Source organism: Marmota monax, unplaced genomic scaffold (genome assembly GCF_021218885.2).
Source record: "Marmota monax isolate L192 unplaced genomic scaffold, Marmota_monax_Labrador192_F-V1.1 WCK01_AAM20220418_F8-fsc00012, whole genome shotgun sequence".
Taxonomy (NCBI): Eukaryota; Metazoa; Chordata; class Mammalia; order Rodentia; family Sciuridae; genus Marmota; species Marmota monax.
In genome coordinates this window covers 35,695,588-35,767,676 of record NW_026695227.1, presented here as the reverse complement: position 1 = coordinate 35,767,676, position 72,089 = coordinate 35,695,588, and the positions used below count along the sequence as shown (strand labels likewise).

Genomic DNA, 72,089 nt, shown 5'->3' with positions numbered 1-72,089 from the left:
AGGGCTGCTGCCCAGCCCTCTCACCCATTCCATCTGTAGACCAATTTATGATGCATTAAACCCTTCATTGCAAGAGCCTTTGTCCATTTCTGACAGAGGGAGAGATTTGAGGAAGGAAACACAGAGCATCACTGTTTTCTGACTGACCCTGATAAGTCTCAGTTCCCCTTCCCCATCAGTCATGCTCCTTATCCCAGGGACCAGAGCACAAGTTTCAAATGAAAATATCTTCATTATTCTCCACTGTGCAGACTGATCAACCAGACCTAGATGATGCCATGGCCATTGTGAGTTTCTACCTAGTCAGTGTTATACTCCCACACCTATGTCCAGACAGATTAATGGCACAGGCAGCCACCAATCCAGTGAAAAGGTAAAGAAATTAGCTGTCTGTTCTTGGGAATGCAAAGAACAAGTAAGTCAGTAAAATGATAATAAAGGGAAATAGAGAGCAAAAAATGAAAATCAAACGTTAATGACAATGATTCCTAGTCTGCTGCTCAAAAAATCCCAACAAACAGTCTTGTTAAGCTGTGGCTATTTCCCCACTTTAACTACTTCTTTTGGGGAATGCCAGGACTTTGTACTGCAGTGCATGGGCTTTCTCTCATCCAGTGAGGAAGTCCACAGAACAGGGTAGAGGAGACTGTGGCTGCGTAGTTGCTAATAAAGACCTCCAAAGACCAAAGACCAAGCAGGACGCAGGTCTTTAATTCCTTGTGTGTTCTTTCTATGATGCCTTGAGTTGTAAGGAATCCCAGTTAAGTGCTGTGTATGCCAATCATTGCAAACTGCTTGAAATGTCTTGCTAGTGTAGGCTGGCCCATTGTCAGTTTTAATTAGACATGGGAACATCCATAATTCCAAAACTTTTAAGTAGATGGGAGATGACCTTTTTTGTGGTTTCTCCTATGGCGACTGCGGCCATTACACAGCCTGAAAAGGTATCAATAATTACATTAATATATAAATTTCCAAAAGAAGCATAATGAATGACATCCATTTGCCATAAAGCATTATATTTTAACTCTCAGGGATTCACTCCAGCAGGTTGTAAGTGGCCAAAGGAGAGAAAAGGTGCACACTTTTTGCAATCTCTGACAAGCTGTTTGCAAGCCTCTTTAGTCCTGCTTTTATGCAACTGCTATGGCTGAGGCCAGCAGAGAGCCTTGAGCTTCTTGTGTCCCTATATCATGGGTGGCCAAAATCCAGTCACCCAGTGTGCCATTGCGTACTTCTGCTCTATGTTCCTTATTTGGTCATTCCCATATCAGTCACTTGGCTAGGGCTTCCTTAGCTCCTCCATGATACACCTTCCCTCTCACTGCCTTGTTTATTCTGTCAATAAACTGTGGCAAGTCCTCAGTGGCTTTCTGCCTTAAGCCCTGCATAGAAGCTGTACCTCCCCAAGCTGGTTACTTCCTCCAGGCTCTTAGAGCACAGAGCTGCCCCTGATCAAAATACTTTGTTGGGGCTATACCACAAGCATAGGTAGATTCCCTCTCCCTGCAAGCATTCTGCTGGGAGGTTAACATTTGTGATGTGCTTATGATACCTGCTGAGCATTTGCTCTGTAAATGCCCCTGGGGCCCATCCTCTTTTACTGCCTCTTCACCTCCTTCAGAGTAGCCAATGCATGTGGATACCAAGTGACAGGGTGCTGTGGTGTGGAGGCCATGTTGACTGGGAAGGCTTGTACTCCTACCCAACTTTTCATCTCTTATCCTACCTAGATCTTCAAAAGAGTCTCTGGCCTCCTAGAATGGGTTTCTTGGAGACCATGTCTTGGGCCTAGTCATTTCTAAGCTATCATAGTCCCTTGCTGGCTTTGACATCACCTGATAAGGAGACAATTGCCATTGACTTAGGGAAGGATATAATCTCTGCCTGTCAGTAGAAGGCACACCTGCACCATTTGTGGTCACCTCTTCCTGCACCATGAAGGCTAGAGGTACCCTTTTCTGCCTCCCTCCCTCCACTACCTGTTGTGGTTGCTTGCTTTGAGGTAGATTGTTGCTCCCACTTTTTTCCTCTTCCCAGTCTTTCAAAGCCTCATCTTCCCTCAGGGCCATCATTATGTGGCAAGGATCTGTTGCATGGCCCCCTAAACTTTGCTGAATGGCTGTCACAATAGAAAAAAAATGTAGTGGTAAAGTATACCCCTGTCTCACTTCAACTTTCCATGCATTTGCCAGTATCTTGTCCCATATCCTAGGATCAAAAACATCAGCACTATTGATCCATGGGTTAGTGTTTATATCTCAGAACTTCTGAGCTTCTCTATTAATCAGGGTTAAATCTCTAGTAGCTAAAAGAATGCATAGAACTTGCAGCTGCGAGTCTTTGGTGGAACTTGGTAGGTTCCCCATGTCCTCTTCCTCACCGCTCTGTGAGGGGCCACACCCTGTCTTATAGGCTTACCTCAGGTCCCTGTTTGGGCACCAGCTGCATAGGCTCTCTCTATCTCTCGTCCAGGAAGGAGGTCCACAGAACAGGGTAGAGGAGCAAGCAGGAAGCAGGTCTGACTTTATTGTGCAGTTACCATGTATATATATTTAGGCAGTAGCTAGGCAGATTACAGGCAGCCACCAATGCAATGTCTGCTAACTGTCCTTGCAGCAACCAGTTGAGGAGTGGGCTGTGAAGCAAATGCTGGGACTGCAACACATGGCCTCACAACCAAGGCTGTGCCTATGGGGTAAGCCACCTGCCGCTCACACACCTAGCATGAGGGAAGTGGCCTACCACTCAGATGTCCTTAATGTATGCCATGTGTGCAGTACTCTGTGTACTTATCCCCACACTGCAGAGTTCCCTGGACTTTCTTCTCTACCTTCTGTTAAACCACAATGCAAAGAAAAGACCACTGACTCCAATTTAAATCAAATTAAAGCAAGCTTTTAATTCCAACCAGCGGGGACTGTCCCTCTCCCTAAATCCATGGGAATAGAAGACAGTACTCCAGCTATCTAGGAGCTCAGATTTACAGCACAAAAAGTTGTAATGGGGGGAGGGGTGTCTTGAAAACTTACAGATAACAGGATTTTGACATGCATAATACAAAGGCAGGTAGTAGGTTAATGGTCTAAATGGTTCAGTACTTAGGGAGTAAATTTAGATCCCAAATCAGAATTTATGAAGCACCATTAGGGTTTCAGAGAAGGTTGTTATCTGGTCAGGGAAAGTCAGAATTTATGAGGTGCACTCATGTTTCAGACAGGGTTGTAGTCTGGTCAGGAAAGGCCAGGCATAGGTGAGTTCAAGGCACAGGCAAGCATTCCAAGCAAGTTTAGAAATCACGATGATTTATAGTAAAACAGAAATTAACTTTATAAGACTGTGACGAGATGGCTCTCAATCTTCAGATGGAATTAGGCTAGATTCATCACTTCCCAGTCTGCTATTTATAAACTTATTTACTCCTCAGATTACAAATTTGTCAGATAGTGAAATCTTTTTTTCTTCAACTCAAGAGAATATCCTTCAGCTTGTGGGAGGATAGCTTCTCCTCCCCCATGAACTAGGGCTTGCCTGATGCTGCTTCAGTCCAATGTTTTAATTTTCTTTCTGTTCTAGAAATCTATGTTTTTGATTTTCACCTGTTTGCTAACTTGCCGAGTTTCCTACCAAAATCTTCCCAGTCTTCACATTTCAGTTTGCTACTACAGAACTGCTATTTTAGTTTACTTTGGGGTAGCTGCTCTGAGTGTGGCTGCTTCTGATCCACCATTTTTCTTTCTCCTCCTTGTGGCATTTCTTGTAAAGCAGGTCTAGTGATAATAAACTCCCTCAGCTTTTGTTTTTCTTAGACTATCTTTATTTCTCTTTGTTTCTGAAGGACTGCTTTGCTAGGTGTAATGTTACTAAGAGGTAGTTTTATTTCCTTTTAGCACTTTGAATATATCTCCACTTCTTTGTGAACTGCAGATTGTACTCAAAAAAGTCACTGCTTTATGATTGGGCTCACTCGTAGGTGACAGGTTGCTTTTCTCATGCTGCTTACGGAAATTCTTTTTCTTTGAATTTTAACAAATTTACATACTGATTTACAGAGTAATCATCTTTGCTATTATCTTCCTTGGGTAATTTGAAATTCATGAGTCTGAATATCCATGATTCTCTTCAGATTTGAGAGATTTCTGGTCATTGTTTCTTTCTCTGTTCTCCTTCTTTGACCTCCATATCTGTCCTTTTGGTATGATTGCTTCTAGGATTATAGTCAAATAGGGTGAGAGCCAAGTCATATGACTGCTTCTCAGTCTTTAGTGGGGTCTACAGTTGGTGGGTCAAAAGAGGAGTTTGTGCAACTACTGATTCTCTCTGTCCCTGTATGAATGTGAATGCCTCTAAGACCTGGTCAGTGGAAGCAGTACTGTAACACAGATCTATTCCAGGGTACCTTAGTTAAACCCACAGGGGAAAAAATGGTCTCCAGGTCTGTAGGGGGCACCATGCTCTATAAATGTTTTGCCTAGGTACACATTTATCTTCTTTAAAATGGCCTTCATCTATCTTGGGCTTCAAGAGGGTTTTGCAAGCTCCTTCCCAGCTCTGAGAGATATCATATAGATACGTTACTCAGTGGATAGCTCTCAAATTATTGTCGCTGTGAGAATTATGAGCAGGGAACCTCTTCTTATACCATCTTGGTGACATTCTTGCTCTTATGTATTTTTTATTATCCTGTTTTTTAAGAAGCTAGAGAATTTTGGTTACAGCTCAATATATCTGCATGTAGCACAACTAACCACTCTATGTGGAATTCAAATGTTGTTTCATTTCCCCCATTTTAATTATTGGACTAAAATCTAGTCACTAAAATAACACTTGTTTCATTTTTATTTCCTCTGATGACCTATTTCAGGACTCATTCACTTTTCTGTTTTTCTGGACACTGCATACTTCTTCTCTTCTCTTGGTTTATCCCTTCAACTTATCAGTTTCTTCATTAACCTCTATCAGAACTTTTATGTTTCAGTAACAAGAAGGGTTTTTTCAAAAAAATCTGAGTTCTGTACTTTATGAAATAAAATATTTTTTTTGCCTTCCTTAGTTTCTACCCACTATAATTTATATTATTGATAGTGTAACTATGTATACATTGTCACTTATTTTGCTGATCAGTGTATTAACTTACCATGATGATTGTAATAAATTAGCACAAACTGACTGATATAAAACAATGAAAATTTCATGTTTTTTGGAAGCCACAATTCTGAAATAACTTTTACTGTGCAAAAATCAAGGTGTTGGCAGTAACATGCCCCTTCTAGAAGTTCTACAGTAAAATCTATTCTTTGCCTTTTCCAGGTTCTGAAAGCTGCTATCATTACTTGACTTATGATCACCTTATTAAATCTCCAACTCTGTCATTACATCACTTTCTACTCTTCTGTTCTTTTCAAATACCTCTCTGTTTCCTCTTAAAGAAAAAACTGTAATTGCAGGATCTCCCCAATGGAGATCCCCCAAACCCATTCATAATAAATATTGTAAAGTAATACAAACAGATGGTATTTAGTTCAACATAAAAGTCCACACTTAGAATTGTACAGATGATATCATACTTAATGATTAGAAACAAAAATTGTATTTTCCTCTAAGATCAGGAATAATAAATTTCTCACCAATATCAACATATCTATTTGACATAATACTATAAAGTCTAGCTGGTGCAACCAGTGCCAAGAATAAGAAATCAAAACAGATATGAGAATATAAAATTCTCTTTAATTTTCTCTGAGCTACATTCCTACTGAGCTACATTTTTTTCTTTTTAATTTTGAGACAGAGTCTACCCTGATTATAATCCTTTTGCCTCAGCCTCTCAAGTAGCTGGGATTACAGATATGGACCACCATGGCCAACAAAATTATCTGTGTTTAATGATAAGAAAATCTTATAGATAGAAAATCCTAAATATTCCAAAAAATTTTAAAACAAAAAAAAGAACAATTGTTACAACTTTGCTAAATGTAAATGTGTAGGCTACAAATCAACATACAAAAAGCACTTGAGTTTCTGTACACTAAAAACAATCTGAGACTCTAAGACAGCAGCAACATGATGGAAAAGGTGGGCCCTGCGTCTCCCTCTTCCTATAAACACACTGAGCAAACACCTACCCATAGGTCAGTTCTGTTCAAGAGAAAGAATCCAGGTGTTCAGAATCCAGCTGAAAAACTCCTACAGAACAGACAACTGAGAAAAGAACCATATCAAAAAAAAAAAAAAAAAACAGGTAGGAAAAGCAGAGATAATCTTTTGTTCTTACCTATGTCACTTTACAAGTGGGATGAAAATTCCAAAGCTCAGCTTCTTTCTAAGAAGTGAAGGACTTGTACCACACATTTACTATCTACCTTAACAGTCCTTTCCAAAGAGCTCAGCTCCTAAATAACCCCTCTTGAAGAATGGCAAGGACAGAAAAGTGGAGGGCTCTGATAACACCCGAAAGAACAAAGTAGAAGCTCTGAACCATGAAAGCAGTCTTAGAAGCCATACCTCTTGGATCAGCCCAGTTTCCAAATCCAACATAGAAAGGTTTGGCTTCAATCTTATCTAGTAGTTCCCTGTGGCTATGGACTCTCATAAAGGAGTATCTGGGTACCTATATAGTGAATAGAGAATAAGCCTTTTTGACCCTCTGTTTTTTTTGATACTGTAACCAAAATAACGGACAAGAGAATAACTTAGAGGAGGAATAGTTTAGTTTGGTTTGCAGAGGTTTAGTCCATAGTCACCTGAGTTCATTACTGAGTCTGAGGTTAGGAGGAACATCATGGCAGAAGTGCATGGTGGAGAACTGCTCTTCCATTCACAGCATCAAGGAATCTGAGAGAGGAAGGGGGAAAAAGAGCCACAGGAACAACAACCCTTCTAGGGAATGCCCTCAGTGACCCACCTCCTCCAGCCCTGCCCCACCTGCATACAGTTATTACCAGTCTATTCAAACTAGGATGGACTGATTTGATTAGATTATACCTCTCACAATCTAATAATTACAACTACAGACCACCCTACATTAGCACAGGAATTTTCAGGAGAAACCTCATATTAAAACCATAAGAAAAGTCAAATGGGACATTTGGCTCTCCCTGCACTTTCTTCCCTGGATTTCTCCAATGTTAACTCCAGTGCTAAAGTCTCCCCATGGATGGAGAGTGCTGCTGCTACCAAGAACAGGAGGGATGGCACTCCCCATACCTTCAAATCTGGCTTACTCTGGGGACAAATTTTTGTAATCTTTCAATAGAGTTAACTAGGGTGCCTTTCCCCTGACTCAAATGAAAAAGGAGTCGCTCTACACATCATCTTCCATGGCTTACTTCAGTATAAAGTGCTACCTCAAGTCTCCCCTTCCTTCCAGAGTATGAGACTTCTGCTTGATTTCTGCATTTCCTTCTTTTGCTTCCTTCAGGAATAATAACAGCCCTACAATCTCTCCATTGGATGGAATAGGAGAGAATAGGAAGGCGGGTACCCCCTGTCTTTATCTACCCAGGCTTCTTCCTGAGATTTATTCCTACACTCTTTCACTGAAAGAAGACAGAGGGACCTCAACATTCCCAAAAGACAAAGTTCACCTTCCTCTCTGGTTTGCGTTAGCGGTAAGCACAAACCAGAAGCATCCCCTTACAAGAAGTATATGAGACCTCTGCTTATTTAGGCAGGAGAGTGGGTACTCACCACCTATTCTTCCTTAGCTTGCTCTAGCAATAAATCCAGATCTTTGAACTCACTCTGGAAGTAGTTTCTGCAAGCACTTAGTGTTTCAAATTTTCAATGTTCACCCAATGTATTGGTTACTAACTCACTGACTTCTTGGAGTTGATAGAGTTCAGAATTCCTGAGTCTCCCAAGCTATGAAGAGAATAAAAACATGAACTTAACATTTGACAACCGTCTCTCTAGCTTGGATGTGAGAAGGCTGATCAAGAGTTCAAGCATCTGCCTCACATTCAATGCTTATCGTAACAAAATTTTATTGTCATTTTTTCACAGAAATAGAACAATTAATTTTAAATTCTAATTTTAATTTATTAAATTAATTAATTTTAATTTCCTATGGACTAAAGAAAAGAGACTAACTAGCCAAAGCAATCTTGAACAAGCCAAACAAATCTGGAGGCCTAAAATTCCCTCATTTCAAAATGCATTATGAAGCTATTATAATCAAAGCAATATGGCACTGGCTCATAAACAGACACAGCAACAAATGGAAGAGGATAAAAAGCTCAGATATAAAACCCAAATTAGTTTATTTTTAACAAAGTTTCCATGAACACACAACAGAGAAATAACATTCTTTTTAATAAATACTGTTGAAGAAACTGAATATTCACATACAGAAGGGAAAAGTTGAACTTTCATCTCACACAGTAAAGTTGGGCTTCTAAACAAAACTACACAAAATAGATAAAAGACTTAAATATAAGAACTACGACTGTTGACTTGCTAGAGGAAAGCAAGGAATGAGCTCAGGGCATTGCTTTGGACAATGAGTTATTGGAAACAACTCTCAAAACACAGGCAGAACAAGCAAGAGTAGACCAAATGGGATGACAGCAAGCTAAACATATTCTGTTTAGTCAAGGAGACAATTAATAGTGAAGAGACAACCATGGACTGGGAGAAAATATCTGCAAATCATGCATTTGACAAAGGAGGAATATCTGAAATGTATAAGGAACAAAATCAACTCAGGAGCAAAAAAAAAAAAAGTAATTAGATTAAGAAATTGGCAAAGAATCAGAACAGGCATTCTTTAAGAAAGAAAAGCAAAGGGCAAACAAGTTTGTGAAAACATGCTAGGCATCTCTAAACATCAGGGAAACTAAAGTTAAAACCACAATAAGATATCACCTCACAAAATTTTGAATGCCTGTTATATGAAAGATGAATGATAACAAGTTTTGTTAAAGATAGAGGAAAGGGAAACCTATACACTGTTGGTGAGATTGTACATTATTAGTAAAGCAATTTGAGAAAATAGCATGGTGGTTGCTTCAAAAAAACTAAAAATAGGTTGCCATATGGTCCAGTTGTCACACTTCTTCACACTCCTGGTTATGTATTCAAAGGAAATAAAATTGGCACAGGAAAGAGACATGCTACTCCCAGGTTTATTGTGGTACTACTCACAATATCTAAGATATAGAATCAACTAAGTTGCCTATCAGGGGATCAATAGATAAAGAAAACATGGTATAAACACAATCAAATATTAGTTGGGCATAAAAGGATAGAATCTTGTCTTTTACAGAAAAATGGATGTAAATAATGGATGTTATGTTAGGAGGTATAAGTCAGACACAGAAAGAGAAGTACCACATGTTCTCTCTCAGATGTAGAAACCAAGAAAGTTAACTTGAATGCAGAACAGTGATTAGCAGAGGCTGGCAAGGGTTGGTGTACAGGGAGAGTGAGAAAACGAGTCCAGCTGTGATTAGCAAACACTGCATACATGTATTAAAGTATTATTCTGAACCCCACAATTAATACATAGCTAGAAATGTTCAAAGGGATGGCTAATTTTTCATTATTTGAGAAGATATAATTTCAACATTTATTATTGGAATTACTGGAATTTTCAGAGGTGAAATGATTGGATTGTAAGAGCTGTAACAATTAGTCCATCCTAGTTTGAATGGACTGGGTGGCTATTGTAGGCAGGTGGTGCATGACTGGAAGGGATGGGTCACTGGAGGCAGGCCCTGGAAGTGTGTATTTTCCTTATGCAACCCTCTCCTACTTCCTAACCCTGCTATGATCTGAGAAACTTTCCTCCCCTGTGCTCTTCTCCTATGAGAGCAATGGAGTTGTCCATGTGTAGTCCAAGGCTTCTGAAACCATGAGCCTCAAACAATTCCCTCCTGTAATTTGTTTTTGTAGGGTACTTTGGTCACAGAAAAGGAAAGTTAACAACATGCATCTTTGTCTTTTACAATGAGACATCAAAAATGAATTAATCTGATGATGTTGATCATGTTATGCAATCTAGTGTAAATAAATTTCTCAAGAAAAATATCTTTGGGCTGGGATAAAAATACTAAAGATAAATTTGAAAAGAAAATTAAGAAAGAAATGTATTCATAATAATAAAATGAATAAAAGTTGGTAGCCTTGGGCACTGAAAACTTTAAACCATTGATAAAACAAAGTTAGGAATATAAGTAAATGAAAAACATCCCAAGTCCATGGATTAGTTAATTTGTTATTTAAAATATCCATACTAACCCATCATGATTTACAAAGTTGATGTAACCCTATCAAAATTCCAATTACATTTTTATTGTTACTGTATATATTTATTAGTTGAAATGTAATTGGTATGACTTAGAAACTGAATATTTAACTTGAATTAAAAATATACATCCTTCCAAAAATGGCTAATAGCTCATTTTTTAGGCAGTATTGTCCTAAGTTGTCTTTCAAACACCAGGTTAAAAATAAGACATATTAAGAGCTGGGATTGTGGCTCAGTGGCAGAGTGTTTGCCTAGCACGTGTGAAGGAAGCACTGGGTTCAATCCTTAGCATCACAAATAAAAATAAAATAAAGAGATACATTATATATAAATGATTTTGTTGGAAAGATGATTGATCTTGAATTAATGACAAGTTTCATCTTTTGTGGGTATATGGTTGGATGAACTTTGACAAACATGAAATTATGCAACCACTGCCAAAATCAAAATATAAAATATTTCTGTCACCTCAAAATGTTCTCTCATGATACTTCTCTAGACAATTCCTACCTTCAGCCCAAGGAACTACTCCCTAATTATATTTCTGTCCTCATAGTCCAGTCTTTTCCAGAATAATATAAATGGAATTATATTTGTATGATTATAAAACTAATTTATGTCTGTTTTTTTCACTCAGTATACTAGTTTTAAGATCCATTCATGCTTTTAAATGTGGGTGTTTCATTCAATTGCATGTGTAAATTACTTTGGGATTTTCCATAGTTGCCCCAGACAGTGAATTTTTGGTGTTCCTATTAAATATTTTGTTGATTTTTCCTAATCATTTATGATACTCCTCAGGGATACTTTCTCTTCATTTTTTACTTAAACTACAGGGGGGCATTTTATTGACAATAATGAGTACTTTTGTAACACTGGTCCCCAGAGAAGAGTTTGTTTTAGTTTTATTTTAAGAGATTCCCTGGAGTTTATAGTAAGTAGAAAATGATGTTACTGTAACATTGTATCTCTTTCTTGGAAGAGTTATTTATATTTCAACAGTGATTTTATATTTCCCAGTTTTTATTTCATTTCAAAGAGCATGTATCCAATTGAGGTTTTGAATAATAGCAATCTCAATTATGAGAACAAAATTTCAAAAGTTAATCATATCTGGAAGGGAAGCTAAGTGCTTCTTAAAATTATTGACATCAAACTCCCAAGTTTCCAAATGCATGTGAATTTGAGGAAAGGTGGAAATTCTTTACTTTGCCTCTTTCCACAAAACTCATTGGTAATAAATCTTATTGGATAATAAAATATTATTATATAAACAAATTTAATTGTCACAGAAGGGAATGAATTTTAGCTCAAACTGCACTGTAGCTCAATAAAGGTAAGTCCACTATAATTTTAACTTAATTTCAAAATCAGAAAGCAAAGCAAATGAATAAGGGGTAACTCCCAACTTTATATACTGACAAGTAATATCTATTTTATTCACATACTGTTGATTCTGTTTTATTTTCTTTCTCTGCCATTTTTAATGAATTATTTGCATGGATGAAGTGATGTAGGAAAAAATATGGAGCAATTCTTCCTTAGAATTTGACATGGCATGGATCTAGAACACTCTATTAGAAAAACGTGTTTCAGAAATTATTGGACTAACTCCTAGAAAAGCTTGAAAATCAGAACAGGGCAAAAATGGGAATCTTAGATATAGCAATGACAGAAATATGCAATATTTTGGTAAAAGTCTGTGACCACTTAGTTGGTGAAGAATACAGGTGTTTAGTTTTTATGAAAAATTATTAAAACTACTCATTAATATCTGTTTCAGAAAATAACATTATGCATGAAAAATACTAGTGTTTTGTCCATATTAGTTTATAAAAGAAAAGCAATGTTGATACATGGAAAGAAAAGCAATAGTAATAAAACAAAGGCAAAAAAAAATAAAGATAAAACGCAGGATTTTAGTAACCCATTTCTTTTAAAAGTCCACAAATGATGCATATAATGAAGTAGATGGACATATTTAATCAAACAGAGGAATAGAATAATATAGAATTAAATAGAATTCCTATATGTAAAAAGGTTAAGAAATATTATTCTCTTCTTCATATTCAAAAGTGTTGTAAATAATATGGTGGAAGTAAAACAAAGCACCCAAATCACATAAATATGTAAAAGAGGATGTTTCAAAAGATTATCTAGGGCTGGGGCTGTGGCTCAGCAGTAGCGCGCTCGCCTAGCACATATGAGGCCCTGGGTTCCAATCCACAGCACCACATAAAAACAAATGAATAAAATAAAGATATTGTGTCCCACTGCAACTGAAAAATAAATAAATAAGATTATCTAAAAATAGGACCAAATATTGTTTATTAAAATATATAATTTATGCGATTTTATCATTTTTTTCCTATTGCTGGTAAAGGAATATTCACTTAAATTAAAAAAATACAAAAAAATTGATAAAACTAATAGAATATTATTGTAGAGAATATTTAAAGAAAAAAACAATAAAAGTAGATTTTTCAAGTATTAGAAATCTATAGAACTAAGTCACTACCATCACAGTAACTATAATATAAGCCTGATTTTGAAACATCAGTGATACGCATTCTAAAAACACAAACAAGCTTAGAACAATTTGTGCAGTTATGATAAAAGTAATGGAAAATTAATTTTAAATAATTAATATATAATTTAAATTATAAGTACAGGTAAGAGGTCATTTGGAAATAGTAAGCGCATATTTACAAAAATTATACATCTTTCAAATTCTGGAGAAAATTTGGATATTAAAGAAGGCAGACTAAAAGATATTTTGAATTAACCTATAGCATATAATTTTGTGTCATCTAATACTCTGGCTAAAAAAAAAATTCAAATGAATAAATTTGAGAATGTATATCCATCTCTGCTTTTGTATATGTGTGTGTTGTATGTGTTCTAATGCATATGTATTTAATTTTTGCTTCTTTTCCTATACAGATTTGATAAGGTTCACAAGAAAGAAATGAAGAACCAATCAATGGAAATAGAGTTCATTCTGTTAGGACTGACAGATGATCCACAATTGCAAATTGTGATTTTTCTGTTTCTATTTCTCAACTACTCATTGAGCCTAACAGGGAACTTAATAATTATTCTTCTCACTCTACTGGATCCCCGCCTCAAGACTCCCATGTATTTCTTTCTCCGTAATTTCTCCTTTTTGGAAATCATATTCACAACAGTGTGTATTCCCAGATTCTTGATAACCATTGTGAATGGAGACAAAACCATTTCTTATAATAACTGTGTAGCTCAATTATTTTTTATCCTTTTACTGGGAGTTACAGAGTTTTACCTCCTGGCTGCCATGTCCTATGACCGCTATGTCGCCATCTGCAAACCTCTGCATTACCCAGTCATTATGAACAGTAGAGTGTGCTACCTACTGGTGCTCAGCTCCTGGGCAACTGGATTCTTAATCATCTTTCCCCCTTTGGTCATGGGACTCAAGCTGGATTTCTGTGCTTCCAAAATCATTGATCACTTTATGTGTGAAACATCTCCTATCCTACTGATCTCTTGCACAGACACACATGTCCTTGAAATGATGTCGTTAGTCTTAGCTGTGCTGACACTTGCGATCACATTGGTATTAGTGATTCTCTCTTATGCTTGCATCGTTAGGACCATTCTGAAATTCCCTTCTGCACAGCAAAGGACCAAAGCTTTCTCCACCTGTACTTCCCACATGATTGTGGTCTCCATGACATATGGTAGCTGTATCTTTATGTATATAAAGCCATCCGCAAAAGAAAGAGTGACTGTATCCAAAGGTGTAGCTTTGCTGTATACCTCAATTGCCCCTTTACTAAATCCCTTTATCTATACTCTAAGGAACCAGCAGGTGAAAGAAGTCTTCTGGGATGTATTACACAAGATTTTGTGTTTCTCAAAAAACAAAATTTAAGAACCTCATACAAATTAGAACCTTACCTTAAAAACTAGAAAACCAGTTTCATACTTTTATCATGATCATGTTTTTCTACCTCATCAGTTACCTCATGAAGGAGATTCTCTTGAAAAGTCTTATCACTCTTGAACACCCTTCATTTTATTCTTTCACATAAAATATTCCTCTCTACTATGGTAACTTCCTTCAATCATTAAATCCAAGTTGTAACAAACATCTCCGTATAAACTATTAGACTCCCCAAAACATGACTTTGAACTTCACATAAGTGTAACTTGATGGATATGATTCGTTAATTAATTCAACATATTGTATAGTTATCTTGTTCCAGATATTGGGTAGAGTAAAATCCTTAGTTTTAAGAAGTTCTCATTACCGAAAGGTCACATGCATATAAACCAAATATTGCTACACAGTGTGTAATTAGTGTTATAATAAAGGTTTACAAAAATATTATGGCAGAGATAAGATTACTTCTGTGGAATTTAAAAGATAAGGTATCATGTCCAGAAGAAAGTAAAATCTCTGCTGAAAATAAAAATATGTGGAAGGAAAGAAGATTGAGGTATGAGTATGTGTAAATTACACAGGGGTTTAGATAACTATATGCATTTGGAGACATTATTAAGACTAATGGTTAAAATAGAGTTTTGAGATATTTTAAGTTGGTTTATTAAAAGTTTTACCAAACACTCTCTATGATGCTGCATAAATCATGCAAACTTTTCTTGACTTAGTTTCTCCATATGTAATGTAGGAGAAGTAAAAACCATTACCTCTCATTCAGCAAATACATGCTATTGGAGCTGCTTATCACTTAGTGAAAGATAACACTTTAAGTTTGTGAAGAATTCAAGAATATGCTATTTGATATGCTGATGTAAGTAAAGGCAACAATAATTAAAGAGGTGTAAAGATTACAACATAAAAGGACCTATTAGCCAAAATACTCTTTTGGAATTATATCTAATGAATCATTAATTTACGAATATTTTATAGTGATTACCTATATAGATTTAAATTGTAATTTCTTTTTTGTTTTCAAATGATGCATAAAATTTAAATATAATTATGGTGTATTCTCTGATATTCAATACATATACACACAATAATACTCAAATAAGGATATTTACTAACCCATGACTTCATACATTTCTCAGTTCTTAATGGTGTATATCAGGTTTTTATTCCTAGGGCTACTGGGTAAAAATATCAGCTGTAGTCAATACAGCCTTTATTTAATAAGCATTTCATACTATTTTGAAGTCATAGACTTTCTTGAAACTTCCAACTAAAGTCATTGAAAGAGTATGTAAGATGGAAATTTCAATATCCACCACTTTTATTTAGGGAGTTTGCCCTTGGAATTGAAATCCAGCATGGGATGTCTTAGAATCAGGAGACAATTGAGGGACCATTGTTTTAACCTGTTTATAAATTTTGAGGTTTAGTGGTGAACCCAACCTAATTCCATTTTAAGATTGGGAGCCATCTCATCACAAAGTCATGAAAAGTTAATTTCTGTTTTAGTATAAATTATTGTGATTTCTAAACCTGTTTGGAATTCCTGCCTGTACCTTGAACTCACCCATGCCTGGCTTTCCCTGACCAGATAACAACCCTCTCTGAAACCTCAGGAGTGCCTCATAAATTCTGATGTTGGGATCTGAATTTACTCCCTACCTTGAAATATTATGCCATGTAGATCATTAATCTACTATCTGCCTTTGTATTATGCTTGTCAAAATCCTGTTATCTGTAAGTTCTCAAAACACCCCCCTTTGCAACTTTTTGTACTATAAAACCATGTCCCTGGAAAGCTGGGGTCTGATCTCTAGAGTGGGATTTTGGGTGAGACAGTTGCTGGCCAACATTTATGTACACAAATACAAGCTTGCTTTAATTTGATTTAAAATTGGAGTCATTGGTCTTTTCTATGCATTAGGGGTTCAACATTAGTATATAAATGGATGGGTCTAGATTACAGGTAATAAAGAGAGAAACAATTATATATATTTGGTTATTTTCACAAATTAAAAGTTTAATTGTCTTTAATTTTTTTTTCTAAAAAGGCTTAATTAAACTTTTAGTGAAAATAATCAAATGGACATAGTTGGATTTAATTCACCATTTCCACCCCAAAAATGTACATTAAATTATTTTAATAAAGTTGTTTATAATTATCTAATAAATCTTTTCAGGCACACAGAAATTACCTAAATGAATAGTTATCCAAAGAACTGAAAAACCAGCCTCTACCTCAGAGCAAAGCCTGTCCAAGGAAGGGGGCATGACCCTTGTCCTTGGAAAGACCCACAGAGTACTCCTAGGCACATACCCACCCTGCTGAGTTGTTTATCTACAAATAACAGGAGAGATCTGCTGCTCCAGGTGTCCCTGACTCAGTCAGCCTAGGTAAGGACCCACAGCAACCCCCTAGCAATCACCAATCATCATGAGACAGGGAAAATATCTGGGATGCCAGATGACCCTCCCAGTAGTTTATGGTGGTTGATAACATGTTGGGAAACCATGTAGTTCAGCACATACTCCCCTTGAGGCTTAAACCAATCAGTTCAAATAAATCCCCTTCTTGTACTAACCAATCACCCTTTACCCAACTTGTTCCTGCCAGAGAATGTGCTAATCCTATTTTAGAATTGTTTTATGATTTTCCCGCGGTGTGTGATGATTTGCTAAGAAATGCTATAATGTATGTGAAGTCCCTGCCTTCCCCAAAGAGTGTATAAAACTGCTGCAAACCCTGGGCTCGGGGCCTCTCAGCATCACCAGTTGCTAGTTGCTGTTTGCGCATGGAGGACTGAGCTAGCTCCCAATAAACACCTCTTTGCTGCTTACATTGATCTTGGTCTCTGGTGGTCTTTTGGGGGGTCCGAATTTGAGCATAACAGAACCAGATATTTCAATCAAATAAAGACTCAAGTGAATCACTTGAAAAATGAACCAAGATAAAAAGGTGGATATTTTAGTATATTTTACTATTGCTTTAATTATTTTCTGCTGCATTTCTGACTTGATAAATATTAAGTTATAGCATGGGTTCTAATCATTTATTTCTTTCTATTTTTCAGACCTTTAATTTATCCACTTAGCCCAAAGGGAAATGTTGTTAGACTATGTTTTTCCTCAAACTTCCACATTCCTTTTTCTTACAGGCTCTCCCAATCCCTTACTTAAGTAAAGGTTTCCCAGGGTCCTGATTTACTGTAATAAACAACAATGGAAGCCATCCTTTAGAAATATTTGCACAATTTTAAACACATCTGTATATTTAAATATTCTCACCTGCATGTAAATGTCTCATAAAGCAAAAAAACAAAAACATACCCAACAACTTTTAGCTGAGCTTTAGGAATTATGCTACATGTTTTTAAACATAACTAATTACAAAAGGTCTAGTTTATTTATTTGGAATATTTTATTAACTTATGTATATAATAAAATCACAGAGCTTCCTGTCCTAGTGATACCGCTGGTTATGGGTGATGAGTTCTGCTTCCTCACATGTTTAAGTTTGAACATTAGAGAAGCACGCTGAGGCAAGCAAGCAGGGCTTATTTAAAAAGGGGTAACATAGACTTCTGGGAGGGAGCAGGGGATCATAACTGGTATACTGGTATCTCAAGAAGCAAGGTGTTCTGCCCTTTTATGTGTCCTAGGCTTTCTTTGTTCTCCTGCCCTCTTCTTCTTATTTCTCTCCTTCCTCCACAGGTGACTGGGCCCAGGAATGCTCAGTGGGATGGCCAAAAAAATGGGAAACAGGTGGGCTGAAGGGGGAAGGGCAGGAGGGAGCAGCCTAGGACACATTAACAACCTTAGAGATCCCTGTAGGGAGGGGCAATTCCTGGAACAGGTTACCTTGACAACAGGTTGGAGCTGGGACAGATTCTTGATAAGGATGGAGGAAGGGCTCTGAAGGAATTAACATTTCAATCCCTCAGGGGACAAGCTTTGGTTTGGGGGAATTGGACTATTTCATTTAGCAAGAGAGTCTCCAGATCTATCCATTTACATCCAAATTCCCAGGACATACTCAAAATTGGCCTGACTCATCTGACCTGACTTGATTTACCTATCTCTACTGACTGCCTGTCTAATTCTGGCTTCACTAGTATCCCTACACTTTGGAAGTTTCTCTCTACAGGACAGAATCCTCACTCTCAAATGAATCCTCACACTCAAATGAAAGTGTTCACATATCAGGCCCTGGGGCATAACTCACATTCCCTATAACTGTATCAAGGAATATTTCCAGGTAACTTGACTGGGAGATTTATATATCTGCATCCTTGGTAAATTTACTTCTTATTGTAATTTTCAATTGTATCTCCCAGGAGTGCCTTCCCAGTGTGAAAGTAGAAATATATGTGAACTCAGATCAATCATTGTTTGTCTCAGGCACTTTATTCCACAGTATACAGCAATTCTGGCAATGACAATTTCATTTTGAATTATAACAATTTTCATCGTGTCATGTCATCTAAAGAATTGATTTGCTTTCAAATTCTAATTTTATATGAATCTCATCTTTATTTTCTGAAATCTCAGTTTACATCTTTTTAAAATTGGGTCTACTTAGTTATAAATGAGAGCAGACTGTATTTTGATAAAATTTTATAAGGATAGAATATATCTTATGCTAATTAAGACCCTATTCTTGTGTATGGGCACAGTGGTGGAATTCACTTAGATATTTTAATATACGTATTTAGAAAAAATATGTTAGGTGTATTCTACTGTCTTTCCTATTCCTATCCCAACTCCCTTCCTTTCATTCCCCTTTGTCTAATCTACTGAACTTCTCTGCTTCCCTTCACTCATCTTCATTGTGCGTTAGCTTCCACACATCAGCAAAAACATTCAAGCTTTGACTTGGGGGAATTGGACTATTTCATTTAGCATGATAGTTTCCAGATCCATCCATTTACCAGCAAAAGTCATAGTCATTCTTTACAACTGAATAATACTCCATTGTGTATATATATATACCACATTTCCTTTTGAGAAACTGATGTGACTCCATTTTTGAAAACCCAGCTTCTACCTTAAGGCCTGTCCAAAGGGAAGGAGCACGACCCTTGTCCTTGGAAAAAGCCACAGAGCACTCCTAGGCACATAGCCACCCTGCTGAGTTGTTTGTCAGTAAATAACAGGAGAGATCTGAGGTGCCTGGTGTCCCTGACTCAGTTATGCTAGGTGAGGACCCATAGCAACCCCCTAGTAATCAATCAGCATGAGACAGGGAAAATACCTGAAATGCCAGGTGAACTCCCCCAGTAGTCTCAGTGGTTGATAATGTTATGCTCGAGTTCGGGACCCCCAAAAGACCACCAGAGACCAAGATCGATGTAAACAGCAAAGAGGTGTTTATTGGAGCTAGCTCGGTCCTCCACTCACACACAGCAACTAGTGACGCTGAGAGACCCCGAGCCCAGGGTTTGCAGCAGTTTTATACACTCTTTGGGGAAAGCAGGGACTTCACATACATCATAGCATTTCTTAGCAAATCATCACACACCGCGGGAAAATCATAAAACAACTCTAAAACAGAATTAGCACATTCACTGGCGGGAACAAGTTGGATAAGGGTGATTGGTTAGTACAAGAGGGGGATTCATTTGAACTGATTGGTTTAAGCCATGAGGGGAGTACATGGTGAACTACATGATTCCCAACATGTTATCAACCACCATAAACTACTAGGAAGGTCATCTGGAATCCCAGGTATTTTTTCTGTCTCATGCTGATTGGTGGATGCTAGGGGATTGCTATGGGTCCTCATCTTGCCTGACTGAGTCAGGGACACCTGGAGCAGAAGATCTCTCCTGTTATTTGTAGATAAACAACTCAGCAGGGTGGGTATGTGCCTAGGAGTACTCTGTGGGTCTTTCCAAGGACAAGTACCCCAGTCTGGCTGGGCACAAACTCATGAGTCACTCAAGCAGGAACAAACTTTATTTCCAAAACTCCCGCGAAATGCCATGCACGTGGCTTCTCCCAGGACACACTACACCAACAGGAAATCCCTCCTCCAGAATTCCCTCCTACCGCACTTCCCCAACCAATGGGAGTCCCATGAGAGCTCCAAAGTAGCAGGCAGAGGTGGACAGCAGGGGTCTAATCTCCAATTGAATGCACATCTTAACATAATCATTATCAACTCAATGGCTTGCTGGCATCACCTTTCAACCAAAAATGCCATGTGTCATTCCTACTTGGCTATGGCTCTCAGTAGACAAGGGTCATGCCCCCTTCCTTGGACAGGCTTTGCTCTGAGGTAGAGGCTGGTTTCTCAGATAACATGGTAGGAAACCATGTAGTTTAGCATGTACACCCCTCACAGATTAAACCAATCAGTTCAAATGAATCCCCCTCTTGAACTAACCAATCATCCTTACCAACTTGTTCCCACTAGTGAATGTGCTAATCAATGTTAAGAGTTGTTTTTTTTTACTTTCCCACCATATGAGATAATTTGTTGTGTGATATTGTGACACATAGAGTATCCTCAAAAACCTATAAAATCTCACTGAACAAAGGACTGGGGCTCACTCCTCAGGACTGATGCATAGGAAATGGTTGTGAGTCCAGGCTCAAGCCTGCAATAAAGACTCTTGTGTGATTGCAGCGGATTCTGCTCCTGGAGTTCTATTGGGGTCCCATGAATCTGGCATTACACTTTATTCATTCATCTGTTGATGGGCATCTAGGTTGGTTCCATAGCTTAGCTATTATGAATTGTGTTACTATAAATACTGATGTGGCTGTGTCATTATAGTAGGCCAATTTTAAATACTTTGGTTTTATGCTATGAAGTGGATCAATGGTAGTTCCATTCCTAGTTTTTGGAGGAATCTCCGTACTGCTTTCGAGAGGGGTTGCATCAATTTGCATTCCCCCCAAAAATGAATGAGTATTCCCTTTTTCTCACATCCTCTCCAACATTTATTGTTACTTGTATTCTTGATAATTGCCATTCTCTCTGGAGTGACATGGAATCTCTGTAGTTTTCCTTTGCATTTTCCTAATTGATAGAGATGTTGAACATTTTTTTTCATGTACTTGTAGATCATTTCTTCTTTTGAAAAGGGTATGCTTAGTTCTTTTGCCAATTTATTGATTGAGTTACTTGGGTTTTTTGTTGTTGTTGTTTAAAGTTTTTTGGTGTTGAGCTTTTTGAGTTCTTTGTATATCCTGGGAAATAATTTCCTATGTGAGGAGCAGGTAGCAAAGATTTTCTCTCATTCTATAAGCTCTCTCTTCATGCTTTTTGATTGTTTCCTTTGCTGTGAAGAGATTTTTTAGTTTGATGCCAATCCATGTATTGATTTTTTATTTATTGTGCTTTAGGACTCTTGTTAAGGAAGTCAGTTCCTGTGCCAATATGTGGAAGTGTTGGGCCTACATTTTTGTCTAGTATGTGCAGTGCTTCTGGTCCGATTCCTAGGTTCTTGATCCACTTAGAGATTATTTTTGTGTAGGGTGAGAAATGGAAGTTAACTTGAATGGAAGCATATTATGAAACAATATTTATGATAACTAGGCATATACTTGATGGCATTTAATAAATTAATTCTTGTAATTTCTTCTCAATCATAGTTTCAAATATACACCTTGAAAGTTAAAGAAACTTGTAAAATTTTGTAGTAAACTTTCTAAAAATCCTGAGCATAATTTTTCTTTTATAACCAAATATTGATTTTGAGAAGAAATGGTCACTGTATAGTCTCATAATTGCTGGTAAGGACAGAGTTGGTGAATTCTGTAGCTATGCCTTTGTTGATGCTACAGGTAGTTTAGTTTAAATCAGACCCCTGTACATATTCAGACAACACCTACCAGTTGAAAGAGAACGAAGTACAGAGGGGCTTTATATATCATAACATTATGTAGGTTTGAAAGTGCTTTCCACAAGAAATAAAATCTAGTTTTTTATAAAGTTTTTTTTTTTTTTAATCTTGGAACTATTAACATTTCCAACATGATAAATTTTTGTTCTCTATGGGTGTCTTTAAACAAATAATATCTGAAAAGAATGGCTATCCACATGATCAATAACTCATACCATATATGAAACTTAAATAAGTCATTACTATAAAAATAGTTATAGTTATGACTAAAGTAAAAAACTTACCGAGAAATACAAAACAGAAAATACATGTGATCTTGGGAAAATTGAAGTGTGAGTCATAAGGAAAAATAATTGATAAATATAAATAATCAATATTATGCTCCTCAAAACCCATTGTTTGTGAATGGAAATACAAGCCACAACATGGGAAATATATATGAAAATTGCATATTTGAAAAAGAATTTTATCTACAATACATAATGAATTCCAAAATATAATAAGAATGATAAAAAATAAAATGGGCACTTATTTAAGCAATGATTTTATCAAAGGAATTATACAATGGCAGGTGAGCATAAAAAGGATGATCAGCATCGCTGGCCTTTGGAGAATTGAAATTATAATTTCAATGAGATACATCTATATCCATTTTGGAATGGTTAAAGATAATATATATTTTTTTCAAAACAACGGTTGTTAAGAATGTGGAACCTGGGGCTGGGGATGTGGCTCAAGTGGTAGCGCCCTCTCCTGGCATGCGTGCGACCCGGGTTCTATCCTCAGCACCACATGGAAACAAAGATGTTGTGTCTGCCGAAAACTAAAAAATAAATATTAAAATCTCTCTCTCTCTCTCTCTCTCTCTCTCTCTCTTTCTTTCTTTCTTAAAAAAAAAAAGAATGTGGAACCACTGAAACTCTCACTCACTGCTATATTCCCAGATAGAATATATCACCATTTTAGAAAACAGTCCGGCACTTTATTAAAAAATCAAACATTGGATACAAAAAAAAAAAAAATCAAACATTTATCTAACATATAACCAAGCCATATAGTCATAGATATTTTCTCTGGAAAAATGAAAGCTTATGACTCCATAAGATTTTATAGTCAAACATTCATAGTAGCTTTACTGTAACCAACAACAAGACACAATCCTAACACCCATCAACAGATGTTATGATAATAAGTTATGGTACAGCAATGAAATGGAATCCTGGTAAGCAATCAGAAATAAAGTTTTCTATATATGAAGCAGTATGGATAAATATAAAAATAATTAGACTGTGTGAAAGAAACCTAGTTAAAAGTTAAAAATACTCTATCATTTTCTTCATACATTATTCCAGAAATTGGAAAGCAATTTATAGAGACATAAAGTGGATAAACCATTCCAGAAGAATGCTGAGACATGGTAAGAGGGATTACAATGTTGAATTAGGGATCTTTTGGTTTCAATGACTATCTTCATTACCTTGATGTGGTAATAATTCATCTTTATATAATTCATAGAAAATATGAAAGATTTTATACAATGAAGATTACCTTACACTTTAAACATAAGTGTTTTACAGTGCAGTATACCTTGATAAAGCTTTTAAAAATGTACTTAACAGAATTGACAATATGGTGAAAAAATACTGCATATAACTCTGTGGGTTTTGCCCATACAATCTAACCTATTTTCTAAAATTGTATTATTAACAAAAATATCTAATATTCTTTTGTATCAGGAGAGTTTCAATTAAAACCATTAGCAGATATAAGATTTGTTTCTCAAAAGACAGAGTCTTCTTCTCGGTCCTGGTTCTTTTCTGCCAAAAAACAAACAAACAAACAAACAAAACAATGTGTTAAATAATTCTAACCTGAGGATGTAACACAGAGATTCTTCTCAGGTAGCATGACTATAGGTCTGTACATTGAATATTTCAGCCAGATTCCAGCCAGAACGCATACATTTTTTTTTTGTACAGGTATTTTACCTATTAAATTGGTTTCTAACTTGGCTTCAGGAAGATGATAAAACCACATAATTTGTTCAATCCACATTCTTTATTTGTTTATAAGGTCAATACTTCTACTTCTTTGATGACCATCTTATTTGATAAGCTATACCCTGTATTTTGGACCCCTTTAACAACTCTTGAGGAATATGAAATTCCCATTTAGTATTCAAATTTGTAAATTTTTTATTTATTATTAAATATGATTCACAATATTAGCAGTGAAATGATTCTGAGAATCTTCTCAGACTGCTAAATTTTGAGTACTAGCCACCAACTCCTAGAGTTCTATTTAAAATTTCTTCTGAAAGGTTCATCTTTGGGTATTTTGATCCCCCCCCAAAAAAAATTATTGTGAGATCATTTAAAAATAGCATTGAGTTGGTCCATTTTGTTCACTTATAAGTGTAAACTATTTAAATTATTGTCACTACAGAAAATATTACAGATGTCTATCTAGAGTTTTTGAAACCATAGAGCAAAGACAAGAAGCATGGAGGAAGTGGGTCCCATGTTTCCTGTGTCCTGACCAGGCAAGATTAGTGATGGCCTGATCTTTCTCTCCCTCATGGCTGCACACATCAAAGGGTTATTAAAAGCAAAAATATATTCAGTGTAGACATAGCATGACCCATCTATAGACAGAGAATAGCCTCTGTGTTCCCTGGGAGTCCTGTTCATGTACTCCTGTAGTTCCTGGTTTTGTCAGGCCTGCAACATACCACCATGAGAACAACCATGGTGGTATGTTGATAGGTCCCTTCAATTTGCACGGGGATATTTCCTAGTTGGTTTATGCTTTTTAAGGCCTGAATTCCATGTGGGAATGGGGGCAGTCCTTGTTCTGCCCTTGTGGTTTGTGATCCTACCTTGTGATCCGGGCTGAGGTATCCTGTTCTCTAGAAAAAAACTGACTGCACATACTGTCTGCCTGAGAAAGCTGATTTTTATCTCCCTCTGTGACTTTGTCCCTATGACCTCCCATTATTCCTGCTTATCCCTATCTATCCTACCCATCACTAACAATGCCCTACCAGACTACAGAAGATCTTTAACTTTCTAGTACTTGAAACATAAATTCCTTAGGGTTAGTGGACTGTGGCTTGTGTGGGTAAGAAGTAAGCAGAAGAAAATTTATTAAAAAACAAAAAACACTCCTGACACTCTAAATACTTAGAATTCTCTCTCATATGTTTTAATATTCAGATATATATTTTGTACTATGACATTTTATTTTATAGACCTCACTTTACTATCAATGAAATTATCAACATTCAATTTCCAGGAGCTTGTTTATTTTGTATAGTATGATAGAAGTTCTTAGATAGCTGTTTAGTGAGGTAATGAATGAAAGAATGAGCATAGTTTTCTTCCCAGGGTTTGTGATCTGATGACTGAGAAGTATATTTCCTAAAATAGCCTGGTGTAGAGATATTGTTATACATGGGACACATGTAGATCTTAAAGCCTAGACCTGTTTTAGCTTGGCAAAATCAACTTGCTTTAACAGTAAATATGTATCCTTCTGTTTGTTGCTCTTTTTCCTGACTCTTCCCTGTATCAGAAATCATCTACTATGCTTTGAAATAGTTGAAAACCATGCTCACCAACCAGGACATCAAAGGCATCTAAAATAACATGAGTAGATTTCATGGAACTAAGCATTCAAAATGGCCAGAAACTTCAAGCAATACTATATAATGGGGTTAAATTCAAGGAGAATTTGAAAAAATACATTTCATCTCTTGCAACCTATCCACAACAATGATATTACTCTGAGTAGAGCCAGCAATAAAAGTAGTGATTTGTGATACCATGATTTGATTTTCATAGAATCTCCATTGAATTATATGTAGCTGAGTCAACATCACACATGATCTGTATCTGTTTGTTCTGTAAGAACAGAGGACCAACTGAGAGGCCATTTCCCAGAGTTTCCTTTTCAATGTGGTAAATTAAAACCAGGAGAGGACTTTGTACAAAACATGGAAGTGGGCAGAGAAGCAAAGATTGTTGTTCCCCAGAGGTGCTGTAGTCAGGCTGCTGAGCTAATGTGACATCCAGAGTATCTTCTCACTAAATGTTTGAGAATTACCTACTTTGATGCTAAGGTTTTGGTAGACACTCTCTCAGTAATTACTGAAACTCAATGCCATTTCCCATTTACACTTCCTGCACCTTCTCTGCAGGCTCCAACCTGAAATCTTCAGTACTAATTTTCTCAGCATTTTGTCATCAACAGTCACATTTTGGCTTTTGGCTCACTCGGGTCTTCAAAAGCAAGTTGAGTCTTTGAGTCTATTGAATTACAGAAACAAGATATCAAGTTTATTTTCAACTTATGGGGGCCCAGAAAGAGAGCAACAAAACATGGAATGTGTTCCTCTACAGATGTCCTTCTTCTTTTCCTGGAGGGTTAATTTCTTAAGCTTCCCTGCCTAGATGATGGGAATTGAGGAGTGGAATCAGCAAGACATAAGGAGATAGGCCATTCTTATTAATTCCACTATGACAAATTTTATTTCAAAAAGACATATGGAAGGATAAAAACTTTCAGATTGGCATTTCAATTTACTCACTTTTTACACTATTCAAAGAAATGATGCACTTTTGTGGAGATATCCCTCAGACAATAAAATACCAAAGTATTGGAATAAGGGGAAAAACTGGCTATTTCCAAAGAGGAGACATGCTGCTAAATCACATCAGCATAAGGAAAAAGTTATGGATGCATGCAATAGCATAGGTGAATTTTTTATGCTGAACAAAAGAAGTCAGACATGAAATTCAAACAGTGTGGTGTCACTTATGTGAAATTTCAGAATAGGCACTAATCTACACTGACTAAAGATCAGCAGTGCATCCTTTAATTCAATGGCTTATGGAGGTGTTTTTATATACATGCTTTAAATATATAAATATTTCCTCCAACCAATATATAAATGAACTGTAGGTTGAATTTCTATCATGAATTAGTGTCACCTGTAGTGTTGAGAAACTACTAAGAACCAAAGCCTGGAGTTAACTTATTTTTACCACAAATGACAACTATTTATATTTACATATGACTTATTCTTAATTATTACAATTCCATAGAGAAACATTTCAATAGAATATCCTTTCCTTTTATATGTTATAGCTCTCTCCCAACACCCTTGAATTGTTATTTCCCTTATTCATCTTTCAAAGTTCATCATCAGTGCTGATTCTTCTTGGAAGTTTACTTTGAACTTTGAAGTTGCTTACATATTCTACTTTTTTCCTATCACAACATCAATTACATTACATAATAAATTGTCATGTTGTGTGTTTTTCACAATTTTACAAATGCAAAATGCTTAAGAGCAGATGCAATGCTTAGCAATTAACACATATATCACAATATCAAACTAAGTATATGTAGAAAGGTTCACTTGCAAAAAGCATTCAGTAGGGCTGGGGTTGTGGCTCAGTGGCAGAATGCTTGCCTCACACATGTGAGAAACTGGGTTCGATCCTCAGAACCACATAAAAATAAATAAACAAAATAAAGATATATAAAAAGCATTCAGTATATAAAACTACCCTTTAGAAGAATAACATTTCCAGGTAAAGATAGAATTTATGTTCTGGATTGAAGAAGACAATCTATTCCTAGAGATTAGGAAGATCCACTTACCAAGAACAGCAGAGAGACTTGCAGATAGACTTAGAGAATCTAGTAAGATCTAAATAGTCAAGGGAAGATATGGCATAGATTTAAACTAATATAAGAGATTAAAAAATTTCTCATTCATGTTCCAACAGCATGTTATTTATGTCTAAACACTGTCTTTTGTTGAAAAGAACAAAACCTTTGGAGCATATGCTTAAGAGCTTCTTTCACCTGCTGGTTCCTCAGGGTGTAAATGAAAGGGTTGAGTAAAGGAGAAACAGAGGTATTGAGCACAGCTACATCTTTAATTAAAGTCACCCTTTCTTTTGCTGATGGCTTCATATACATGAATATACAACTTCCATAAGTAATAGAGACAACTACCATGTGTGAGGAGCAGGTGGAAAAAGCCTTCCTTCGTTGTTGACCAGAGGGAAATTTGAGAATGCTTATGATGATGAATGTGTAGGAGAGGATCACTAATAACAATGTGATGACAAGTGTCAACACAGCGAAGACAAAAGCCATCAATTCTATGAAACGTGTATCTGTGCAAGAGATCTGCAGGACAGAAGATTCACACAGGAAGTTATCGATCACTTTGGAAGCACAGAAATCCAGCTTGAGTAGCATGAGCAAAGGGGGGAAGATGTTTAAGAATCCAGCTGACCAGGAGCTGAGCACCAGTAGGTAGCACACTCTGCTGTTCATAATGACTGGGTAATGCAGAGGTTTGCAGATGGCGACATAGCGGTCATAGGACATGGCAGCCAAGAGGTAAAACTCTGTAACCCCTAACTGTTAGAGTCTGTAAACAAGTCAAAATAACACCTGACATTTTGCCAGGGGAATGTTAGAGTTCCTAAACAAGTCTGGATGGTGCCTGGAAAAATGCCAGAGGGAGTGGTTTGAGAAGTAACAAAAGCCAGCCATTAAGTGTGGAGATTCCTGATTGGTTGACTGATGTATCTAGTTTATGCTAATTAGATAAGCTGTGTGGAATGTATAAATACTGCTCCTGTCCTACAATAAACGGCTCCTACTCCTGCTGTATCAATGTACACAAGTTATTCGTCACCTCCCCCCCCCCCCCGTTATTTTGCTACAGCCTGCCGGACTGCGGCACCTAACAGGAAAAAAAAAAGAATAACTGAGTTGCACAACCATTGTAGGAAATTGTTTTGTCTCCAGTGAGAATGCTTATCAGGAACCATGGAATGCAGACTGTTGTAAACAAAACTTCTAAGAAGGAAAAATTTCGAAGGAAGAAATACATTGGAATCTTGAGACCTGAATCCAGCAGTGTGAGGATGATGATGATTAAGTTCCCCATCAGGCTCAAGATATAATTGAAAAATAGAAACAGGAAAATCATAATCTGTAGCAGAGGTCATCTGTGAGTCCAAGCAAAATGAACTCTATCTCCAATGATTGATTCTTCATTTCTCTTTTGTCCTATCAAATTTACAGAAAATAAAAACTAATATCATGAGTAAGAAGTTATTTCTTTCTTTTCAGCTATATAAAAGTTCCATTTTCAGAAACTTACCAATTCACAAGTATTTCTCAAGTCAGCTTAAAGTTTATCACAATGAACATATCCTTCACATCATTTGTCATCTTTATAAGAACACTGAGAAATCCTTCTCTTGTCTGCAGCTGAGTAGGTCCTCCTTGCCAGTTTATAGGACACTTAGTCATTTGAAATGCAGCTCTTCAATTTTATTAGTGTTAATCTATGACCAATCTTTCAAATGCTTTACCACATAGGCTATTTAAATATTTGATATTTTTCTGGACCCAGATTGAACTCTGGGGCACTGAGCCACATCCACAGCCCCTTTTTGTATTTTATTTAGTGTCAGGGTCTCACTGAGTTGCTTAGGGACTCACTAAGTTACTGAGGCTGGCTTTCAACTTGAATCCTCCTGCCACAACTTCCTGAGCCCTGGAATTACAGGCATGTGCCACCATGCCTGGCTTGATTTTTTTTTTAAATTTTTTAAATTTCTGAATTTAGGTAATATTTCAAATAATTTGTAATTCAAATGACACATGGTTATAGAAAATAGTTTTTTTTTTCATGTAGCCATAATAACTAAAAATTTAGGGATACATAAAAGAGTATAGGATATTTCTAAGGACGAAATTGTATATGAGGATCTAGTGAGTATTCAGCAGGGTGAACATGGAGGTATCAGATCAAAACAGTGCTTATGCAAATAATTGAGAAGCATGAAAATAAATAACACAACTTTCACATGTGTGTCATCACTTGAACCCACTATGGCAAACACTGACACTACTGTATGGTTTTCCTTTACCATTTTCTGTCTTTTATCAGATCTGGATGGTGGGGTTAGAGAGGAAGATCTATGGAATAACAGTGATAACTAGTGCTTAAGTTACATTACCAAAATTATATTTTAGGTAGAATCATTCAATGTTCATTCTTGATTTACAGGTAGTATGCAGGTAAGAAAAATAGATTGTGTTTCCAGAATATCTTGACAGGGAATTAAAACTTTACATATTCTAGCAAGATTATAATTCTATAAATATAGTGAGTATTGATTATTTATATGAATATTTAGAAGACACCTAAAGCTTGGAGAATGCACCTTTTTGCATAATATATAAGAGTTGAGATGGCATATCAGTTCTTGATGAAGATGTTGTAAAGTAGAATGACATATAATGATATTCAAATGTCAGGAAAATAAGCTACTAAATCTATAACCATAATATTGTGCCTATTGAGAACTCTATATGCAACAATTACTATTCTTGGTGCTCTGCATGTGTTATGTGGGACAAAATGAAATTAAACATTTAAAAAATATGTGCTCAGGCTTGCATTCAGAGCAAGATGTCAGGTTAATAGAGGTTATTTTCAGAAGCCCTGGCTTTACAGTTGCACAGTTTTCTAAAAGCTTTATTTAATTTTTTATAAGTTTTAACTAGAAGCTTAATTGTGGAACTATGCTTCTAAAAAGAATTAGTAATACCCCTAAAAACTTTTTTTCTTAGGTGTTTTTACAATCATAACAAAATATTTAAACCTATTATAAATGGATGCTATGTAAAATCTTGTGTCTTTTGTGCTTTGGGGGTCTTGTCCAAAAATCCTTGCCTATTTTGATGACTTAAAAATTCCCCCTCTATCTTCTTCCAGTAGCTTCATAATTTCACTTTTCACATTTAAGTATTTCCTTCTTTTTGAGCTAGTTTTTGGAACTAGTGAGAGATGGGATCTAGCTTCATTTCTCAGCATTTGTATATTAATTTTACCAGCACTCTTTATTGGAAAGACTATCTTTTCTCCTATGCATGTTCTTAGCATCTTTGTCATAAAAAAGTGGCTATGGAGGTGTGGGTTTTTGTCTAGGATTTCTATTCTGTTCCATTAAACTATATGTCTGTTTTTATCTCAATACCAGGCTTTTTATTTTTTTAATTTTTTTACATTTATTTGTTCTAATTAGTTATACATGACACCATACTGCTCTTCGAATCATTGTATACAAATGGAACACAATTTTTCACTTCTCTGGTTTTATACAATGTAGGGTCACACAATTCCTGCAATCATACATGTACCTAAGGTAGTGATGCCATCTTATTCCACCATCTTTCCTATTCCCATGCTCACACCCCTCCTTTCCCTCTTCTTTGGCCAATCCAAAGTTCCTCCACTCACCCCATACCCCCCATACTAATTATGTATTAGCATCCACTTATCTGAGAAAACATTCAGCCTTTCATACCATGCTTTTTTGATTATTTTAGCTTTATAGTATATTTTGAAGGCAGGTAATGTAATTCCTCCTGCTATATTCTTTTTACTCTAGAGTGTTTGGGTTATTTAGGGTCTTTTGTGGTTGAATATGGGTTTTAGGATTTTTTTCCTAGTTCTGTGAAGCATGTCACTGGTACTTTGATAGAGATTATATTGAGCCTGTAGATCACATTGGGAAGTATGGACATCTTAACTTTTGATTCTTCCAATTCAAAAACATGGAATGTCTTATTTTTTTCTGTCTTTCATCTTTAATTTCTTTCTTTAATGTTTGTTTTATTGTGATATTATTCCTATGTATTTCATATTTTTCTAACTATTGTAAGTGAGATTTTTCTCTTTATATTTATGTAATTCACCAATGACTTACAGAAATGCAAATGATATTACATATTTAGGTTATATCCTGCAATTTTGCTGAATTCATTTATTACTTCTAATTGTTTTTTGGTGAAATTTTTATGAAGATCATGTCATCTGCAAACAGACAATTTTAATTTTTCCTTTTTAATTTGGATGCACTTTACTTCTTTCATTGCAGAATGCTCGGACTAGAACTTCTGGTATTATGTTGATAACATTGGTGAAGTAGACATCTTCATTTTGTTCCAGATCTTAGAAAGTTTTCAACTTTTTCCTATTCAATATGATGATAGCTCTTGACTTTTATACACAACCTTTATTATGTTGGGTTATTTTCCTTCAAACCCTAATTTGTTCATTGTTTTCATCATAAGGGGATAATAAATTTTATCAAATATCTCTTCTGTATGTATTGAAGTGATCATTTTTTTGTCCTTCATTCTGATGACATAGTGTATCACATTTATCAATTCACATGTAGAACAATCCTTGCTTCTTTAGGAGGAATAGCATTTGATCATGATGAATAATTTTGGAGTGTAGCATTGGATTCAGAATTTTTGTATTTTGTCAAGAATTTTGAATCTGTATTTATCAAGAACGTTAGCATATATCTTTCTGTGCTTGCTCACTCTCTCTCTCTCTATGACTCTGTGTGTGTGTGTGTGTGTTCTTGTCTAACTTTGATATTAGACTAATAGTGACCTCAGAATCATTTTGTGAGAATATCATTTTCTTTATTTTTGGAATAATTTAAGAATAATTAGTATTAGTTTTTCTTTAAATGTTTGGTGGAATTCAACAGTGAAACCATCCTGTCCTTGGCTTTTCTTTAATGAGAGATTTTTGCAAAGCTCACATGTGAGGTGGAATTAATATCCAGACTATATAAGGAACTCAAGGAACTCATTAGCCAAAGAAAAAAAATAAAGATATAAACAAGCAAACAAAAAAATCTGATTTAAATATGGGCAATGAAGCTAACAAGATATTTATCACAATAAAAGACCAACACAAATATGAGAAAATCCACAGTGTGACTAGTTATCAGGGAATTGCAAATAAAAAACACAGTATCACCTCACTCCAATGAAAGTGACTATCATCATAAAGACAAAAGACACCAAGTGGTAGTGCAGATATGGAGAAAACATTACACTTGCACATGTTGGTGGGAATGTGAATTAAAACCAACATGGAAAACAGTATGAAGGTTCCTCAAAAATTAGAAATAGAATTGTCAAACTCTCCAGTAATCCCACTATGATCACATATTCAGAGGAAATGAAATCAGTATATCAAAGGAACATCTGTACTCCTATGTTTATTGCAGACTATTCAAATTAGCCAAGAGATGAAAACAATCTAAGTGTTCATTAACTGATGGATGATAAAGAAACACGCCTGTAATCCAATGGCTCAGGAGTTTGAGTCAGGAAGATCCAGAGTCCAAAGCAGCCTCAGAAACTTAGATAGTTAATAAGCAACTCAGTGAGACCTTGTCTCTATATAAAATACAAAAAAGAAAAAGGCCTTGGGACCTGGCTCAGTGATTAAGTGCCCTTGAGTTCTATCCCTGGGTACAAAAAAAGGAAGGAAAGAGGGAGGGGGGAAGGGGGGATGAGGTACAGTGTCACACCAGAATACTACACAACCTCATGGGGAAAAAATGAAATTTTGTCATTTGAAAAAGCATGGATGGAATTGAAGATTATTATGTTAAGTGGAAAAAGCTAGGCAAGTACTATATGATATCAATCTGAAAACGTTTGTTTCATGAAAACTAAGAGTAGAATGATAGTTAACAGAACAAGGCACAAGAAGGAAGAAGGAGAGATGGGGACTGTTTAATCATTGGGAATTAAGATACATTTAGATAAGAGTAAGAAGTTATTTGCTGTTGCACAGTATGGTGAATACAGAAGACAAAAACGCACTGTATATTTCAAAAAACTGAAAGAAAGGATATTGAATGTTTTCATCATGAAGAAATGAAAAATATTTGAGGAGATATACGTTTACCCTTACTTAAATAATTCAAAATGTACACACCAAAACTTCACATCATATTCCATAAATATAATCTTAATGTTATACGTATCAGTTAAATATTCAAAAATAAATTCACCCACATTTTCTTTTAATACTGTTTATTTTCAATTTTTATATTTAGATCAATAAATCATTTGCACTCAATTTTTAGGTATGATTTAAGAAATGACCTATCTTTTTATCTTTCCAATTATGTAAAAATTTGCCCAGTAATTCACATTTAAAAGTTCATATATTTCACATATAATATAGTCTATATCAATCTTTTCATTCTATTCCACTTTATGTAATTATTAATACTTCTACAACTTGATATTTTCATTAACTATTTAATGCCTGATTATTGGAGTTTCTTGTAGGTTTTATTTTCTTAACAAATTCTTTAGGCCATAGTTGCTTTATTATTTCTTAAAAAAATGTGTTCTACCTATATTCATAAGAAAAATCTTGTTGGTATTTTTATTGAACTTTTATTAAACTTTTAGTAAAATAAGTGAGAACTTTCATAATTTTATAAAGAATAATCCTATTGAATCACAAAGATTTGTTGTTTTATCCCTACCTTCAGAGAATGTGTATGATTTTTTACTTTATCAAACGAGTTATTTTCTTCAAAGTACAAAATCACAAATCCTAGCCCAGTCAAATAAAAAATAAAAGGAGAGAAAATTAAAATTAATGAAATCAGAAATGAAAGAGAAAATATTATGACAGATGCTTCAAAAATAATAGAATCACAATAGACTATTATGAAAAAAATTCATGCCAAAAAATTGAATAACCTAGAGGAAATGGACACATTCCTAGTAATATATACTCTACCAAGACTGAATAAAGAATACCTGAATAGACTAATTACAAATAAAACTGAAGTAGTGATCAAAATTTACCCCAAAAAAGAAAGGCCCAAGATAAGACGGTTTTGAAGATAAATTCTACCAAAACTCAAGGAAGAATCAATACCAATTCTTTAACTCTTTTAAAAAAATAGAATACTTGCAAGTTCATGTTCTCTGAGATATCTATCACTCTAATACAAAAGCCAGAATATTTCAAGTATTTGACCACAATAGAAATACCAATTCAGCTTTGAATAAATAATATTGTGAATGGAATGTAAAATTACCTCAATAAGTAAGTTAGTAAACAGAGAATTTGTTACTAAAAATTTCAAGTAATGGCCAACTTTAGAAAATGAATATAAATTTGTATGAATATCTGAATATAGGAATTATGACATGTTTTGGGAAAGAGAACAGTAAGGGTAAGTAATATAAAATTTAGAAAATTATCTTTTGGATTACCCAAAAAAAAATTTCAAAATTTTGTGTAGAGTTTATTTTATGTGTAAATAATAATGAGTTTTTAAAGGGTCTAATCATAGACTAATGCCAACATAATGTTAAATAACATTTATTAACAGTAAAATTATTGAAGAAATATTTCCATTAAAAAGTACAAATAAAATTATTTATTTAATGGATAAGGGAATTTGTATTACTATTTAACTGATCCAACTTTTAAGATATTTGTTTTGAGATAATAATGAACATTCTGACACATTTATTTTTTTAGTTATGATATCATATATATGTATGTAAATTTTCTTATAAAATTTTATCTATATTTTCTTTTTTATTCATATATATATATATATATATATATATATATATATATATATAATCTGTTCTAGTTATACATGAATACATTTTGACACATTATACTTAAATGGAGTATAACTTCTTGTTTTTCTGGTTGTACGTGATATAGAATCACACTGGTCAGTGGTCATATATGCAATAGGGTAATAATGTCTGGTTCATTCTACTGTCTTTTCTACCCCGCTACTCCTTCCCCTCCCTTCACTCCTCTATGCCTAATCCGAAGTACCTCTTTTTTACCGTTTTCTTTTGAATAACAAATAAAGGTCTTTCACTTTAAATATTTTCTTTCAATTCAGAAAGGTTAGTTTGATGAGTGAATAAAACATGGCTGTATGCATAATCAAAATGGAAGTGTATAACTCTTAGAATCTATTTTGAAAGATGTTAATTCAAATAGTTAATTTTATGGGTAAATCAACTGGTAAATTAGAATGACTTTTGAGGGACAGGTGCCACTGAGATACTAAAAAATTATATATTAAACAAACTATGAATGAAGTAGCACAGAGGACTTAGTGATAACTCTACCTTGAAATGAAAAAACAGGTACTTAAGAAAAGTGATGTTTGAACTGGCTACTTAGAGGGCTCAGAAATGTTATTATATGAAGTATTTCAAAATAAATGACAGCTAGCCAAGCAGTTTAAATAGCACGATATTGCTTTAAGCAAATTGGTCCTCACTGATACATATCAGAATCAAAATTAGTGAATCTATTGGTAATACCTTAGGTTTTACTTTTATTACATTGCCACAAAATATTTACACATACGGGTGTATATATATGTACATATATGTGTGTGCGCACATATATAATTTGTGTGCTGTTAATATTTGTAAGCATTAAATAATTCTCAAAGATCATTAGGTGTAAATTGGCAGGTTAGAAAAAAAAACATGTATACATAAATAAAAAGGAAGACTATAAACAATTTATAATCAATTGTTTAAATATTTTTTGTCCTGAAATCATGTTTATAATCTATATATTTTCTACAATTCAACTCGTTCTACAAATCTACAGAAACTTCTATAATTGTCTAATTATATATTATGTTTATTTTTCTCCCTGGTTATATTTTATACCATCCCTTTGGGTGCTATTTTCAAATATATTTTGTTCCAACCAATATACACAGTTTTAAAAACTGAAATGAAAAAAAGGACAATCTGATCTAATATACAATATTTTTAATATATGGAAAAAATCATGAAATTGGATGCATACCTTTGAAAATACTATTATATTTGATTCATTAAAAATTTTGTTTATTACACAAAATTTAAATTTCACAGACCTAATAAATTCAGCCCTAAACTAGGAATTTTCTAAGCTAGAACTTGAAGCTTCTACCATCTTAGTTTCACTGACAGGAAGTATGTCTATATCAATCTGCATATCTGTACTATATACACCTAGATCTGACATATATGTCAAACAAATAATATTTGAAAACAAAAAGAATTAGCATTGTTCTTATTTCAAAATTATTCACAAATCATTTAGAATTTGATTTAGGTGTATCCCAACTTAAGCAGAGGAAGTTTGGGGAGTTTGAGAATTTCAAATAAGTATTACATTTCAATATTGATTTTCAAAACCAAATTAGTAAGATTATCACATTTTCTTTGATGAAAATCATTATAAACATAACATCTTACATCTAAAAACTAAGGATTGTTACTTTACAGTATATGCACATATACATGAATATGTGTGAATATATATACACAAATATCTAAAATATTTAAATATATACTTCAAAGATAAACAGTGCTCAAAGATGAACATCAAAAACTCTACTACAATTTTCTTTTAATTTATTCAGTTACAATATACATCAATTAATTAGAAGCATAAAAAATAAATATTACTTCTACATTGTTTTTAATAGGTCATATATCAAATGCAATTTCAAATGGAACAATATTTTATAGCTAACATAACTGTCATTCTTAAAAGACAAAAGAGACATATTGAAAGTAGAAGCTTACGATTTTCACATGTTAATACAAAGAAAGCTAAGAGAACAGGGAAAACAAAGTCAAAACAAAAGGGAGTTTTAATGGAGATTCAAAGCGAGGCTACCATTTCAGACCAAAGTTTTAAGAAAAAAAATATTTTTTGAAAGACATAAAGATGAATATCAAAGCAATGAAATAAATAGAAAAGGGAGAAATGATCTCTTAGAAACTGTTGAAACTACCTGAGCCTCCTTTATTCATATCCTTTGAATAAAGAAGTAGAATATTCATTTCTTTGAAAAAGACACAATCCTGTGTATCAAATTTAAAAAGGCTTTTTTCACTTGTTGATTCCGTAAGGTATAGATGAAAGGGTTCAAAAGTGGAGCTACTGAGGTATTGAGGACAGCAATTCCCTTGGAAAAAGATATTCTTTGTTTGATTGAAGGTTTAAGATACATGAAGATGCAGCTGCCATAGGAAAGGGATATCACGATCATGTGAGAAGAACATGTGGAAAAAGCCTTTTTCCTCTGACTAGTTGAAGGGATTCTTAGAATGGTCAGGGCGATATAGGTGTAGGATATTATCACCATGACTAATGTGACCAAGAGTGTCACCAAAGCTGAGATGAATCCCATCATCTCCAGGAGCTGTGTGTCTGTGCAGGAGATCTGCATGAGGGGTGTAGTGTCACAGTAGAAATGATCAACAACGTTGGAGGCACAGAAGTCAATATTTAGACCTAGGACGAGTGGTGGGAAGATGACAAAAAAGCCAGCAAGCCAACAACTGAGGACCAGCTGAATGCAGATTTTGCTGTTCATGATAGTCATGTAATGAAGGGGCTTACAGATGGCCACATAGCGGTCATAAGACATAGCTGCCAATAAGTAAAATTCTGATGCTCCAAGTAGGAAGGCAAAAAACACTTGAGTAACACAACTGGCATAGGAAATGGTCTTGTCCCCAGTTGCCATAATAGCCAGCAATTTAGGGATGCATGTAGTAGTATAGGAAATTTCTAAGAAGGAGAAATTCCGAAGGAAAAAGTACATGGGGGTCTTCAGGTCCGTATCTACCAGGGTAAGTGTGATGATGGTCAGATTGCCAGTGACGCTCAGCAAGTAGGTAAGAAGCAGGAAGACAAATAACACAACTTTCAATTCTGGGTCATCAGTCAAACCTGCCAGGATGAACACTGTCAGTCTTGTGTGGTTTCGCATTATGGTGCTCTGACATTTACCAGTTCTGGATAGAAAACAAATAATAATAATCTCTACAGAAAAATAACAGCAATAACTAGTGTGGAGGTGACATTAACAGTGGTTTTTCATGGAGAGCCAAATAATCTTCATTGCTGTATTAAAGATGATTCTGTCAGGAAGAATAATAGTTTGTATTTTCAAATTGCAGGCCGAGAATGAATACATCAACTTGCAATTGTACTGAAGAATAATCCATATAAGGGTAGTAACTGTTCATTCTGTTTATGTGAACACAAGGAAATTTTATAAAACAAAATTAAAAGAATTTAAAGAGAGAAAAATGTTTTTGCTTTCTTGAGAACACACAAGATTTGGAATGGCATCTCATTTTCCTGTTCAATTAAAGAAAGTCAACTCAATAAAGTTCAAGAATTTTGCATAATAAAATAAAGTTGTGCCTACCAAATGAAATGCAAGAGTACTCTTTTACTTAAGACAAACACAGAGACACAGACACACACAGTCCTGTAGTTCCATCTACAGGACTAGGAGATGTTCACTATTACATTCAACCAAACAATCTTAAGTGCATAATTGTTTTCTCATTTACTTCCACAGTTGAGACCCAGGTTCAAAATGATGCACAGGAAATAATTCCATTTACTCTTAGTATTGGCATTGTCTCATTATCTGTGGTCTCCCCAACCTTCCTGCTCTGTACCTCAATACCAAATCAATAGGAACTCTCTGATAGTGTGTGTAGTAAGCCACTGCAGTTCTCCTCTGGGATTGTGGTTCTGGGAATGGACCAAGGAAAGTGAATAGTGAGACACCTGAATATACAGACAAAGAGCAATACATACATGTGGATTTAGGAAGCTCGGTGAACCAGGAGAAGTGAAAAGAAAACTAAACTTAAACCTAGACACATAAGAAGGAGTTTTAGGAATAAGATAATGAGCTTAATTATCCTAAGATAATTAGTAAATATAATGGGGAAAAAATTTAAGATAGACATATATAAATTAGTAAATGAATATCATAAGGGAGACAGGTTCACTAATAAAATTTATCTCCATATGCTTCTAGTTATTTTAGTTACATTTTTGTTCTTTGTCTAAATTAGAGATTGAAAACATGAACAATTTTGAGTTCAGCCCTGGCCTAAAAATAAAAGCAATAGTTGATAAATTCAAAAACATAAGGAATCACAAACAGGACTGACACAAATTATAGGCAGGTATGCAGTTTCCTGTCGTGAGAATATTCAAATGTCCAACTAACAGGCAACTGAAGAGATATTAATAAATAGTTATTTTCTACATCTAGCATATATTGAGACAGTGAAATTAAGAAATAAAATTGTGTTTGTACAGCAAGTACATTGGAGATCTAGTATTTAAGTTAATGATATCTCCAGGGAAAAGTTTCTTCCTGCATATCATCATCATCACATGCATAAAATATTTACAGTTTCATGATAGGCATGGCATTATATGATAGTGCATGTAATTACTTGCAACCTGCAAAGCATACATTATGATTAGGAAAGCATATACACAAATAAAAATAGACATATAAGGGCAAATAAAACTGGTTTGTTATAATATCTAATGAAGTATACAGGAGGAATTTGAATTCTAAAGTAGGTCTTAAAAAGAGAAAAAGAAATGAGACAAAATATTCTTAGCAGAGAGGGTCAGCTGAACAGAAAGTAAAAGGCACACTTGAATATATTAGAACAAGGAGTGGAATTCAGCTGCTAAAATTATGCATGTTAGAAAGGTTCACAAACAACTGAAAGAAATGACTGTTATGTTTATTAGAAATTTATTCACATTCATATGATTTTGGAACAATCTATTATAAAATTTTCCTTATTTATGCAGATTAATGACATAATCAATGGCAAGAGTTGTCAAAATCCATACATCTAAAACACATAAATTAAAATTTCATCATATCAAATCATTTCATTGTTCAACTTCAACACTCATTCACAAATTATCCCTTAACATACACTATAAAGAGAAAATTCATATTCGAAGTCAGGCCTCTGAATGTAATTTTTTTTTAGTTGTCTTAACTATCATGATAACAGATGAATTTAAAAACAGAAAGACCTTTTCAACTAAATTATCATGGTATTCTATGGACTATATTCATCGCTTTTCCTATATCAAAATTTAAAGGTTGGGGTTACAAAAAAGATTAGTGACAATGATAAATAACTGAACAGAACCAAATGATTTAATGATAAATACACTTCTAATTGGACATGTCATTTTTAACTCTTACAAATGTTAATTATTTTGATCTTTTGAAATCCTAAAGCAATGCCAAAAAAAATAAATCTTTAAAATGCAAACATCAAAATAAAACACAATTTTTTTGGTGGTGGTTGGGGGTGGGTACTGAAGATTGAACCCCGGGGTGTTTTACCACAGAGCTATGTCTCTGGCCCTTTTTACATTTTGAGGCAGGATCTCACTATGTTGCTGAAAGTCTCACTAAATTGCAGAGGCTGGTCTCAAATTTATAATCTTTCTGTCTCAGCCTCTGAAACTACTGGGATTACAGGCATGCAGCACCATACCCAGCTGAAACAAATGTATTTTAAGGCCATAAAGACACAAGTTTATTGAGATAAAATCATCTGAGCCTTGATATTTAACAATTTTACCATACTGAACTGAGCTTGCAAACATTCCACTTCTCTCTGCATGTTCTTATCTGGGATAGTTTCTTCTCCTTTATCTGGGATAGTTTCTTCTCACCTGAAAACAGCACTTTTGGAGATGATTTAATTAGTTGTTTTATGGCATCACCACTAGTGTATTAAATCTCCCCTTCTCTGTAATTTATTTATTCATGTACTGAATTCTTTTCTACACATCACCCACACTGCCATATAAAATAAATCAATCCTGATCCCTTGACTATTTATACTTTCCATGCCCTGAATGAAAATAGCTAGACTGTGAAGAATTCTCAAGATGATAAGCAATCCAAGAACCATTTCCCTAAGAGGTTTTATATTATAAAAGCAGTCTCCCCAAGCACTCTACATTTTTAAAAACAAAATATATATGAAAAAGAGACTAAGATATACCTCCAGAGAATTCAGTATAGATCGCTTTAATATGTGTTTGCCTATCTATTTATGGAAAGGAAACATTTATTTTTTTTCAGAAAGCCACCTAAATGCACATAATTATTCAGATTATAGCTTAGCCATGCCTCTAGCATCACTTCTCTAATGACTGGTATGCCTTGAAGTTCCTAATTCAGTATCTTGAATTTGGGGGGGGGGGGCACTCAGTAAATGCAGTTGATAAAATCTATTTCTTCAAGCCTTTCATCATGTGCCATGATCATCTCCAATTAGTGACTGAGAATAGTGTTGGGGAGGATATCTGTGCTGTTTGGCCTGGAGGGTGGGTGGTTTGTGGGAACATGTAGATGCTGGAGTAGCCCACCATTATCTCTGTTATCCTAATAGAGCCTTCAGACTCAACACTTAAACTTAAGTCTGACATCAGATTGTCCAACCCAACAATTAAATGTCAGTTTCTTAAAATAGTTTGATAGTTCTGCATGGGAAGTTTTCTTCTAGAGGAAGCCTCTACAAACAGTTCTCTTTTCTTTTCTTTTTCTTTTTTTTTTTTTCACCTTTTCAAAATCCAGGAAAGGCCCTGTGACCTTAGGGTCCCGTGAAAAGAGAGAGAGTCATTGGAATTTGTTGAGAGCCACAACCGAGTCAAGATGGTGCCTGGCATTTTGCCAGAAGGAGTGGTTGAGAAGTAATGCCAGCGAGCCATTAAGATGATGATAATTAAGTTAAGCTGTGTATAATTATTAAGATAATGACTGATTGCTGTAACTGGATGATGCTAAGTTGAAACAAGCTGTGTATTCAGTTGTGTATATAAACCTCTGCTGTCCGGCAATTAGGCGACTCCTGCTACCTCGGGTGCCCGCTACTTTTGAGTTCTCTCGGAGTTCCGGTTGAGTTCCGGTTGAGCTCCCGTGGAGTTCCGGCAACAAAGTAGTTCCTGTTTGAACCTACAAGTGGCTCGTGACTTCCCAGTTATTTTTGTGCCCAGCCAGACTGCGGCAGGAATTCTTTATTCTTATATAGGGGACACACAAGGGGAGGTTCCATGGAATATTATATCCCAAAAAGGGCAAAGGGGTAGGATTACAAAGGAACAGGTTAACGTAACTCAATCCCACTGGGTAATGCCAACTCCTGGTGCCACACCTCATTATCTAAGAGGAGGTACAGGGCGCAATTATTGTTTAGTATCTCTTGCTCAGAACTTGAAGGTGTGTATTTCCAGAGCGGCTCCCTTCTTTCTTTGAAAAAGTAAGTGATGAGTCACTATCACAAGTTCCTGAATTCTTGTTCTGAAGGCATGACATCTGGCAGCTCAACAGAGCTATAAGCATCATAGCTGGAGACTTAGGTTTTCCTTGCTGTTGTATCATCTGCTTAGCCTGCAGCCTCAGATTCTTCCAACAGCTTCCATGAGGGTAGCTTCACCATTGGGTCTCTCTGGGCCATCTTCTTTCCCCTCATCCTTCCAAGGCTCCTCTTCTTGCTGGGAGTCAGGGCTAACATCTCTAGATTGATCCGCAGTTGTTTGAACCTTGGATTTAGGTCCTTGTCTTTTCAAAATCTGGGGATAGCTCTGAAGAAAAAAAATTGCAAGTACTTCTCCCCAAGACCTCTAATATCTAAATTATTTACTCCTCAAGTAGGAGTGATACCTGTCTTGGAGATGAGGAACACGTCCTTGTACCCCAGTGTTGAAGACTGAACACTGAGAAACACTGAAGCCAGCGCAGAAAGCAAGTTTAATGAAAAAATTATAGAAATAGACTTCTTTGAGGAAAAGGGGCCCCAAAGCTGGATGTCCATGGGAGGGGGTATATTTTTATAGACTCCTTTATAGCTCCTTTATAGATTCCAGAACCCCCCTTTTAATTATTCCCTTCATTTTCTTCTCCTCTATGTGTCTAAGGGCAGGAAGGAGCAGGAGATGGAAATTAATCGTTAGCAACCCAGATTGCCCAGGAGCATGATCACAGAGGTTGACACCCATTGTCCTCTGTTGGGTAGCAGGTCCTCATTTTCTCTTTACCCCCATCAGTCATTATCTACACTGACTGCCTGGCCTTTGCCCCTCATTAGGCCAAGGGGGGCTGCAGGCAGATTGCTTTTTTGGCAAAGAAAGCCGGTGGGGGGTGGTACAATGCCATTTTATAGAACTATTCTCTTAACCTCTTGTTTCCACCATCCTCATCTCTCTGTCCCCTTAAAACAGGTTTTAGTCTATTTCCACTTCCACAAAATGTGGGAGGTTAATTCCAGGTGTTAAAGTTATATCTTTTTATTTTGTTTGTTTGGTTTTTCCTCTGTCATACCTTTGGTAAATCAGAACTTTCATTTGGAAGGTAAATAAATGACAAGGTCATGTTGATAAAAGTTAGCTAAAATAAAGTGTGAGTCCCTTAGACACTTCTCACAGTCCGTTTTTTTGATGCTGTAACAGAGTATCTGAAGACTGAGTAATTTTTAAAGGAAAGAGATTTATTTTGGCTCATGATTCTGGAGTGTAGGAAGTCCAAGATCAAATAACTGCCGGAGGTGAGGAACTCATACTCATTAAACTCATGACAGAAAGCAGAAAAGCAAGTGTGTCAATCAGGAGAGAAGAAAGAGAATTAAGTGCCCACAATAAGAAGCCTATTTCTGTGATAAAGGGATTCAGCTATTCATGAGGTCTCTGACAATATGGCTCAAACCCCTCCCATCAGACCCAACCTTTCAACACTGCTAAACTGAGAAATTAAGGTTCCAACACTTGGGCTTTGGGGGGATACTATTAAAACAATAGTATCTACCTTGTGTCAAGATTACAACCCTAAGGCTATGCTAACCAAATCCAACTGGGTTTGTTGTTAAGGCAAAGAAAAAATACTTAATTCCCAGGAGTGATCACAATGGAATCTTGACTTTGCAAAATCAGTCCATTTAACTTCCTACCTCTATTTCTTGACCATTACCCAGGAACTAATTGAGTGGAGATAATTCCTTTCTGGAGAAAGCTCTTTTCATTGACCATATTGCCTTACCTGCTCCTTCCTGCCCTTAGAGGACTACTAGCCTCCACCTCAGTCAGAAAGAGATGACTGAGGTGGAGGCTAGTAGTCCTTTGCTGAGCAGCTTGTACGCTAAAAGTTGTCAAACTTTAGATGTTCTGAACATGTGACTCAGCTGAATGCATGACTCATATGACTTTCATTGACAAGTGTGCAGCTCCCTTCACCAGGGTCTGGCAAACACTGACCTGTTTATTTTCACTATACTTTGTCTTCAGAATGATCTAATCTATTATAAAGACTTTCAGTTGAACATTTTACTTGATTTATTATTTTTTATTTCCAAGAATATTTTTTCATCTTCCCACTTCCAATTTTCTTATTCATTTTAAAATTTGTTTTAATTAGTTATACATGAGAGTAGAATGCATTTATGCACTTCAATATATCATATAGATGGGGTATAATTTCTCATTTATCTGATTGTACATGTTGTAGAATCACATCAGTCTTGCAGTCATATACGTGCATAAGGTAATAATGTCTGTTTCATTCTACCTTCCTATTCCCATATCCCCTCGCCTCCTTTCACTTCCCTCTACCTAATCTAAGGTAACTCTATTCTTCCCTATTGCCCCCACCCTTATTGTGAATTAGCACCCACACATCAGAGAATACATTCAGCCTTTTTGGGGGGGAGGTTTGCTTAGTATGATATTCTCCAACTCCAGCCATTTACTGGCAAATGTTTTTTGTTTGGTTCTTTTTCAGTATCTCTATTTCCTTCTTTTTGAAAAAAAAATATTGTTTAGTGTTGACAGACCTTTATTTTATTCATTTATTTATATGCGGCACTGAGAATTGAACCCAGTGCCTCACACATGTGAGGCAAGCACTCTACCATTGAGCCACAACCCCAGCCCCATCTATCTCCTTCTTGATGTCTCATAAATATCCTGTACTGATTTCCTTAATTTGTTCAGTTGTTTTTCTGTGTTCTCTTGGAATTCATTGTTCATTTTTATAACCTTTATTTTGAATTCCTTATCTAATATTTAATTTACTTTAACGTCTTTTGCTAGTGAATTATAAACTTTAGAAGGTGTTTGTTTTAACTTTTTTTCATATTCTCATTTCCTTGTGTTAGATTTTATGCATTTGTTTGCATGAATTTCTCTTCCATTGCGACCTTTTTAGGTCACAGCTTTCTCTTGCAAAAGGCTCCTAGAGTGATCTAGAGTGATATCCCCTGTATGTGTGGCATTCACAGTCTTTATGTTAATTCTATTTATTTATTTATTTATTTATATATTTATTGCTGTAGGAAATACCTAGACTGATTCTATAGTTGGCTATTGTAAGTTGTGCTGCTACAAATATGGGTATGCATGTATCACTTCAGTATAATTTTGGGAGGCCATCATCGCATGTGATTTGAGTTACCTCCCTGGCTGGGTGAGAGGCGCTTAGACATATCCTTCTATCCAGAGCTTTCCCCACCCTTCTCAGGTCCAAGGGCTTGTCCATGTGGAGGCATGTCTGGCCACTACCCGAAGAAGACTCAATCATCGCACCTGACCTTGGGACACTGCCCCACTTAATCTTCATTGGATGGGATTTTCCCCAGGATTTTTAAACCTCGCTACTCTAATAGGTAGCTGGAGGCTGGAGCTAGGAGAAGCCGTCCTGGAGCTGGTTTAAAGGTAATTAGAGCCTGACTCTTTAATTCAAAACTCCCTTCGGATTTCTTACGTAGATGAACCTTCATTTATGAAGCTTGTGCTGGCCGCGGTCTAAATATAATGACTTTAATTGAGGGAAATGAAGATCAAAACCACTCTTGAGATTTTATGTCACCCCAGTTAAAATGGAATCCATACATAATATCAATAATAATAAATGCTTGGTGAGGATAGGGGTACAAAGGAACTATTTTAGTCAACTTTTACTCAGCTGTGACCAAAAGACCCGACCACAACAATTTTATAGGAGGAAATGTTTATTTTTGCTCATAGTTTCATGTCTGTCCATAGACCACTGAGTTCATTGCACTGTGCTCAAAGTGAGGCAGATCATGGTAGTAGGGTATGGTGAAGGAATGCAGCTCAGGACATGATCATCAGGAAAAAGTGTGAGCCACATAACAAATGCATGCTCCCAGTTACTCAAGTAGTCTCACCACAACTTACCTGCCCTTGTTTACCCTGTTAATCTGTTTAAGTGGATTAATGCACTGATTAGACTAAGGCTTTCATAACCCAATCATTTCACCCCCAAATTTTCTCACCTCATATGTAAATCATAACAGGAACATTTATACCTTGTTGGTCGGACTGCAAATTAGAAAGTTTTTTATATAGAAATGAGGTAAATGAGTTAGAGACCAAAGCAAACAAGCTATTTAAGAGACAATTGATATACTTTGAGTATAGCTCTTCTTAACACTTATTCAATATATACAACCGTAAAACAAATGTTAGCTATAGCTTTCTCTTTCAGAAATGAGAGATATTGTGCACAATAAGGATTTTAATATTTTTTAAAGTCTAGGATAGTTTGCACATCACAGTCTCAAATAACCCAGTCTTATCTCTGGTGCTTATACAAATATTTATTCAGAAATTCATAATTTATTTAAAATTAAGTGCGGATTTTCTTCCACTAATCATTTCTCATTGTAGATTAGGCCTATGATTTTTTTCTTTTGTATTCCAATTATCTCCTTACAGATAGTCTAGAAATGGAAAAAAAAAACTTATGCATTCTAAGTAGTTAAATATAGTAAATATATTCCTGAATTTCACAGTTATTGATAATTCTTTTCAGTATAAAGAAAAGGGGGAGAAATTACATTCTTTGATCCCTATGAAATTATTTCTGAATTTACTTTTATATTAGACTTTTAGAAGAGCTAAACATACTTAAATCTTAAATATAAAAAATAAGTTTAGTAAATAAGCAATATAGTATTTCAGAATATAAAATAAATATTTGACATGATTACATTTGACAAAAAAATTAAGACACACGCAAGAGTGTTCACAGGAAAATCTGAGATATTCTAGCATCAGAATTTTTGTCAGATGTCAAAGATTTTGAATAAAATTTCTTTTGAATATAGATGTTATCTATAAGGTAGAAAATTTGGGGCATTTAAAATTCAGTTACTGATTAAAACAAAGAGAAATAGTGACAACTGAAGGGTATTTCTTTAATAAATCATCTTCTATTTCAAATGAAATATTCTTAAAGCACTACAGTTTTATGAAAACCACCTGAACAAGCATGCCCTCTATTTTAAAAGTATACTTGAATATTCACAATGCCCCCATGAATATTTATCTAGCTACATAGATTTAAAATTTTTCACTATTGTTTTTAAATTCAGGTTCATTTACTTGCATGGAGATCTGACAAGTTACATTTCCTTTTAAATATTTTGGGACAGAATCTGTTTAGCAATTTGTTAAGTCAAAAAAAATCCAATCATTAAGAAATTTTCTGTAAGATCACCAATATCTTCTGTGAAAACTAAGACATAGACAAATATTCATAGAGCAAACTTATAAAACTCTTTTAGGGAAAATTCTTTTGATCAAACTGACATATGATACCACACAAAGGAAAAGAGTCAAAACATTCGGTTTTACATAAATGTCTCTGGTCATTGTATCTAATTTTAATGTTCAATTCACTTAGTTTGAAAAATAATATACTCTATTAGAGCCATATGGACTTAATTTTATGTATGATATCTTTTAAATCTATGGAGTACTCTGAAAGGATGTTACTGTTATTTTGCATCCTAAGTGACATAAAGCCAAAGCGATTTCAATTTTATTTTGCTAACAATGCATGAGGTTTGTGAATAGTAAGAGACCATTTTTTGAATCAGTGTGTTTCTAGTCATATACTTTTTTTTATTTTTTGTCGTTTGCAGATTATCTAAGCCTTACATGCTGTATATATTTTATGGATTCACATGCATGACAATATCTGTCATACAAAGTCTTGAGATGAAACTTCTACATTTCAAAAAACATGAAAGACTATAAGTAATCCATAAGGGCTATCTATAATTTTTATTGGATAACTGCCATAGCAGCCATGTTTTAATCTTTATAAAAATTCTTTATCTGTTTCTGAAAATAAATAACCTCTTTAGGGATAGCTAAAATTTTGAAACTGTCAAACTATGTAGTTAAAGAAATGTTATTAAATTGATTTCCTTCCAGTTTCTAGTAAATACTGAATTTTAAAAAATTATATTTCATGTTCTATATCTACTATGTATAAGATCACTGGGTGATCAAATCTAGAAAGTGTATTAGACTACATATAAAATATATAACAAATTGAATCCCTGAGTTCCAGCATATTGAGAAGAAATATGGAAACAATGAATTCCTACTTGTCTCCCTCTGACAGAATTTTGAGAGGAAATAAATACAGCAACAAAATAAATAAAGGCAAATGATTTTAACCAAAACCAGAAAGTGTCTTTCTTATGTGCTCTCAGCATGAAGAAAAATAGAAATAAGTATTAGGCTTTGGAGATTAGGCAGACCACAATAAAAATTATCAGTCAAGAAAAAGGTCATGAGATTTTGAATGTAGATATTGAATAGTTCTGTGACTCACTCCACTCTTCTTAGTTTACTCATAACCTTAGTAAATCATTAAAATGGTTCACTTCAGTGAGAAACTGAAGTGTTTTAATGTGTTTAAGTGTTTAAAGCTTTAATGTTTTTGATCATGTGCTTAAAAGCATCTTTCATTTGTTTGTTTCTCAGTGTATAAATGAAGGGATTGAACATGGGAGCAATGGAAGTACTGAACAGAGCTATACCTTTATTTAAGGACACTCTTTCCTTTGCAGAGGGTTTCACATACATGAAGATGCAGCTGCCATAAGAAATGGACACTACAACCATGTGAGAAGAACACGTAGAGAAGGCTTTCCTCCTCTGTTGAGAAGAAGGGATTCTCAGAATAGTCCTGATGATGTGTGTGTAGGAGAGAATTACCAACATCAGTGTAACCAGGAGTGTCAGAATGGCTGAGAAAAGCATCATTAATTCTATTTGATCTGTGTCTGTGCAAGAGAGCTGAAGTATAGGGGAGACAACACAGAAGAAATGATCTACAGCATTGGTTGCACAGAAATCAAGCTGGAGACCCATGATGACTGGTGGAAAAACGATCAGGAAACCAGCCACCCACGAAGCAAACACCAGCAGGTTGCAGACTGAGCTTCTCATGATGGTCATGTAGTGCAGAGGCTTGCAGATAGCCACATAGCGGTCATAGGACATGGCAGCCAGGAGAAAAAATTCAGTGGCCCCCAAGAGGATAGTGAAAAACAGCTGTGCTGCACAATCATTGTAAGAAATGGTCTTATCACCTGTTGCCATACTAACAAGAAATTTGGGGATACAGACAGTTGTGAACGAAATTTCTAAAAATGAGAAATTCCGGAGGAAGAAGTACATGGGTGTCTTGAGATGAGAATCCAATAGGGTGAGGGCAATGATGGTCAGGTTCCCTGTAACACACAACATGTAAGTGAAAAAAAGGAGAAGAAAAACCACCACCTGTAATTGTGGATTGTCTGTTAATCCAAGAAGAATAAAGGCTGTGACCTTTGTGTGGTTTCTCATAGCTGATTTCTACATTAAAAAAATACATAATGAAGAAAAAAATAGAAATGCAGAAGAAAATTCTCCATGAGATACATTTTTTCTTGAGATCTTTCATAAACATTTTGCTCCCCACACCCAACCTCCTTCAATATTATATCAGCTGTAGTAACCTAGAATATTTTGCTCATATAATTTTTACTCAAAATTTTGCTAAATAAATGCAAGGTTCTCAGTTTGTTTTATTATCTCAAAGTCTATAAATACAAACATTCCAAAGGGATAATATGTTGCATTGATTAAAGTTATTTAAATGTAAAAACAAAGTAAATCAGAATATTATCACAGTATTTAAGCTTTTACTTTCTACACTATATTTCATATTTTTTCCTCAACATATTTACTTTGCATTAAATTAATTTACTTCATCTGGCATCATGATTCTTTGCTAAATGTTTTATAAGCAACATACAGTTAACTTCAACATCTCTAGCTCATAAACAATGAAGATTTAGTATCGTTAACATAGTTGTGGAAACTCTCCAAGATTTACATCCTCATGAACACTTTTAGATCTGATTTCTTTTTTTTACTGAAGACTTGAATTTATTTTCTTTCTCTTTCTGAGTCTTCCTTGCATTTTTCCCATATTTTCACCTTATGAATATTATCTTTTTTTGGTTTACTTTGATATTATTTTTACTTACAATTCATAATTGTATACCTATCTCTTACCCATACATCTCACCTACCCTGGTAGTTGTTCTCTTTCTTCTGTTACACACCTAAGCAGATATAAAGCATATCCTCGCATATGATGCTTGTGTTAATGATATAAGATATTTTACTGAATATTTGCAGTGACAGAGGAGGGGTCTACAAAACAAAATACAATGTTACATATAAAATGTTAACTATACATCCCTGATAATTTTCTTAAGTGTCATTTTTATGTGGGTTTCTCCATGATGCCATTGTACTTCTTCTGGATTTTAACATTCCTGTTCAATTTTCTTTCTGGTTGAACATATAACAATTAAGAATTAGGCTAACATTTAATTTTTTTTCTTTTTTTTCTTCTTCTAGATCATGCTTAGTTCCACATGTTTATCACCTGAGAAGTCTATTACCATTTATTAAAAATATTTTTTAGTTGTTGATGGAGCTTTATTTAATTAATTTATTTATATGCGGTGTTGAGAATCGAACACAGTGCCTCACACATGCTAGGTAAGCACTCTACCACTGAACCACAACCTCTATCACCATTTTTTAACAAAAAAATGACAATACTTTCCCTAAAAGGAACATTGGATCATAAATTTATTTAAACCTTATTGTGTGTTGTATATTCCACCTCTGATTTTAATAAATGTACAGAAATTTCCAGCAAGTATAAAATATTATAAAATAACTAAGTTTTTGTCATAACCCCTTTTCATTACTTTTTCACTGTTTCCTTTCCTTTCTCATTGTTTTCAATTGGTCATTTTTCTAAAAATTTCAATGTATCTATATTCTGGTTATTTAAGCACAATTCATATGCAGTGTGATTTTTTTTTCAAATTCAAACTTACAGTCATTGAAGGAGAAAAGACATAATAAAACCTCAATTAACAGAAGGTGAATTATAGAGGGTGCAAAAGTATAAAGTCAGAAGTAAATTCATATATGAATAAATTTTAGTATAAATTTAAATTACAGTTTATATAAAACTGTTTAAAAAAACTTATTGACCTCATTAGCTTGCTACTTAATCACATAATAAAATGTTCTCTAGATGATAGTAAGAGTCATGCATTTCTAACTATCATTATAACCCCAGAGCATTAGTTAATTTATTAGTGAGATAAGAGATTCCTTCAGATATGAAAACAGAATCTTATGTGAAATTTTAAAATTATATTGAATTAAATATAATTTCTTAATAAATATGGGAGAAAGTCTTTCAAGTGCAGGAGAAATCCATCTTTGCAGTATCATATTCATAACTACCAAATGTACAAGAGGCATAAGCAGTTATAAATATCAGGAGGAAAATTGCATTTATCTAATCAAGGCTCTGTCATAACTGTATATCTGTTCAAAACTTCATTCTTACAAAATTAGTTTTCCAGGTTTTCTTTGAGCACAATCGACTCCTTCTGTCTAGCTTCCAAAATGGTCAGCTTAACGTGTGCATTATAAAAAAAATTAGTTCTAAATTCATGCCGTACTATTACAGATTCAAAAAAGAATAATTTTCTTTCTTTATATTCATGTAATAAATTTAATAATATTAAAATATATAATTTTTCCAAACCTTAATTTCTTCAGGAATTTCACTCTCAATTGTCTTCTTTTTATGTAAGTCCAGAACAGAGGCAATTTCTGAATGTTTCACAGCCAATGTGTCTTTATGTTACTTTAACCCATATTTCTATCTTGATGTTGTCTCCAAAACTACATTAGTACCAGCAAAATTCACTCTGAATATGTAAGTTTTAAGATTTTGTCACTTCTCATTTTTTATTAAAAGAGTCAATATTCTCCAACTTATGCTATATTAAATTTGAAGAATATTTTCTTGGTTTCACTTTTTTTTTAGTACAAAAAGGTGGAGAACAGACATTTAGGGCTTGTTGACTTTGAGATGTTTCTACCCTGTATGAGCTTGTTTTGTGTTTTTTAGGATGGCAAAAATTGTGATCCTTTTGTACATAGGGCCACTTCTCTCAAGAGGACTAACTGACTTACAAAATTTTTTAAAGAAGAAATCAATTCCCTGAAGACTACAGTACTAGGATGTTAAGAACAAACTAAAATTATTTTATTGACTGGAGAAAATGCTACAATTTATAAGCTTAATTTTAAAAACAAATTTAAAACTACTTTTTGTGGTGGCTATATGCTATAAATCATACAGGGGTGGTGGTGGTAACAAAACCTTATTCAGCTTACATATGCATAACAAATGCTCATTTCAAACAAGAAAAAATAAAAATAGCATCTATAGTGTAGAAATACTGAAGGGCATTATCCAAAATTTTAAATTTCAATTAATTCAATAAAGGGCTTATATTGCACATCAATCATTAAGCCTCTGAAGCCACCCTCTTGGTGGAAAATTTAACAGATTTAATCAGATTCAGGATCTAGAAAGAAAACAGGAAGTGCAATAACATTAACATTTAAGAGAATCACAGAGAATTAGATTCAAGGAAAATTAGGACAACATTGTTTTTGAGGACAGGCACATGGAAGTCACCTGCATTTGCTCTGTCCTTTGCCTGTCCACATCCAATCCGTAGAAAAACTTTGTTGGTTGTACATAGTAATTATATTTCAAATACATTTGCCCATCTTCATTTCCACTGATAAGTACTTAACCACAAGTTGCTATAATAGATAAGTTTGAACATAACTGTGGCAATACACATGAGACATTTAATGAACAGTTTAATGAGGAATAACACGCAACAAAAAATGCAATTATTATAATTATGCATCTTGGTCTCTTTTCACAAACTGAATATACCTCAATGATCAGCAAATGAATAAACAGAAATTTGCCAGTAATTAGGAATCTTGCTCCTACTTTCTTCTGGTCATTAGCCCTTCAAGATTGACTACATTCCTTAAGTTCAATGGAACAAGTTATTTTTGCCAATTTTAACAAATTTGAATATATAGATCAATAGTTGGCAAATGAAGAATCACCTGGGAGGTTTTTATTGCTAGATCTGGATATAATTCTCAAATTTTCCATTGACAGGAGCTCAGTTATATAGACAACCTAATGCCAAATGGTCAGCATATTTTGTCCAAATGGGTCCAGCAGGAAAGTGTCTGGGAAGAAATTTCTGTGGCTAATGTAATTAAATTCATTATAATGCAATCTATCTTAACCTACAACCTCAATTTAATGACCTGTGGTAGCCTTACTTTACTTTCTTCATAGATCCAATCCATTGTCTATAGAGAATTTAAAATTGTATTTTTAAAAATCTAATTCATATTAGGTCACTTCTTTACTAGTATTAGGTCAAAAACCTACTTGAAATGCAGGTTATTTGGTCAGCAAAACATTCCAATTGTTCTAACTACATGTCAGCATGTCTATCAACTCTTTATTTACTATGTTATCTTTATTTACTGTGTTATCCAACTCTTTATTTACTATGTTATGCTCCAACTCTTTGTTAGCTCTCTCCCTATCTTCATCCTCACTCTACCCTCAAATACCAGGTCTCAGATGATATAGCATTTCCACACAAAAAGAAATGTTTTATGGGGGAGAATACATTTGAGAATACACTCCTCTTCCTTATATCTTTTATCTCAGAATTTTGTTACTCTTTACACAATCAATATTTATTTTACATGTCATTTTTTCACATTAAAAAAAATCTGAATCTCCTACAAAATTCTCAGGACAGAGGCTATGTCTGTTTCATTATTCATCCCTACATACTTAAGATCTGGAATAATCTCTGCATCAAGTGGGAAGTGAATATGTATGTGTTTAAAGACAAAAAAAAAGAATTATTTGGATATGAGAACAGGTGAAGGCTATTCTGAAATTCTGGACAAAATGAAACATAAATTAAAACAATGCCACTGACTAAGAAAGCATAACAAGAAGAAGCCTGGGAGTAATCATGGAGAACTATTGGAGGAGGCAGTAATGATGAGCTAATTTTTAAACATCCAATTCAGAATGTCATCTACATAAAAAGTCTTCCAATAAAGCTCTTCCAATTTTTCAAATAAAATAGCAAATACAAAAAGAGTGTAGCTAAGTGGTAGAGTGCTTGCCTCCTATGCTTAAAGTCCTGGATTTGATTAGAAATGCAAAACAAGATATAAAAATTACTAAATCAAACAGGCAACTCTATAAGCATTTGAAAAAAACATTAAGGTAAAGTGTTTTAAAATAAGAATAATGCATCAAATTTCATGTCAGAAATGCACTAATCTCGTCACCATTGAACAAAATGATCCTCAATTGCTCCCTATATTCTTTCCCCATCTTAGAGAAACCAAATGCATATTAACCAGGAAACTCCTCATTATAACTCTAAAGAATTGTGTGTGAGCAAAGTGACTTAATTATTCCTTCCTAAATTATGATTTTACTGTTTATTATTATGTCAATATGGCTTATTGTCATGTTATGTTATTATGTTATTGAAGCTATAATGTATTCCAAGTTAAAAAAGTCAAAATTTCCTGAACTATTAATGAAAAATACTTACTCTCTGCTCTGGACTCCCCCATCATAAATTCTGCCACTCAGAGAATTTCACTGTTAATGGGTTTCTCCCCCTCTTAAATTTTCCACTTACAGATTAATTATTGGCTTTTGGATATGGAAGATGAGCATTTGATTTTATTATACCTCCAAGCCCTCCTATATACATTGTCTCTGTATTTTATTTTATTTTTCATAATAATTTTTATAGAAATTATCAATAAAATTTGTACCTATATTATTTTGACAGTACAAATATTTCTAGCTGGGTTATATGTTTGCCTACATTGTTTTTTCATTTAACATTTTTTTGCTTTCATTAGACTTAATTTTTTCATCAAAATGATTCTACAGTTCTTTATATATTCTTCAGTTTTTCCCTCTCCCAAGCTAACCCCCAAAAGTACAGATGTGTCCTCATTACATTCAAAGACATTAGATAAACTCTCACTTTCATTTTTTTTTAATTTCCAGCACTATCACAACTTGAATAATTTTTTTCTCCCAGCCATCAGAATTAGTTGATTTCTACTCCTGGTACAAGAAATTTATGTTTCCTATAATTGTGAAGATTATGTTTCAAATAAAACAGCAAACACAAAAGGTGTGTAGCTAAGTGGTAGAGTGCTTGCCTGGTATGCTTGATGCTGATTCAAGTGCTGTAATGTACTTAAATTTTCCAATATTAGATTATATTCTTTTCAAAATGCAACTAAAACTTATAAATGCAAAAATTTTAAATACTAAATTAGGAAGAAAAATAAATTTTATTGAGAATAAAAACGATAGTAAATCGCAAACTTAGTTATTAGAGTCATAAAAGAAATAAATTTTATGTACTGCCTATTATTATTTTATCTAACATTTTTCCTTAAATTTGGACTATATTGTTTGATGAAGTTCTCATAGTTTCCTCTTTTCAACTGACCACTTTAAATTGTACATTCTGCAGCACAGAGCGCATTCCCAATGTTTGAAATCATGACCTACATTAAGTTCTCTCCTTCCATCAACCCCTGAAAAATACCAGTTATTCCAGCACCATTCTTGAAGACTGTTGTTGCTCCATTGTATTGCCTTTGCTCCCTCCTCAAAGATGAGTTGACTATTTTTATAGGGGCTTATTTCAGGCCTCTGTTCTGTTCCATTGATCTGTGTCTCTATTCTTTCTCTCATACCTCACCAACTTGATTACTGTAGCTTTATAATAAGTCTTAGAGTAAAGTGAGTCTTCCAAATTAATTTTTCTCTTTTAAGATTTTGTTGGCTATTCTGGGTCCTTTGCCTCTCCATATAAATGTTATGATTAGTTTGTCAATATCCTAGAAATAACTTGATGGGATTTTCTTGAGATCACATAGACTCCATAGATCAATTTGGGAAGGACTAACACTCTAAAAATATTAAATGTACTCTATGTGTGTGAGAGATTCCTCTCCATTTATTTAGTTCTTTGACTTGTTCACCAGTTTTGTAGTTTTTTCAGATCATTCTTGATAATTTCATCACATATATGTAAGTTGGTAGTTTAAAAAAAATACTGTCTAATTTATTCCAATTCAACCCTGCTTTTTAAGAATACTCTGGTGATCTCAAATTTTCAGCTATAATTAGATGGTCATTATCATTAAGTTTGCATATTTCCCCAAATACCAAGTTATACAAGGTGGGTTCTGCTTGAAACATAAGTCATTTGAAACTTCACTCAGATGGAAGCACCTACAGTGGTCACAGGTTCCTTATCTCAGAAGGCATCCAAGTGGAGAATTATAAATAATTTTCACCTCTTTACAACCATGAAAATCTTCAAAAATGATTCTCCTTGATGACCTCTCAATAATTTTTTGTACTTATAACATCCCCATCTCCTTCTCATCCCTTTGTGGAAATGGGACATCTGCAAGTACCACAGTTCTGCCTGCTATGCCCTCCCCTGTCTTCCTTGTCTAGAAGTAGTTTTATGTAAGTGACTGGAATTTTTCTACCTTTTTACTAAACTTAATTGTTAGCGGTTCATTTTTAGACTTGTTTATAAGTTTTTCATTTTTAAACATTTTCTAAACCAGTACATAACATTTTTTAAACTAGTACATATTTATGGGGTACCATGTGATGTTTTGATACATGAATACATTGTATAATGTTTCAATGAGTGTAAACTATCTGTCTTCTAAAATTTCTATATGGTGAAAATATCAAAATATTTTCTCACAATACAGGGAACATTGTTGTTATCTATGGTCACCCTGCTGTGCAATGACATACCAGAACCTTATATTCTTATCTGACTATAACTTAGTACTTACTAACCATCCTCTCCCTATCTCCTTGATTCTTTCTAACCCCTGTTATGATCACTGAAATGTTTCTTTTCTTAACCTTTTCCCCAGCTTAATTTGCTTAATAAGTCTAAAGCTTCACTCCACACCTATCACATATTTTAAACAATAGTTTCAGTGAATATAACATGAATTTCTATGATTTTTAAAGTAATGCTTTGATATCTTACGAAAATATGCAAAAATTACAATATGTTTTTTGTAATTTTGGAGATTTGTGGAAGTTCTAACAACTGGAGATTTCTGTTCTTAAAAATAATTTGTTTTTGGAAATGGTTATATCAAGTCATCTTAACTTGGAGAAACTGAGTTCTGGGCACCTCTCAAAGAAATAGGTGCATATTTGGAAAACATCTGATTTGTGTCCATAACTTCGTTGTTTTTTAAATTCCACATATACATACATCTTTTTCCTCCCATATGTTTTACAATAGGATATTTTTTGTGGGTTTTTATTTTTTTGGAACTTCCTTACATTCTTATAAGCCAATAGCCAGTATTGATTTACTTCTCATGATATGTGTAGAAATTATTCTTTAAACTTGTAAGTTAGAGTAAAACTGATTTGAAGTTAAAGCAATAAAATGTAACTCAAGTTTGTCAAAGAAATCTCTTTCAATTCTGTTTCTGGGAATTCAGTACCATTCTGGAATGCCAGAGGATTGAGGTTTGAGAAAATCCAGAAACTGTTTCTGGCCTGAGTATTGATTTCTTAATAATTTAATGGGAAATCAACAAAGTTTCTGTAAATGGTTTTGCAGAACAATGAGTATTTAAAAGTGAAAGCAAAACAATATAAGACATCAGATGCCACACAATGACTGGCAGCTGTTGGCCTGGTTGTGTGAGTATGTGGGGGGTGTGGGGGGTGTACCTGTATGGTACTCACTATGTGTCTCAATAACAACTAGGAAAGAGCTTTGGAGATGATGAGGTTTTGCTATTATAATAGGAAAAACCTACAGAGCCTTCATTCATTTGACTACTCTGAACTTTTTCTTCACCCTAGGTAAGGACTATCCCATGTGCAATCATAAACACTCACATCATCCCAATAGGAGAGAGCACACATTCAAATTATTTAGTCAACACAGGAAATAAATTTATATGTTCAGGTTCTCACTTAAGGGTTGTTTGGTCTCTGAGTTTAAAATCTACAAGTATATCCTTTCTAGTTGCAATTCCATTGATTAAAACTCCAGGTTCTGATAATCACTATCCTGAAAGTAAGGACCCAAGTGATAATTTGATTGAAATAATTTTAACAAGGCAATAACTCTGCGTTCAGTACAGAAGCAAATAAAATGGAGAAAAATCTACCTTAATTTGAAAATAGATTAATAAGGAAAAACTTATAAATAGTACTATATTTTAGCATAGACCTAAAAATACATTTGTATATACACATATCCCTATGTCTTTTTTTTTTTTTTTTTGAGAACTAGTGAATGATGTCTGCAAATGAAAGCAGCATGAAGCAAGTAGAGTCACACCAAAACAAGAGGCCATGTGGGATGCAACCAAGAAGGCCATAGGAATGAGGATGCCTAAGCCCTTTGGAGAACATATCTCACCATGACATCTCACCATGAACATGTTTTCCCAGTTGGGTTTCAGTTTTATTTTGATCTCATTCCTTTTTTCTCTGGCCCTATTCTCCCTTTTGGAAAGGGAACATTTATTCTGTGTCAATGTCTATTGGATATATGTAACTCACTTTTGTTCTATAGGGACTCACAGCCATGTGTTTTCCTTGAGTCTCAGATGAGACTTTGCACTTGAACTTCCGTGCAATAATGGAACAGCTAAGACTATGGGACTCCTGGAGATGGATTAGGTGCATTTTGCTTTGTGAGATAGACATTAGCTTTGGAAGGACAGGACAGAATGCTGTGGTTTGCATATGAGGTGTCTCCTGAAAAGCTTACATGTTAAGAAATGCAGGAATATTCAGTGGTAATATTATTAGATTATGAGAGCTGTAACCTAATCAGTGGATTAATTCACTTGATGGATTAGTAATTTGAATGCATTATTGGGTGGCAACTAGGCAGGTAGGCCATGGATAGAAGAAGTAGGTCATGGGAGTGTGGCTTTAAGAAATCATATATTGTCCCTAGCTCCTCTCTCTGTCTGCTTCCCAATTGCCATGAGCTTAGTAGCTTGTCTACCATACCCTTCACCATGATGTTCCTCCTCACCTCAGACACAGAGGAATGCAGTCAGTCAACCATGGACTGAGTCTCTGAAACCATGTGCCCAAAATAAACTTTTTCTCACCTAAGTTGTTCTTGTCAGCATTTTTTGTCATAACAACAAAAAGTTGATTAACACACTACTCAAGTCCTTCTAAGCAATAAAACTTCACAGCCCAAAACAACAGGAGTAGGAAAAGAACAAGAGGGGTTTGAATGTATTGTTACATGTGAGATACACACACACACACACACACACACACATATATATATATACACACAAAAATTATAGATGCATATTAAAAACAAAAATTGTATATATACATATGTGTGTGTGTGTTTAAGACAATTAGAATATTTGATCCTAAAAGCAAGAAAAGTAGCTCTTATAAAACACCAAAATATTTATAGTGGTGACTTTTCTAATGAAAAAATATTTTAAAATATCATTGTATATTTCATTACTTAGTCACAGCATTAAGTTAATACAATAGAGAAATAAATGAGTGACATTGACTAATCTATTCAGTTTAGTTAATGGGTCATGAGGGATTTTCACTCATAAATTAGAAAAATCAGCCACATTTAAACATGTTCTATGTAAATATGTTCTTATGACTTTCATTGACAGTCTTTCATCCATTGCTTGCTTAATTTTAAAATATTACATTTGTATTTGAGAAGACCACTCATAGCAAAATTATAGTTTTAGACATCTAAAATAATTGTTTAAGATAAACTTGGGGTATAGTAAGATGGGATCAATACAAATGATTTATAATCTTCTCCTATAAAATTCCAGTGTGATATATAGTGCTAGGTCTGAATTTGGAAATTAAACTTCTATCCCCAGAGGCAAGAAAAGAAGTACAGAGATATAATTTTATCGTATCCAATTATTTATCACATATACCTATACTTCATCTTTTTTCGACATCACACATACAAGTAGACCAAATGCCTCTATAAACTTGTAACATTTATTGACATAATCTTATATCCCTCAAACATTCTTATAATGTTAAGGTTCAATACTAGATCCTTTTCAGCTTTCACATGTCTGAATCTGTCCATGAAGGCATCACAAGATGTTTGCTGTAGTCAGTCACAGAGCATTAATGTCAGGGCCAACACTCCTCAGGATCAAAGTTTCAGCAATGATTCATGAGAAGAGGTATATAGATTTCTCAACCCTCTAACCTTAAAAGTCAATAAGCTGTAGGTTTCTGTTTTATATCATTTCCCCCACATAATTAAATTTAGGGGCCATTTATACTACCTGACATCATAGCGGACACTTCTTGGTTGTTTTCCCATTCTGATATAATTTTTCCACTTCTAAACCATTTCCAATGAAATTAACTGCACTTCCATGAAGGTTTTCATGTCAAAGGTTAGCTCTTGTGTTTATAAAATGTCACTGAACATTCAATATTTTTTTCACTTCTCTAAAGTTACCATAAGAAGGAAATATTTGTTTAAAAGTTATTTTTTTTATTTTCTTTAAAATTCAATTTCTTCATTAATCTAAGATTCAAATGTGGGGTAGTTAATGTGCTGAAATAGATGGACAGTGCCAAAAGAAAATTATATTCAAACCAATACATCTAAACAGGGTACACAATATGGTGCCAAGAATGAATGTCACACAGACTGAAGTTTATCTAAAACATTATTCATATGAACAACAAAAAATAGATGGGTAAGTGCAAAGAAAAAAAAACCTAGGTTTGAAAAAATAATAAATGTCTCTTCCTGGATATACTTGTTAAATATTTAAAGTCATGTATAGTCTCCTGGATATACTAGTTAAATATTTAAAGTCATGTATAGTCTATATCACTCAGTAGTATCTACCAATAGGTGAATCTGTTGTATTCAAGATGAATGATTGTGAATATATGTGAAAAACAGAGTAATTAAGGGAGCATACTCCATTTATGAACTTAACAAAGTCTATCAGCCTATTGTTTTGGTCAATTTTTTCATTGTTGTCACCAAAAGACCCAACTAAAACAATTTTTGGTGAAGGAAAAGTTTGTTTGGAACTCACAGTTTCAGAGGTCTCAGTCCATAGACAGCCAACTCCATTGCTCTGTGCCCAAGGTGTGGCAGAACATCAGGGTGGGAGAGTGTAGTCAATGAAAATTTCTCAGAACATGGCCACCAGGAAACAGATAGAAAATCTACTCACCACGCATAAAATGTTGATGTACCTCCTCCAGACCTCCTACCTGCATAGTTAGTTAGTTCCTGTCAGAGAATTAATGCACTGATTACATCAAGGCTCTCAGATCCCAATCATTTCACCTCTAAACTTTCTTCCTTTGTCTCACACATAAGTCTTTTGGCTCATATCTAAACCATAACACCTACAGTTAATACTAAAAAATGCATTAATTTGCATTCATTTTTTAAAAAATTTTCCTTGAATATGACATTTCATTTTCCTTGTAAAATACTGTGAAACGTACTGACCTTCGTCCTATACCCACCAGACAAGAAAAAGATGATAGTTACTACATAGGAGATACCCAGTAAATATAGGTGGATAGAGGCATGATTAAACAATTGAATGATTGCACAGCATTGAAAAGTGTAAACCAAAATCAAGCATTGTATGGATATGAGATTAACAATGCCAGGATGCCAATAAATGGTGGCAGAGGAGTCACAAAGTGTTGGGTAACTTCCCTGCACAGTAGTAAAAGATTCAGCCATGAAAGCTAGATTCGTCCACTTGCCTAAGAGGGTTCCTGTGTGTCACCCTTTGAAAGGCTTCCTTCACTTCCTTGTTTCTCAAAGTGTAGATAACAGGATTCAGAGCAGGTGTGACCACTGTGTACATGAGGGCAGTTGTCTTGTCTGTGTCTGGAGTGTGCGCACTCTTGGGTTGGAGATAAGTGAACAAGGCAGTGCCATAAAACAGAGAAACAACCAGGATGTGAGAGGAACACGTGGAGAAAGCTTTGTGTCTGCCAGTTGCTGAAGGGATTCTCAAGATGGTTCCAAGAATGCGCAGATAGGAGCACAAAATGAGGAGACAAGGACTCATAATAAAGAGCACAGAAATAGCAAACAACACAATTTCATTGTGGGAGGTATCAACACAAGCCAGCTTCACAACAAGCATGATGTCACAAAAAAAATGCTGAATCTCTCCTGTTCCACAGAAGGGCAGAGTGAAGATCCAGGTGATCTGAGCTGACTCCACCACCACCCCAGTGATCCAAGACACTGCAGCCAATTTCAAACAGACAGGAGGGCTCATCAGGAGAGTGTAATGTAGTGGATGACAAATAGCCACAAAGCGATCATAAGCCATGGCTGCTAGCAGACAGCATTCTGTCAGTCCCAAGATGGCAAATACATACATCTGGGCTGCACAGCCTCCCACACTTATGGTCTTGGTCTCCACCAGCAGGTGCACCAGCATCTGAGGCACCACGCTGGTGATATAGCACATCTCCAAAATGGAGAGATTCACCAGGAAGAAATACATGGGGGTGTGTAGGAAAGGGGTGACCCAGATCAGGCAGATGATGAGGAGGTTTCCACACATGGTAAATAAGTAGACAATTAGGAACACAACAAAGAGGACAGGTTGTAACTCTGCTAGAGAGGAAAAAGCCACAAATGTGAATTTAGTGCAGAGAGACTGGTTTCCACTCATTGTGGGCTCAGAGCCAGACATCTGTGAAAACAAAGAAGGCAGGTAGTACTTAGGACTCCAATCATGTAACAGTCATCTACCAAACCTCAGCAAAGAGCTCTCTGGAATCAGTGGCCTGAGAACATACACACCTGGATTCCCTTTGGTAAATCTATCTAAATTACTGCCCTATTAAAAGGGATGCATATTCCCTCGACATTTGAATGGGGAAGTTATGCTATTTTCACAGAAATTTAGAAGAAGAAAAAACACCTTTAAGTTATATATTCTGATTTTTTTGTGTTTATCTTATCAATATCTTAATTATATATAAAACTGTCTTGTAATTAAACATGGAGATGTAATGGTATGTTTTATTGGATATAAACATATAAAACATGGGAAAGAAAATATCAAAGTGTTATATTCTCATCTGAATTCAACAAACTTCCTCAAAACTAAACTTAAAAGCCTGAAAAGGAGTATATTTTCAGTCACTTATTTATACTTTCATGTACCTAGTTTCACTTTCTTGATTTGAACTGAATAAGTCAATGACTAGGTATCCATGGTCAAAAGAAAACCCAAACCACAGAATATGTTTCTCAAAACCTTACAGGAAATTTTGAGTAGGAGAACATACCTAGAACCATAGGTAATCTTTCCTCTCCTTGTTGAATTTCTAGATCTTCTGTGATTCCAAATCATAGCATGATAATGACATAGGCAGTATTTTTATTCTTACTAGAGACCTTAGGGATTATATGTACCTATTGGCTTAATTATGTTAGTCTCAAGGGGAATATGTTTAAAACAATTAATGCTCAATGTCAATTTTGTTTTCTCTTTGAAACTATGTCTTTTATTACTGACAGTTATATAAGTTTCTTTTTTTTTTTTTTGGTTTTTGTTGCTGTTGTTTGTTAAGAAACAATTTTCCCCCATTTATTCATGTTTTAATTGGTGCCTTATAGATAAATAATGGTGGGATTTTTGTTACATATGCATATATGCACACATTAGAAAAATATAATTTGGTCAAAAAAATCCCCAGTACTTCTCATTTCCTTCCCCTTCTCTCTCTCTGGTCGATTTCCTCTAATCTACTCATCCTCCCACCTTTCTTTTCTTTTTTCCTCTCTAGCTTCCACATGAGACAAAATATATGACTCTTGACCTTTGACTTTGGCTTATTTTGCTTAACATAAAGGACTCAGATTTTGTCCATTTTCCTGCAAATGACATCATTTCATTTTTCTTTATGATGGAATGAAACTCCATTGTGTATATAAATACCATGCTTTCTTTATCCACTTATTTATTAATGGATACTCAGGCTGGTGCCATAGTTTGGCTAATATGAATGTGCTGCTAAAAAGAAATGGGTATGCATGTTCCACTAGAGTATGATGCCTTCAGTTCTTCAGGATAAATATCAAGGAATGGTCTAAGTGGGTCATAGGGTGGATCTATATCTAGCCTTGGGAGGAGACCTCCTACTGATTGCAATAGTGGCTGTACTAATTTACAATCCTGCCAGCAGTATAAAGTGTTCATTTTTCTCCACATTCTCACCAGTATTTACACTTATTTGTATTCTGTCTTGATAGCTGCCATTCTAACTGGAATTAGATGAAATTTCACAGTAGTTTTGATTTTCGTTTCCCTAATTGTTAATGATGTTGTACATGTTTTCATTTATCTGTTGACCATTTGTATTTATTTTTTTGAGAACTGTTCAGTTCATCTCTGCCCGTTTAGTGATTGGTTTATTTGTTTTTTTGTTTTTTGTTTTTTTTTATGGTTGTTGAGGGCCACAACTAAGTTAAGATGGCGCCTGGCAGTGTGCCAGGAGGAGTGGTTTGTGAGCCAACACCAGCGAGCCATTAAGATGATGAGGATTCCTTAATGACTGACTGCTGTATCTAGATGATGTTAATTAAGTTAATCTGTGTGTAATTAGTTGGGTATATATACCTCTACTGTCCAGTAATAAAGGGCTCCCGCTGTTTCAACTTTCACCAGTTGCTTGTCACCCCCGGGTTATTTTGCCCACCCAGACTGCGGCAGATTCTTGATGTTCATCTTCTCTCAGAGGCAGCCACTGCACAGTGATAAGGTCCATGACATTCTCACTCCCCTTTACACTTTCTCCTAGTTTCATGTTCAATGAATTGTATATTCTCAAGATTCTTATTTTCATATCTTCTATTTCTCACTTATTGGAATGAACCTTGTGTATTCTCCTCCACAAAGACAAGGTTTCTGAAGTTCTCATGATGCCTCGGGCATGAGGCATGTGTTTGGTGGAGCAGTGTTCTCTGGTTGGCATGAAAACTCTGTACCAATGAATGTGTCAAACTCAGAATGTAAGGAAGAAGAAAAGGCACCCTGCCCCATGGTCCAGCAGCTCAGAAACACGGCAACAAAACAAAACATCATGCATAATCAGTGACATTTTACCAAACTTACCTCTTAGAATTGTGATCGTAAATGTCCCCCAAAATCTCAAGTGTTAAAGACTTGGTCACCAGCTAATGGCACTAGAGGGATGTAGTAGAAACTTAGGAGGTAGGGCCTGGATGGAGGAACTAGGTCATTAGGAAGCATTCCTTTAAGGGTTACATTGGAACCCTAGCCCCTTCCTTTTTCTCCCTTTGCTTCCCAACTGCCATGAAGGAAGCAGCTTTGCTCTACCACCTACTCCCTGCCATGATGCTCTGCCTTGCTATAGGCCCAAAGCCATGGGGCCAACCAACTATGGGCTGGAACAGCTGAAACTGGGAGCCAAAATAAACTTTTTCTCCTTTGGTTTTTCTCAGGTATTTTGTCCCAGCAATGGAAGGCTGACCAACACACCTCCTCCAAAAGATCTTGGACCTTTAAAGCTTTATTTCTTTGATATATTTTTATAGCAAAATATTGAGAAAATTAAAAAAGATATGAGATTTTTCTGCCTGATCCCCACCTGAATCCTATGTTGTGTTTATTTCTTAATGTGGTTCTGAAATGAAAGGAGTATACTATGTTAAGAAAAAATGATATGGGAATATGATGGGATACAAGAGAAAAAAGATATGAGAGAAAAGTCAAAAGTTCCTTCATGCTGCTTCAGATCTTTTTTGAGCTGAGTAACTGGATAAGAGACAATTAGGCATTATACTCAGAATTTTCTTGTGAGATGAGAAAATTCATAATTTTGCTGAAAAGAAATAAAATGGTAATTATCTTGCTTAATATCATACAACAAGGGAGTAAATATTAGTATATCAATGGATATTATAGGCATTTGTATTTGTACTTTCTCTTGTATTCCTTTAATTTTCTTTCCTGCCTGTTGATAGTTAAATCCTGATGTTGAATTTTATTGATTTGCTAAATATCAGCATTATTGAATAAAAGTCCACTCATGATTTTAAAAGAAGGAGAGCATTTATTTAACATTAATCTGTTTAAGTGGATTAATGCACTGATTAGACTAAGGCTCTCATAACCCAATCATTTCACCCCAAAATTTTCTCAGCTCATATGTAAATCATAACAGGAACATTTATACATTGTTGGTGGGACTGCAAATTAGAAAGGCTTTTTTAATAGAAATGAGGTAAATGAGTTGGAGATCAAAGCAAACAAGCTATTTGATATACTTTGAGTATAGCTCTTGTTAACACTTATTCAATATATACAACTGGAAAAGAAATGTTAGCTATAGCTTTCCCTTTCATTTCCAGAGAGGAAGGAATATCAGAAATGGGAGACATTGTGTACAATAAGGATTTTAATATTTTTAAAAGTCTAAGATAATTTGCACATCACAGTCTCAAATAACCAAGTCTCATCTCTGGTGCTTATACAAATATTTATTCACAAATTCATAATTTATTTAAAATTAACTGGGGATTTTCTTCCACTAATCATTTCTCATTGTAGCTTAGGCCTATGAATTTTTTTCTTTTGTATTCCAATTATCTCCTTACAGATAGTCTACAAATGGAAAAAAACTTATGCATTCTAAGTAGGTAAATATAGTAAATATATTCCTGAATTTCACAGTTATTGATAATTCTTTTTAGTATAAAAAAGGAGAGAAATTACATTCTTTGATCTCTATGAAATGATTCCTGAATTTACTTTTATATTAGACTTTAAGAAGAGCTAAACATACTTAAAGCTTAAATATAAAAAATAAGTTTAGTAAATAAGCAATATAGTATTTCAGAATATAAAATAAATATTCGACATTATTACATTTGACAAAAAAATTAAGACAGGCAAGAGTATTCACAGGAAAATCTGAGATATTCTAGCATCAGAATTTTTGTCAAATGTGAAAGATTTTGAATAAAATTTCTTTAGAATATTGATGTTATCTATAAGGTAGAAAATTTGGGGCATTTAAAATTTAGTTCCTGATTGCAAAAAAAAAAGCCAAATAGTGACAACTGAAGGATATTTCTTTAATAAACCATCTTCTATTTCAAATGAAATATTCTTAAAGCACTACAGTTTTATGAAAACCACTTGAACAAGCATACCCTCTATTTTAAAAGTATATTTGAATATTTCCAATGCCTCCATGAATATTTATCTAGATACATAGATTTAAATTTTTTCACTATTGTTTTTAAATTCAGGTTCATTTACTTGCATGGAGATCTGACAAGTTACATTTCCTTTTAATTATTTGGGACAAAACCTATTTAGCAATGTGTTACGTCAAATAAATCCAACCATTAAGAAATTTTATGTAAGATCACCAGTTATCTTCTGTGAAAACTAAGACATAGACAAATATTCATAGAGCAAACTTATAAAACTCTTTTAGGGAAAATTCTTTTGATCAAACTGACATATGATACCACTCAAAGGAAAAGAGTCAAAACATTCAGTTTTACATAAATGTCTCTGGTCATTGTATCTAATTTTAATGTTCAATTCACTTAGTTTGAAAAATAATATACTCTATTAGAGCTATACGGACTTAATTTTATATATGATATCTTTTAAATCTATGGAGTACTCTGAAAGGATGTTACTGTTATTTTGCATCCTAAGTGACATAAAGCCAGAGAGATTTCAACTTTAACAATGCATGAGGTTTGTGAATAGTAAGAGACCATTTTTTGAATCAGTGTGTTTCTAGTCATATACATTTTTTTATTTTTTGTCATTTGCAGATTATCTAAGCCTTACATGCTGTATATAGTTTATGGATTCACATGCATGACAATATCTGTCATACAAAGTCTTGAGGATGAAACTACTACATTTCACAAAACATGACAGACTATAAGTAATCCATAAGTGTTGTCTATAATTTTTATTGGATAACTGCCATAGCAGTGATGTTTTAATCTTTATAACATTTCTTAATCTGCTTCTGAAAATAAATATCTTTCTAGGGATGGTTAAAAATTTGAAACTGTCAAACTATGTAGTTAAAGAAACATTATTAAATTTATTTATTCAAGTTTGTACTAAACACTGCATTTTTAAAAATTAGATTTCACTTTCTACATCTACTAATTATAAGCGCATTGGGTGATCAAATCTAGAAAGTGTATTAGACTCTATATAAAATATATAACAAATTTAATCCCTGAGTTCCAGCATATTGAGAAGAAATATGGAAAAACTGAATTCTTACTGTCTCCCTCTGACAGAATTTTGAGAAGAAATAAGTACAGCAACAAAATAAATAAAGGCAAATGATTTTAATCAAAACCAAAAGGTATCTTTCTTATGTGCTCTCAGCATGAAGAAAAATAGAAATAAGTGTTATGCTTTGGAGATTAGGCAGACCACAATAAAAATTATCAGTCAAGAAAAAGGTCATGAGATTTTGAACATAGATATTGAACAAATATATATTGAATATAGATATTGAACACTTCACTCTTCTTAGTTTACTCATAACCTTAGTAAATCATTAAAATGGTTCACATCAGTGAGAAAGCTTTATGTTTTTGATCATGTGCTTAAAAGCATCTTTCACTTGTTTGTTTCTCAGTGTATAGATGAAGGGATTCAACATGGGGGCAACAGAAGTACTGAGCAGAGCTATACCTTTATTTAAGGACACTCTTTCCTTTGCAGAGGGTTTCACGTACATGAAGATGCAGCTGCCATAAGAAATGGACACGACAACCATGTGAGAAGAACACGTAGAGAAGGCTTTCCTCCTCTGTTGAGAAGAAGGGATTCTCAGAATAGTCCTGATGATGTGTGTGTAGGAGAGAATTACCAACATCAGTGTAACCAGGAGTGTCAGAATGGCTGAGAAAAGCATCATTAATTCTATTTGATCTGTGTCTGTGCAAGAGAGCTGAAGTACAGGGGAGACATCACAGAAGAAATGATCTACAGCATTGGTTGCACAGAAATCAAGCTGGAGACCCATGATGACTGGTGGAAAAATGATCAGGAAACCAGCCACCCACGAAGCAAACACCAGCAGGTTGCAGACTGAGCTTCTCATGATGGTCATGTAGTGCAGAGGCTTGCAGATAGCCACATAGCGGTCATAGGACATGGCAGCCAGAAGAAAAAATTCAGTTGCCCCCAAGAGAATAGTGAAAAACAGTTGTGCTGCACAATCATTGTAAGAAATGGTCTTATCACCTGTTGCCATACTAACAAGAAATTTGGGGATACAGACAGTTGTGAACGAAATTTCTAAAAATGAGAAATTCCGGAGGAAGAAGTACATGGGTGTCTTGAGATGAGAATCCAATAGGGTGAGGGCAATGATGGTCAGGTTCCCTGTAACACTCAACATGTAAGTGAAAAAAAGGAGAAGAAAAACCACCACCTGTAATAGTGGATCATCTGTTAGTCCAAGAAGAATAAAGGCTGTGACCATTGTGTGGTTTCTCATAGCTGATTTCTACCTTAAAAAAATACATAAAGAATAAAAAAAAATAGAAATGAAGAAGAGAATTCTGCATGAGATATATTTTTTTCTTGATATCTTTCATAAACCTGTTGCTATCCACACCCAACCTCCTTCAATATTTTATTCAGCTGTAGTAACCTAGAATATTTTACTCATATGATTTTTACTCAAAATTTCGCTAAATAAATGCAAGATTCTGAGTTTTTTTTATTTTCTCAAAGTCCATAAATACAAACATTCCAAAGGGATAATATGTTGCATTAATAAAGTTATTTAAATGTAAAAACAAAGTAATACAGAATATTATCACAGTATTTAAGTTTTTATCTTCTATACTATATTTCAAATTTTTCCTCAACATATTTACTTTGCATTAAATTATTTTACTTCATCTGGTGTCATGCTTCTTTGCTAAATGTATTATAAGCAACATACAGTTGACTTCAACATCTCTAGCTCATAAATAATGAAGATTTAATATACTTAACAAACTTGTGGAAACTCTCCAAGATTTACATCCTCATGAACACTTTTAGGTCTGCTTTCTTGTTTTTACTGAAGACTTGAATTTATTTTCTTTCTCTTTCTGAGTCTTCCTTGCATTTTTCCCATATTTTCGCCTTATACTTATTATCTTTTGTTGGTTTACTTTGATATTATTTTTGATTGACAAATCACAATTGTAAACCTATCACTTACCCATACATCTCACTTACCCTGGTGGTTGTTCTCTTTCCTCTGTTACACACCTAAGCAGATATAAAGCATATCCTCACATATGATGCTTGTGTTAATGATATAAGATATTTTACTGAATATTTGCAGTGACAGAGTAGGGGTATACAAAACAAAATACAATGTTACATATAAAATATTAACTATGCATCCTTGATAGTTTTCCTAAGTGTCATTTTTCTGTAAGTTTATCCATGTTGCCATTGCAACGTCTTCTGGATCTTAACGTTCCTATTCAATTTTATTTCTGGTTGAACATAAAACAATTAAGAATTAGGCTAACATTTACATTTTTTCTTGTTTTTTTTTCTTCTTCTAGATCATGTTTTGTTGCATATGCTTATCACTTGAAAAGTCTATTACCATTTTTTAAAAATATTTTTTAGTTGTTGATGGACTTTTATTTAGTTAATTTATTTATATGCGGTGTTGAGAATCGAACACAGTACCTCACACATGCTAGGCAAGCGCTCTACCACTGAACCACAACCTCTATCACCAATTTTCTACAAAAAGTGACAATACTTTCCTAAGAGGAACATTGGATCATAAATTTATTTAAA

The 72,089-nt window shown here is 34.6% G+C and overlaps 5 protein-coding genes and 1 pseudogene across 5 annotated transcripts; 1 reads left to right on the top strand and 5 right to left on the bottom strand.

Annotated features, from left to right (window-relative positions):
• Nucleotides 1–13,214: 13,214 nt before the first annotated feature.
• On the top strand, nt 13,215–14,162 carry LOC124087285 (olfactory receptor 6C6). The gene has a single exon (XM_046436107.1). The coding sequence runs from the start codon at nt 13,218–13,220 to the stop codon at nt 14,160–14,162; it is 945 nt and encodes a 314-aa protein (XP_046292063.1). The 5' UTR covers nt 13,215–13,217.
• Nucleotides 14,163–27,835: 13,673 nt separating this feature from the next.
• LOC124087311 (olfactory receptor 6C6-like) lies at nt 27,836–29,125 on the bottom strand (annotated as a pseudogene).
• Nucleotides 29,126–37,809: 8,684 nt separating this feature from the next.
• On the bottom strand, nt 37,810–38,748 carry LOC124087352 (olfactory receptor 6C74-like). Its single transcript, XM_046436219.1, has one exon. The coding sequence runs from the start codon at nt 38,746–38,748 to the stop codon at nt 37,810–37,812; it is 939 nt and encodes a 312-aa protein (XP_046292175.1).
• Nucleotides 38,749–49,562: 10,814 nt separating this feature from the next.
• Nucleotides 49,563–50,498, bottom strand: LOC124087398 (olfactory receptor 6C74-like). The gene has a single exon (XM_046436289.1). It carries the CDS (start codon nt 50,496–50,498, stop codon nt 49,563–49,565), a length of 936 nt encoding a protein of 311 aa, XP_046292245.1.
• Nucleotides 50,499–62,957: 12,459 nt separating this feature from the next.
• On the bottom strand, nt 62,958–63,938 carry LOC124087397 (olfactory receptor 10C1-like). The gene has a single exon (XM_046436288.1). The coding sequence runs from the start codon at nt 63,936–63,938 to the stop codon at nt 62,958–62,960; it is 981 nt and encodes a 326-aa protein (XP_046292244.1).
• Nucleotides 63,939–69,840: 5,902 nt separating this feature from the next.
• LOC124087256 (olfactory receptor 6C74) lies at nt 69,841–70,791 on the bottom strand. The gene has a single exon (XM_046436035.1). The coding sequence runs from the start codon at nt 70,771–70,773 to the stop codon at nt 69,841–69,843; it is 933 nt and encodes a 310-aa protein (XP_046291991.1). The 5' UTR covers nt 70,774–70,791.
• Between the last annotated feature and the right edge of the window lie 1,298 nt (nt 70,792–72,089).

Coding starts and splice junctions, on each gene's coding strand:
- LOC124087285 (XM_046436107.1), top strand. CDS start 13,218: ATGAAGAACCAATCAATGGAAATAGAGTTCATTCTGTTAGGACTGACA.
- LOC124087352 (XM_046436219.1), bottom strand. CDS start 38,748: ATGCGAAACCACACAAGACTGACAGTGTTCATCCTGGCAGGTTTGACT.
- LOC124087398 (XM_046436289.1), bottom strand. CDS start 50,498: ATGAGAAACCACACAAAGGTCACAGCCTTTATTCTTCTTGGATTAACA.
- LOC124087397 (XM_046436288.1), bottom strand. CDS start 63,938: ATGTCTGGCTCTGAGCCCACAATGAGTGGAAACCAGTCTCTCTGCACT.
- LOC124087256 (XM_046436035.1), bottom strand. CDS start 70,773: ATGAGAAACCACACAATGGTCACAGCCTTTATTCTTCTTGGACTAACA.